Here is a 72089-nt window from a genome sequence, read left to right on the forward strand (position 1 = left end):
GAAATGGGCTTCACACATTGTACCCATGTGGGGATTCGAACCCGGGTCTTTGGCGTGACGAGCCAACGCTTTAACCACTAGGCTACCCCACCGCCCCGACTCCCTAACACGTGTGTGGCGCTACTGCGAGTGGCACGTGCAAACTAAAGCACGTGTATATGTGTTTAGGTTTTACAGACATCAACGTTCTTACATAGGGTGTTTGCCAACAACACCTGCCTTTGTTCTGATGCTTGGTATAATGTTTCACCATCCCCTAAGAGTACAGCAAACTACGTCTATCAAGAACACGCTTTTAACGAATTGTGTTTTGGGCTACGCCCACTCGGTGTACATGTTCAACACACTTGCTGTAATATGTCCCATTCAAAGCTCTCGTAAGTTTTAAGATCTCGTAAAGCATGCGCTCCCTATGTTAGAAAAGTTACGAGATCTTAGGCTTACGAGAGCTTTGTGAAACAGGGTCCAGGTCACTTGTTTTATCAACATGCATCAAACAACGGTTATAACGAATTTGTGGTCCCTTTGAGTTCGTCATAACCGTAGTTAGCTGCATTTCTGGAGAATAAAAGAGCTCACTTACACAACGCGATGGTAACAAAGGATGCCTGTAGTGTCATCTTAACAGTGTAACGTTACAGACTTGAAACCCTGTCGCTTTCCGGGATATCATGTTGACTGGGGTTATGACATGTGTAACAGAGATGATATCATGAACAATGCCCATAGTAACGTGAAAAGGGCGTAAGTGTAACAGAGACTTCGATATTAACTTAAGAGCATCGGTATGTTGGTTTGCACTCACTCATCCCATATGTTGAACATTATAATCAATGTGACAGAGAATCCCAACTTTACTTAAGTAAGTCAGTGTTGTATTTGATACTGGCTCAAATCATATGTAAAACGTTAATATCAATGTAACAGAGACTCACATCTGTTGTCATGTATGCTAGTGTTGTAGTTGGTACTGACTCATGCAGTATGTTGTACGTTAATATCAAGGTAACAGAGACTTGCAGCTTTACTCGAGTACATCAGTATTATATTTGATACTGACTCAAATCATAGTTTATATCAATGTAACAGAGACTCCCAACTGTATTCGAGTACATCGGTATTCTATTTGATACTGACTCAATCATACGTTTATATCAATGTAACAGAGACTCCCAACCGTATTCGAGTACATCAGTATTATATTTGATACTGACTCAAATCATACGTTGATATCAATGTAACAGAGAATCCCAACTTTATTCGAGTACATCAGTATTCTATTTGATACTGACTCAATCATACGTTTATATCAATGTAACAGAGATTCCCAACTTTATTCGAGTACATCAGTATTCTATTTGATACTGACTCAATCATACGTTTATATCAATGTAACAGAGATTCCCAACTTTATTCGAGTACATCAGTATTCTAATAGATACTGACTCAATCATACGTTTATATCAATGTAACAGAGACTCCCAACTTTATTCGAGTACATCAGTATTCTATTTGATACTGACTCAAATCATACGTTTATATCAATGTAACAGAGACTCCCAACTTTATTCGAGTACATCAGTATTCTATTTGATACTGACTCAAATCATACGTTTATATCAATGTAACAGAGACTCCCAACTTTATTCGAGTACATCAGTATTCTATTTGATACTGACTCAAATCATACGTTTATATCAATGTAACAGAGACTCCCAACTTTATTCGAGTACATCAGTATTCTATTTGATACTGACTCAAATCATACGTTTATATCAATGTAACAGAGATTCCCAACTTTATTCGAGTACATCGGTATTATGTTTGATACTGACTCAAATCATACGTTTATATCAATGTAACAGAGATTCCCAACTTTATTCGAGTACATCGGTATTGATAGACTCAAATCATACGTTCTACGTTGATATCAATGTAACAGAGACTCACACAAATACTCAAACATCTTGTTTGATACTGACTCACATCATATGTTGTGCGTGCTAATATCAGTGTAACATAGAATTCCAGCATGTTCAATAGTTGAATAATTCTTTTGTCTACTTTCAGCTGGCACTATGGTGACCGAGAGTCCCAAATACAGCCATCTCAACTCCTCCTACTTCTACGACATTGACGTCGTGCACGGCTGGGGAAACAGAAGCTTCTTCACGTTCTTCTCGAGTTCAACCGAATATCTCCGAGTCTTGGCTACCTTGAAGCCACGATCTTCCTCCTACTGACAGTTATCTCCCTTGTCGGAAACATCGTGGTTTTCGTGCAGCTCGTGCTAAATAGACGAAACCGAGGCACCACCACGTGCTTCATATGCAACCTGACAGTTGCCGATTTGTGCTTCAGCGGAGTCGCACCCTTCATTGCGGTGACTCGAATAACAGAGCGATGGGTGTTCGGGTCGGTGATGTGCAGTTTGCTAGTGTACACGGGGTCAGTGTGCGCCTTTGTGGACATCTGGACGATGACGCTGATAGGTATCGACCGATATATGTGTATCGTCCGACGGTCAAAGACAAGACTGACCCCACGGTCATCCATAGTCATCCTCGGCGTTGTCTGGGCGTTTGCCTTCATCTGTTTCACTCCTCTCGCCGTCTACTTCAACGTCAGAAGCGTCCCCATGGGCAACATCAAGGTTGAGATATGCACGTTGGTATGGCCTCGACAGAACAAGTTCAAAGTGTCCTTCCTCTTCACCAGTGTTTTGTGCATCTGTGGATTTATTCTTCCCCTGCTTCTCCTGTCGTGGAGCTATTTCCAGATCTTTAGAAAGTTTTGGAAAATAAGGGGCGTAATTTTACAAAATCAAAGAAATCTGTCGAGCATATGGATGAACTCTTTAAACGTCAGACGCCGACGTGACATCCGGGACTTTAAAGTTGTAAAAACCCTCTTCCTCCTTGTTCTGCTGTTTGGGATCATGTGGTCACCAATCTTCATCTCTATGATCCTCATCCTGTACGATGGTGCAGCTGATACAATGATCATGTCATCTCAAGTTTTCATTGCAACGTACTGTGTCGCTGTTTGCAACGCTTGCATCAACCCATTTGTGTACGGTATTATGATGGAGCGATTGCGGACGAAACTCACTTCCTGTGTTACATGTTCAAGGTCAGGGTCGTCTGATCCGGAACCGGAAGTCAGCCCCGACAAGCATGACAGTGTGCAGGTGATCAGTTATGGAGGAGAGACATGCGCACACAGCCCACTCCGTGACCCTTGATTTGATCTCACGTGCAATATGATCATCATAATCTCTGTAAATTATTTCATTGTTCGACACGACGTGTTCTGATCGTCAAAATAATTAACAATTATTCCGTGCACAGTACATCAGTTAACCCTCATCTTCATCTAGTGTCTGCCAGGATACGTATCATGTCTCGGTCTTCATCAGAGACCCTCTATGTTTCATATTTTAGAAAATATTAATGGTTTCCTAAATCTTAATCATATATCAAAGCTCGACATGATTCTACCTTTCTTGAAGACCTGGCTTATTTCTGGTGTCACCCGCCGTGGTATTGCCCGAATGTTGTTAAAAGCGGCGTAAATCCATACTCACTCACTCACTCTTGGGGACCTGAGAGCACCACCACATAACTCTTGAAACTTGCATCAAGTGAATCCTAAGCGAACTTTGACCCAAAAATAGAAATGAAGGATGCCCAGGTTTGACGTGACCTCTCATAAGGCTAGGATGGGGTGGTGGGTGTGGGGTGGAGGGGGGTTTGCTGTACTCTTCTCCGAGTACGTATCTGATTTTCATTTTTAATATTTTTGTATAAGGGGTAATCAAAATATGAATCATTTTCAGATGGAGACAACAGTCCTTAGCGATAAAACCACCGTGATACAGACGTAATGCTACAAACCACTTAAAACACAAATAATTTAATTGTAATTATTGCCAGTAATGTATCCGACGGATACATTTTCACACTGTTGGTTTCTCTTACTGATGTATTATAGATGTACTTAGCTCAGATCATCGTATCAGTTTAATGTATTGATGTAATAAACATTATTTCATGACTCTCGAATCATGTTGTCTGTGACGCGAACAAAATGTACGGGCGGTGCGACTGCATTCCGATGGCTTGTATGTTCTCCACGGAAACTGGCCGGAGGGGTAGCCTAGTGGTTCGCTCGTCACGCATAAGACCCAGGTTCGATTGGGTACAATGTGTGAGGCCCATTTCTTGAGTCCCGCGCCGTGATATTGGTTGAATATTGCTAAAAGCGGCGTGAAACTAAACTCACTTACTCACTATTACCTACAAAATACGACTATTTTGTGGCATGACTGGATCAAGTAAAGGGTGTCAAATACTTCTGAGGTAGAAGACGGCAAATCTCCACAGAAGCGTTGTGGTTCGAATCTCGCATGTAAGCTTGTCTGCGTCTGCTTTGGACCTGTTTTAACCAGTCCATACCACTTTGATCACTATCAATCTGTTTCATTTAATTATGTATCTGTTAATTGTTTAAGGCCACACCCAGCTATATTCCTGGTACATGATAATAATAATCGGGCCAGAGTCCAGAGATTGACATCATGAGCATCGATCTACATACTTTTGTTTGTTTGTTGTCTAACGCAGCACTCTGCGAATAACCGAATGTGGACCAGACAATCCAGTGATAGACACCATGTGCATCGATGTACGCAATTGGGATACGATGACATGTGGCAACCAAGTCAGCTAGCCTGACCCGATCCCGTTAGCCGCCTCTTACAAACATGGGCTGCTGAAGACCAGTTCTAACCGGACCTTCACGGGTTATCTATACAGTTTGGATGCAATGACATTCATCAACCAAGTTTGCGACCCTTTCAAGAAGATCAGGGTTAGAATGACAAAATAATCAGCCGAACATCTTCCTAAATCGCTAATCGAGTCATATTTGGACATCAACAAATATGATGTCATTGAACAATCCATGTTGTTGTATATATACGCGGTGTCCTGTATATGGAAAAGGGGCGAGTCTCGTGAAGATCCGGTTAGAATTTGTCTTCAGAAACCCATGCTTGTCGTAAGAGACGACTGTCGGGATTGGGTGTACAGGCTCGCTGACTTGGTTGACACATGTCATCGTATCCCAGTTGCGCAGAATCGATGCTCATGCTTTTGATCACTGGATTGTCTGGTCCAGACTCGATTATTTACAGACCATATAGCTGGAATATTGCTGAGTGCGGCGTAAAACTAAACTCACTCAATCACTACTCTTGTTAGACTAACCTCTTGTCAGCTTTGTTCATTTTCTCCATTGGCGACATAGCAGATTGTAGGGCGCTTCTTTTAATTACTGCCAACAATGTCGACGCTCCAACGGTTGCATGAGGGTCTTCCTCGACGTTAGTGTTGGGAATTGGTTAAAATCTCACAATTGATGATTGGTTCATTACAACCGATCAATCATCGAAAAAAATTGGTTAGCGTCATTTATCAAATTCTCCTGGTTATGTTTGTTAATGCACACAAAAATATAGAAAAAAACATGTACTTCGGTGTTTTTTGCAAATTGCACAAAATGCATTTACAAATTTCACATCTTTAAAGGAGGACTAGTATGTTAGGAACATAAAATTCCTGGAATCTTTAAGATAATTTCAATCATGACAAGGAACGAGCTTGTAGTACTTATGAAATGTAACAGACAAAACCAACCTTGTGAAAAATGTTGTTAATGCAAACAAGTGTGCCAAAATTGTTTGTGTTCGATTATGAGAAAACATGATCGATTGCTTGGTCGTTTAGTCATTGCGACCAATCTTCGATTATTTCAATTAATCGGACCACCACTACTCAACGTATCCTGGTATCAGAGAGTCCATACTAAGCAGAGTGACATAACGGTTGATGTAAAGCATCCTCATCCCAATGCTGCAGATTGTTAACAGACGCGTGCATACCCCGTGGACAGGGAATTCGAAGCGTCAGTAAAAGGTAGATTATCCATTCGTTTAACAAGTACGGTATTCGACTGACATTTACTCCCAGAAATAGTTATCATTTAAAAAATATATATATCTACAAAACATTATTTAAAGTTCAAATTGATGACAGAAGAATGCATAATTTCAGGAGATAAATCAATCTAAACTTTCCACGGAAATGGGGCTTATTTCTTAATCTGTCCTCGGGGATCTCGGAGACAAATTATCAATATCTCTAGTAAATTCACCACAGAGTGCATGTTTAAAAAGCACTACAATGCTGCATGAGCTGCCCAAAGACACTGTATGAGCTGCCCAAAGACACTGTATGAGCTGACCAGAATGTTATCATAAATATCCCCTTGTATGGTGTTCATTATGCCCGTTGGTCACTCTTCGTATTCATTGTGTTTATTCCACATCAATTTGGGCCTCAGAGTGAGATCCGATGTCCGACTTAAGACTGGGAGATGCTTCTTTTCTAAAATATTTTTTCATTGGCATACATGATCAATCGTATTGAAAGTTTTTTGTTTTAAAAGACCATAAAGCTATTCTGTTTTTTTTCCAGAATTTCTTTTCTTTTTCAAGTATGAGGGAACATAATCATAAAGTTTCGATGTAAGAGATAGTATACCATGATGGTCTGCTGTACTGTGGGAAACAGCAGCGTGTATAAAGACGACTTGACTGCTTAACAACCAGGCTGTATAACATTAGGTATGGATTACATCATATCTTCATTTATCTACATTTAGGGTTTCATTGTAAGTAATTTTCACACAAACCTAACCCCACATTCTCCCTGGGTGCCTCCCAAGTGTGAAGATAGAATCCCCAAAGCGCTCCTCAAGCTGCGTGGGACTCCGTGTGACAACGGCCGTGTCGTCACATCAAAGAGATAAGTGGAGGAGATACCACTGGCTTTATCTTAATTACCCAGACTGGAAGTAAATCAGGCAGTGCCTGGGGTGGAGGTTGTAAACAGATGACGGTTGCCATGGTCACGACGATGTAACGATTACAGTCTTGATGTATGACCTGCGTCATGTGTGTTGATTATTGGGGATTATTGGTATCAGTGACGGATCAATAGATATTAAAAACAGGGCGTTGATAGGAGCAGTGGGTTTTGTCTCTATAAACAAGATATGTCTAAGTTTGCTATCTGAATGTGTGTATTTAAGGCTCTAGTTATACATTTAAGTGAGACCTATAATGATAAGTCAATGTGTACGTTACCTTGCATTCGTATATTTAATTCGGTTTTTATTCATTCCATTGTAGATTGTAGATTTTCTCACTGTAATATGTAATATATGTAATGTAATATTTGGTTATTTATAAACACCAAGTCACGCGTGAAAATATGGTAAAGGCGAAAAACGGGATCGGTAGGTACTAGGTTGGACTAGCTGACTTGATTGATGTATGTCCTCGTATCTCAATTACGTATATAATGATGTCAGTCAGTGGATTGTCTGGTCCACACTCATGCAGTTATCATCATCATATAGCTGGAATGTTGCTGAGTGTGGACAGACAACCAAACAAATAGACGCACAAACAAACAAATAGACGCACTAACAAACGAGCAAATCAAGAAACACTGACAACTGCTGACTTCTTTAGCTGACAGTGCGGAAAACATGCTGAGTCAGCTATTCCTACCCGTAAGGGCATCTTGCATCAGGGGAGGGAGGGTAGCCTTGTGGTAAAAGCGTCCACATGTCACGCCAAAGACCCGGGTTCGATTCCCCACATGGGTATAATGTGTAACGCCCATTTCGGGAGTTCCCCGCCGTGATATTGCTGGAATATCGCTAAAAGCGGCGTAAAACCATACTCACTCACTCACTCGTCTTGCATCACTAACGGCAAATCAGTACTCTTGAAAACTGGATCTGACAAAAACATTAGGCATGTCATCAAAACGTTACAAGGCAGCACACGTGATCCCCTAGCCTAGCCAAGCTGGACTGAATGCTAAGCCCATGGATGTAATTCCATCCTTTAAAGAGGCAAGTCTAGATAGGCGGACAGTACAAGAACGCCAGTCTGTTGTTTATATTTTTCAGAAATGTTCATTTGAGCTATTAATTGTAACTTAGAGACTTGTGCAAGTCTAGTATCCCCCTATCGCATAAATCACCTGTGTCTGTTTCACCGGTTCGGTCTACAGCCGAGTTAGTACTTAGCTACCGCTGTTTATGATGTATACCCACTCAGACACAATCAACTGACTCCAAGCCGAGCAGTCCTTGCTGTGTCCTTAATGTCGACTGCCGGGTAGCCTAGTGGTTAAAGCGTTCGCTTGCCACGCCGAAGACCCGGGTTCGATTCCCCACATGGGTACAATGTGTGGAGCCCATTCGTGGTCATATTGCTGGAATATTGCTAAAAGCAGAGAATAACTAAAAACTCTACCTCACTAATACCGACTCTCGGGCAGGGTAATATTAAAAAACACATTTTAACATCTTTTGGTAATATGCTTCTGGGATATGAACCACCGGCCATGCACTCCCCAGGCAAACACTCAATCCACTAGACCAAGGAGGCGGTAAATCTAGGCATGTAGTGAAACATTTAGGCATTTGAAACATTCTACTTCTTACATTATTACGGCAATGGGCGAGAAAAGCAGAGTGCATGAGCGTGAGCCATACTTGTGGTCGTAGTCTAATTTTGTAACAATCGTGTACATGGGGGATTGTGTGACGATTTATATCGAGTTACAACGACTTATGTACACATTCAAGAACATGCGTCTGAGGCTTATCTGCGAAGTAAAAGGCTTCCCTCGAGTCTCCGCGTGACAAATATGTACCAAATGGTACACTCCTTCCAATATATATACACGTTTTTGTCCAGTATTTCGTTCTTGTATTTGAAAACATGAAAAATACTTGAAATGTATCATAACATGTACTTCAGTGTCCTATTTATTCCACGTGAAAGCACCAAAGCGTTGATTGAACGTGGTCTATTAAAAAATAGTTAATGATTGATATAGGTTTAATTGACATTGTGTACAGATCCAGCTTGAGGGCACACAACCCACTGCCGCAAATGTATATTCACAATTAGTAACTGTTCGGTATACCACCCTGTAAGGTATATAAGTACCAGTAAGGTAGATAACCACAGAGGGTTCCTGTGAGGTTGATAATCACAGCGGGTACCTGTGAAGGAGATAATCACAGCGATTATCTGTGAGGTAGATAATCACAGCAATTGCCTATGAGGTAGATAGTCACAGCGGGTTGCTGTGAGGAAGATAATCACAACAGGTACCGATGTTGTAGATAATCATAGCGATTACCTGCGAGGGAGATAATCACAGCGGGCACCCGTGACGTAGATAATCACAGCGAGATTATGTGAGGTAGATAATAACAGCAGGTACCGGTGAAGTAGATAATAATATTGAGTACATGTACAGTATATCATCACAGGGAGTACCTGTGAGGTAGATAATCATTTTGAAGTAGATAATCACATACCTTGAGTACATGTACAGTATATCATCACAGGGAGTATCTGTGAGGTAGATAATCATATTGAGTATATGTACAGTATATCATCACAGTGGGCACCTGTGAAGTAGATAATCATATTAAGTACATGTACAGTATATCATCACAGGGAGTACCTGTGAGGTAGATAATCATGTTGAGTACATGTACAGTATATCATCACAGGGGAGTACCTGTGAGGTAGATAATCATATTGAGTACATGTGCAGAATATCATCACAGGGAGTACCTGTGAGGTAGATAATCATACTGAGTACATGTACAGTATATCATCACAGGGAGTACCTGTGAGGTAGATAATCATGTTGAGTACATGTACAGTATATCATCACAGGGAGCACCTGTGAGGTAGATAATCATATTGAGTACATGTACAGTATATCATCACAGGGAGTACCTGTGAGGTAGATAATCATGTTGAGTACATGTACAGTATATCATCACAGGGGGCACCTGTGAGGTAGATAATCATGTTGAGTACATGTACAGTATATCATCACAGGGGGCACCTGTGAGGTAGATAATCATATTGAGTATATGTACAGTATATCATCACAGTGGGCACCTGTGAGGTAGATAATCATGTTGAGTACATGTACAGTATATCATCACAGGGAGTACCTGTGAGGTAGATAATCATGTTGAGTACATGTACAGTATATCATCACAGGGAGTACCTGTGAGGTAGATAATCATGTTGAGTACATGTACAGTATATCATCACAGGGGCACCTGTGGGGTAGATAATCATATTGAGTACATGTACAGTATATCATCACAGGGGTACCTGTGAGGTAGATAATCATGTTGAGTACATGTACAGTATATCATCACAGGGGGCACCTGTGAGGTAGATAATCATGTTGAGTACATGTACAGTATATCATCACAGGGAGTACCTGTGAGGTAGATAATCATGTTGAGTATATGTACAGTATATCATCACAGGGAGTACCTGTGAGGTAGATAATCATATTGAGTACATGTACAGTATATCATCACAGGGGGCACCTGTGAGGTAGATAATCATATTGAGTACATGTACAGTATATCATCACAGGGGCACCTGTGAGGTAGATAATCATATTGAGTACATGTACAGTATATCATCACAGGGGGCACCTGTGAGGTAGATAATCATATTGAGTACATGTACAGTATATCATCACAGGGAGTACTCGGAGGTAGATAATCATGTTGAGTATATGTACAGTATATCATCACAGGGAGTACCTGTGAAATATATAATTATAGTGTGTGACTGTGAAGTATATCATATCTGTTTGGCGCATCATCACAAGTACCTGTTGGGTAGATAATGACGAGTACCTGTTGGGTACATAATGACGAGTACCTGTTGGGTAGATAATGACGAGTACCTGTTGGGTAGATAATGACGAGTACCTGTTCAGTACATCGTCCCAATAAGTACAAGATGAGTATACAATTTCAAAGTAAGTTTGAGGTCCGTCATGCTGACCCTGAAACAAATATATCCAATAACGCCCATGCAAGTGTACAATAGGAAGCTTGTGTCGTCGCAGTTTCAGATGAAGCGAGTGTCTTTCGATTATATTTTATTATGATCATTAAACATTTTTAATGTATTTTCATTTAATAGACTTGCTGTTTGTCTGCTTAAATAACCGACATTTTGCCATGACCTTTTCAATACCATATTTTAACGGCTTCACCTGACATTTGTTCACCGCCCGCCCCGATGCCACAGAGAGGCTCTGATTAAAATATGCAAACGACCCATGCAAGTCTATAATAGTTTTGCTTTTTTCTTCAAACAAAGAGATGTTGCTGCTGGCTCTTTTCGATTACATATTAAAAGATTATTTTAAAAATGAACTTTTTAAACACCTTAATTTTTAAAACTTAGTTTGGTCTATTTCCCCTGTATTCGCAATTTCGAATTAATAAAAAAGCTCAACAAATAAAAAATCAACGTGGATACAAAGTAACAGGGGATACACCCGAGTATCGCCATGCGTCATACTCAATCCAAGTCGCTGGAACATCGTCAACCAAACTAAATATAACAGCCTGCGCCAGTGACAGAATGTAGGACGCTGATAAGAGGTAACTTACAAACACCGCCATGTAGATTTATACCAAGCCCAGTGTAATTAATCTCCACTGTGCATGACGATGGAGACAATAGACGGCAAGCGTGTTCCGTGTTTTCTAATTACAGGTGAAAAGTTAATCACAGGTGCGACTGTGCGCGCTCACAGACAGAATGACATAAGGTGACACTGGCGAAACGGACCTGGGTCACATGACCGATGTCACTCCCCCCAGACTTGCTAACAGTCTCCTTAGTGCCTGTATAGTGTTCTAATGCTATTTCGCCTTTTCATCCGTTGCTTTAAATTTACGCCCGAGTGAGGGGTGTTCCACGCTATTCTGAAATATAGTTAAGCCACTAACGACAAACTCGAGTGGGTAGGGATTGAGGATTTATATTAATGATTTATAAGAATAAGTTTAATCCAATGTTAAATGTTTCAGTTATACGATCTTCGGTTGGTAGTATGGAGAGGCGGCAAATCTGGCTCATCATTAGTAGGTGGATGAGATTTTGGTTTAAAACCGCTTTTAACAGCATTTCATTTAGGCCACATTTGGAAGAAGTGTGTGCCTCAGGCGTTGGCTACTTTGTTGAAATTCATAAGCATGTGGTGCGGACGATCCTAGAAACGCAAATGGGATGAAACGGGATTCGAACCCTCAAGTGTATCCAAACTGAAGCAACTCTACACAGCGTGTTGTTGTGCGTTAGGCGAGTTGGCCGTGGGGCAATGGGTCGTTCCAGGGTTGGAATATGTTACGAAAAGGAACTTTCAGCTGAAAGAGTCTTAACCAGTTGTCACATCCTACACACGCAAGGGGCGCAACTCTTCACAATGATTTTCACCGTATAATTGTGAATACAGTCAGACCTGGTATCTCGAACTGAGCGGAAATTCGTGATACCGACTTCAAGGACAGACAGGCGTACAAAGCAAGAAACAGTATTGCATATCCATAGCATAACCATTACAAAACCATTGCACTATGTGAGATGCTTCTAAAATGTGTTAGGATGTCAACTTCGAGATAAATGTAAATAGAGTCCATGTAAAGTTAATTCAAAGTTTGGACGGAGTTAAAGGTTCGAGAAAGAGTTAGACATTTTACTTCGAATTGAAGATAAGCGGTCAAATATAAATGTATTTATGTGAATTGAAGATACCTCGACCGGAGACATATTTTCGAATTATCAGTACATTTGAGATATCGTATCTCGAAAAAGCGGGGCCAGACTTTAAACACATATTTGAAAATTTGGATTGATGTAGTTGAATGGGTTGAAATAAAATGAAAGATCTACACGGAAGCTATATTTTGTAAACAAAACAGAGTGTATAATACCAGGCTACATCACAGCGGATGTATAATTGTATTTAGATTCAAAACATGCCGATATGGTAAGAGAAGTCATGTAAAAATCAAAATTAGAACGATTTCTTTTTAAAGAGAAATTCGTACAACACTATTAATACGAGAGTTTATTTTGTAATTAACGCTATGCATCCACACGCGGCACTTCAAAGGAATGTAACACGGACATGTCCACTGTTCCCACGCTTGCAATGGCGCGTAAATATAGCTGTCAACCCTACGTCACAAACTGACTGTCAACACAGCGTCACAAGCTGACTGAAGCTGTCAGGAGTTGTACTAATGTAGACAGAAACAACACCGTGAATCATAAAGCCCGTGGCAAGTCTACTCGCAAGTCACAGCGACCTCTGACCCTTAGCCTGTGACCTGTTATCAGCGAGAGTCTCTTATCACCTGTCGGCAGTTCAGATCGACAGACAGACCAAGGAAGGATACCATCAGGGTGCTCTGTTGTGTTACAAGCTATATACAACACCCTGGATCTCATACAGTCGATGTGGATTAACGTATGAGTGAAATATACATGATATTTACATGAGTGCTATATACACGGATACCACATATTGATAGAACATTGACAGTTGTATATATCACCCCGGATAACTACCGATATCGACATGGTTCTACAAGGAGTCATAGAGCGGGGTCGACGAAGGAGGAGGGATCGAAGTGCCGTTCCGTTTATCACAAAATATATTCTGTTTTTCTGGAACTTTGCCTGCGAGGTATGTACTTTTTAAATATTTGAAATCTACATGTAATTAATGAATGACACTTACCCTGTCAGTACGTGTTACATAACAATTCACGTTTTACATTCGTTACATGTAACATTTGCCTGGTAATGTTCGGTACGCATATCACTGTAGTCGGGGTTCATAATAAGTGTAAGGACAGAGGTCGCCCACGTTGTAGGATGTTGACAACTGGAGAGATGACGTAGACTGCTGTCGTTGACAGGATTTATACAGATAAGCAGGGGTGATGTAATTGGGGATTACTATTGTCATCGTTATTATTAATCAAATACGCACAGAGGGGAAATATCATGTCCATTACACAGAGTTTTATCAGTAACATTTTAATCGAGTTTAGGCTAGGACAAAATGGTATTGACGACAAGTTCAAGTACACTACCGGACAAAGGAAGGTATACATTTGAACAATGCATATGACCAGAATATTGTGAATATCATCGAAACGTCACCTTGTCTCAGGATAACAATGCTTCGCTTTCGTCTGTGTCTAAATGCACGGGGTTTTGTAACGCAGAGACTAGCACTACGGCATGTATTGACCCTGCAGGGCTCTTAGCGTAGAATAATAGGATCCTTGTATATTGTGGTGACACCCCAGGTGTGTGACAATATAGACCTATTATTGGTGCTAATTTTTGCGACTCAAATCCTGCGTCAGTGTGTATCGACAATGGGAACCAGGGCCTGAGGGGTAGTATTAGTTCTGGGGAGCATCAGTCTAAATGACACAGGTACGTCAGATGTATCGACAACGGGCACCTGGTCCTGAAGCTTTGTTTATTGTTCAACTCCGGACTCCAGCTATATGGGACGTTTGCAAATCATCAAGTCTGGACCAGACAATCTAGTGATCAGGAGTATGAGCATCGATCTACGCAATTGCGATGACATGTGTCAACCAAGTCAGCGAGGTCTCCATTTGTTTATAACACCAGACTAATGAGAGGCTTCTACGATGCGTTATCTCATCCTACCGCCGGGTGCTCATACTATCAACCACGGCTGTCATACTATCAACCACGAGTGAACAAGTCCGACGATGGTTGTTAGTAACGTGTTGTAGCTTGTGGTGCCTGGTATAATACAACATTCACTCACTCATAATAAGAGATCATATTAGAAGTCATGATGCGGAGGAGAGGTGGCCTAGTGGTTACATTGTTCGCTCGTCACCCCGAAGGTTCGGGTTCGTTTCCCCACACGGGTACAATGTGAGTCCGATTTATCGTAACCGAGGACGTGATATTGTTTGAAAGCGTAAACACACTAACTCACTAGCGGTTAAACAATTATATAGGTTTCATTTAACACAACTGTCAACTTTGCCATCACGTTATTCCTGCACTGTTCCCTCAACTCCCATCGCACGACATTGAGTCAAACCATCTATTATCCCTTTAGTTAATGAATGTCGCCAAAATGTTTTTTAAACAAAATGATTTTTAAACATTTCTAAATCAGATTGTACGCACGCACGCACCCTGCATAAAATTGGAAAAATAGTTTTACCGTTAATCATAATAAATGCTAGATATTGATAAAGCGGAAGAAATATCCGTTCAGGAGGAAATTCGTTATCACGCGTCGTATCTTGAGGTAAACATTCCATGTTCCGTGTTCGTAATGAAATAAACAATACTGTCACCTGGTCCTTTATTATGTCAATTTCACAGCTGGCTGAATGAAAAGGTTTGACACCTGTTCCCAGTGAGCGAGTCCAGTTCAGCCCATGCAGTTTCCAGTGACAAATTCTCACCGAGACTGCACAATGCCTATGTATAATGCCAGTTCATGCATTTTATTGATTCAAACAAAAATCGATTGTGTGACAAATAGACAGGTCTGTTCGGACATACGGTGTCTAATTATGTTATACTTAGGATGTCTGAGTGTGAAAAGCTAGCGGCGGCTATTTTTCTAGAAATGACAAATACCTTTAAATACCAAGTGAGTGATTGTGGTTTTTGCCGCTTTAGCAACATTCCAGCAATATCACTGTGGGGAACACCAGAAATAGGCTTGACACATTGTACCATTGTGGGGAATCGAACCTGGGTTTCGGCGTGACGAGCAAACGCTTTAACCACTAGGCTACCCTACCGCTCCTGTAGGTAAAAGGATATCAGTGCGAAGGCTGTATATCTTCAACACGATATAGAGAATCTCACCCAAGTGTCTTCTGATATCAATTATATCAACACGAGTTGATAAAGTTAGAAATATCCGAGGCTTGCCGAGGATATTTTAACTTTTATCAGCGAGTGTTGATATATTTGATATCAGAAGACACGAGGGTGAGATTCTATTTATCATCCAAAATCACCCTTCATTAGTTTTCAATGAAAAATGTACATCTCTCAACACAGTACTGCCATTAGGCTTGCAGTGAAGCGATGTCATAGCATTGTGACGTCATCAACTTCATGACGTCATAGCATTGTCAGGGCATTGTACAAAATATACTGTCAAAGCGATATCTCCTAGGATATATCGTTTGATCTCACACAAGCAATATCTCCAGTGGAACACAGTTTTTGGATGATAAAGTGCGATCATCAATGACTATGCAGGGGAAGGAAGGGCGCATTTCCTCATGATACTATGGTGGTGTTGATATTTTCACACTATCGATTTGTTTTACACCGAAAGAGTTGAAACGTTTTTCATGTATACATTGTGATAATGTATTCATATTATGAAAAATAAGTTCATTACCTGTAGTAGATGAATATTGGTTCGTCGTTTGAATAGCAAGAAGATCGGCGGGTAGCCTTAGTGGTTAAAGCGTCACGCCGAAGACCCGGGTCGAGTCCCTACATGGGTACAATGTGTGAAGCCCATTTTTGGTGTCCCCGTCGCGATATTTGCTGGAATATTGCTAAAAACGGCGTAAAACTACATTCATCTATTGAATAACAAGACGATGACAACCAGACAATACTGAACTCTAAACGCCTCATCACTCAAAGGGATAATATGACGCAATTGTCCCGTACCGCTCTTGTTTCCAGGGCGACTGGTACATGGGAGATTCTCATCCCGCCTCGTCATAGGTCACAGTGAACTACCACCCCTTCTTGGCATGTGGAGAAGTCAGAAGGATAATGAGTTCACTGATCTGAAAGATTTAGTGAGCATGTTCGTTCGTGCGAAATATGCTCGCTTCTTTCGTAGACACCCGGTGTCATTGCTGGGATCTGTTTCAAGCCTGCATCATGGCGTTATCCTAAAACATCATCCGTGATGAGTCAGGGATTTACAGGGACATCACGCCACTGTGAACTGCATCGGGACAGGACGACTTCACATGCATTGTCATACACTCGGTGTTTTCAATATTTGCTTTATCATTTATCGCTTGTTATTATATGGACTAGTGAGAGGACACATATGGATTGTCTCACGACTCTGCCCCAGAGCACCGAGGTGTCACGTCAGTCTCAGAGATTCCGATGAACACCTGGTGTTTTATATGTCTGTCATCGAGGTGTTTGTTGTGTAACGCCACAACCAACAACGTTCTAGTAATATGATGGCGGACTAAAAAAATTAATCGAGTCTGAACCAGCCAATCCAATGATTTTGTTAGCATTGACTCACTCCACCACGATACGCTGACACTTCGCAGAGCCTGACCGCCCTGTCTATAAAGTCGACTGTATCAAATCCATATAAACCCTGTGGCCAGAGTAACATCCCAAACAGCACCTGACATAACACTATTTCTGAAAACAAGACCGTCAGAACGTTCTATATTTTCTATTGAACACCCGGTGTCATGTGGTCTGTGTGTATCCTGTCAGTATCGCATGATCATCATCAAACCCTGTCGGCAGTGTCATACACCTTCCACTAAACCGTTCCGAGGAACAAACTTAACAACCGGTGTTATGTGACCTGTGTCTCCTTTTTCATGTTAGCATGTCTCGACCGTTATCGCAAGACATGATTCACTCCTAGGCATTCTCGTTATCAGGGCGTCGGGTCGCCAGTACCGTCGGTCAGCGTGTGGCATTGACTCACTCACATTCAGTGTCATGACTCACAGATACACACCCTAAATGAAGTCAGGTTCTTCAGCATAATCTCACACGTACGGCGCAAAACGCTGCTCACACTATCGACCACTAGCTTGTCTGGCGCAAAAACGCGTGCTGACAAACCACAATCTGGAGGTTACAATGCTGAAAGTACATGTAAAATATAACAGGACACATACTAAAGTGTGAGTGAGTGAGTATGGTTTTACATCGCTTTAGGCAATATTCCAGCAATATCACGGCGGGGGACACCAGGGATGGGCTTCACACATTGTACCCATGTGGGGAATCGAACTCGGGTCTTGGACGCTTTAACCACAAGGCTACCCCACCGCCACCTTACTAAAGGCACATGGGGCGGTGGGGTACCCGGCACAGCTCTGGACGTTCGCCCGTTGGAACAATTCTTTGGGGACCTTATTCTATTACCTACATATATAGACCCGTGAAGATCCGGGTTAGAATATTGGCCTTCAGTAACCCATGCTTGTCGTAAGAGGCGACTAACAGGATCGGGTGGTCAGGCTCACTGACTTGGTTGACACATGTCATCGGTCCCCAATTGCGCATTTCGATGCTCATGTTGTTGATCACTGGATTGTCTGGTCCAGACTCCATTATTTACAGACCGCCGCCATATAGCTGGAATATTGTTGAGTGCGGCGTAAAACTAAACTCACTCACTCACTCACCTACATATACACCTTAGTCAGTAGTGGGGTAGTGGGACTGACCATTCTGCGTAGCTACTTCTGATCCTAAATAGTTTATCAAACACAACGGGCGACTTTGACAGTTTTAGTTATGGTCAATATGCATTGAATAATTTAATATAATAACATATAGGGCCACGACGGCATTCAATGATGTTGTTAATGTGATAGTCATGTAAACAAGTGAAACTAGTTAATCCTGTTCCGGTTTGGTTTCCTTCAAACGCTGTACATGGTGACTTGTGTGACCGCTGAGGAGGTCACAAGGTCCATTCTCGCTGCCCCGCGTCATGGCAACACTGGACTATTGCTAACACTGTGAAACCATAATCATTTAATGAAGTGAGTGAGTTTTATTTTACGTTGCTTTTAACAAATATTTTGTCACCAGAAAACATTGTACCCCTGTGTGGAATCGAACCCGGGTCTTCGGCGTGACGAGCGAACGCTTTAACCACTAGGCCCAACAACCTCACCGCTTCCATTTAATGAAGACAACAGATGAAAAATTTACATACTTTACAATGCAATTTCTTATCATTATAAATAGAATAATTAGTCGAAAACAGAATCCTAAATGTTTACATTCGTCCTGATGGTACTGGAATAATGCTAAAAGCGGCGTAAACTCACTCACTCAGTACAATCGTCCCGGTCACATTAACCGTAACCGTGAGTGAGTGAGTTTAGTTTTACGTCGCTTTTAGCAATATTCCAGTACCATCAGGACGAATGTAAACATTTAGGATTCTGTTTTCGACTAATTATTCTATTTATAATGATAAGAAATTGCATTGTAAAGTATGTAAATTTTTACTTAAGGATATTGAAAGACATATTTACCACTGAATCATTCATTGCCAGAAGAAATAATAATGTTGAAAGCTTTTTAGTCAAATGGTTTCCTCTCATCCCTGAATTTAACCCTGAATGACTATTAAACAAAGAACATATCACTAACATTGATATTCAATGCACTTAGTGTACTGTATCGCTATTGAGTCCACTAGCTAGTATGTGCACACATTCCTCTATATGCTTGAACTCATCATGTTTTTTGTACTCATCACATTGGGAACAATAAAAAAAAAATGAAAAAAAAAAAAAAAAAATATTCCAGCAATATCACGGCGGGGCACACCAGAAATGGGCGTCACACATTGTACCCATGTGGGGAATCGAACCTGGGTCTTCGGCGTAACGAGCGAACGCGTTAACCACTATGCTACCCCACCGAAAGAAATGTAGACTTAGATTCATGTGACAGTGACACTAATCTGACAAGTTTTTTAAGCCGACAATAACCAGCAAAGTTTGATCATCAGAGATACATGATAGGATATGTATGGTGATGTGCTTGTTGAGGATCTTGTTGAGTGTGGTAGAGGAGTGTTGATTACCAGTCGATGTACCACTACATCACTGTGCACGCACGTTGACCTATATGTGGGATTATGTCGGACTAGGAAGGGATTAGCTGCTATATCTGGCGCGCCGGGTTTACTAGTCTGCATCCGTGGGTCACTTTGAACTAACGCCTTCTGACTTCACTGATGGGATGACACATTTTTCAAATTGTCAACGTCTAGTGAATATCGGCATCTAGTAATATAATTTCTGTCACTGTCGAAGTCAATAATGTAATATATAAAGAGAGAAAACAGATTTTCACTATATTGCATCATGGCACTGATGAAGCGTTGAGATTACAATGATCGATGATAATGCAGTTGATCAATGGATTGTCTGGTCCAGACTCGATTATTTACAGAACGCCGCCATGTAGCTGGAACATTGCTGAGTGATCGTTAAACAACAAACAATATCTTAACCAGAACGGTATACTGATGAGGGCCCTGACAAAAGTCATTTTGACCGCAAGGTTTTCTTCTTGCTCGAGGGGTCAGTGGGGTAGCCTAATGGTTAAAGCGTCCGCTCGTCACGCTGAAGACCCGGGTTCGATTCCCCACATGGGTACACTGTGTGAAGCCCATTTCTGGTGTCCCCGCCGTGATATTGCTTGAATATTGCTAAAAGCGGCGTAAAACCATACTCACTTACTCTTGCTCGAGATTTTACATTTCAACCAAAGCACTGGAGTGGTGGTTAACCTACCGGTACACGACCAAACAACGTCAATGGAGAAATGTCTCGGCATCATATAGAGTAACTTAGTATTTGAATATATTTAATGGCGAACAAATAATTACTTATAAATTGAAAAAGGAGCCCAGTGAGATGGGAGATTCATAATCTGAGGAAATCTTTCTTCATTTAGGGCTTTAGCATGGTAGAAAGGGCTGGTCGGTGAGGGAAACAATACAGTTCAGGGACTCTGAGATTACATTTTATGCAGCTACACATTCAGATGACGGACACTTCCTCACAAACAGGAAGTACATTCCTCTCAGTTATCGTCATATTTATTCCAAACTAACACTTGATTTAGAATATCAGGGACATATACAAGTCACTTAGAAGTATTTGCAACAGATGACGATTTTACATAGGTTGCTCAAATGCATTTGTTTGAATGGCTGAATCGAGTGTGACAAGAATTCTTTTTTGGTTTGTTGAAAACACTGAGTTTGGTTTTACGCCTGCATTCATTCTTTACATCAACGTGGTATGCGTCTTTCTGAAAGGAAGTCTACACACGTTTGGCGGTGTCTGTGAAACAAAAAACCCGATAAGTTTTAGATTGTGATGTATTTGATATGGTTATCATAATTGTGATCTGGACCCCGCTCCTCAAAGCAATCGTAGCGCTACGACAGTCGTAAGTCTATGTTAAAGTATGGGATACGACAGTCGTAAGTCTATGTTAAAGTATGGGATACGACAGTCGTAAGTCGTTAAAAGTATGGGATACGACAGTCGTAAGTCTATGTTAAAGTTTGGGATACGTAGCAGCGTACGACAGTCGTAAGTCACGACATGTATGTTAAAGCATGGGGATACGACAATCGTAGTCAAAGCAAAGTACATACGACAGTCGTAAGTCTATGTTAAAGTATGGCATACGACTGTCGTACGTCTATGTTAAAGTATGGGATACGACAGTCGTAAGTCTATGTTAAAGTATGGGATACGACAGTCGTAAGTCGAAACTATGGGATACGACAGTCGTAAGTCTATGTTAAAGTATGGTTATCATAATTGTGATACGACAGTCGTACCTCAAAGCAATCGTAGCGCTACGACAGTCGTACGTCAATGTTAAAGTATGGGAGTTACGACAGTCGTACGTCTATGTTAAAGTATGGGATACGACAGTCGTAAGTGTATGTTAAAGCATGGGAGTTACGACTGTCGTACGTCTATGTTAAAGTATGGGATACGACAGTCGTAAGTCTATGTTAAAGTATGGGATACGACAGTCGTAAGTCTATGTTAAAGTACGGGATACGACAGTCGTAAGTCTATGTTAAAGCATGGGAATTACGACTGTCGTAGCACTATGATCGCTATGAACAACGGGGCCCTGGACCGTAACAGGTTGCAGTGTTTAATCGGCCGTTCAGAGTTCTGAGTTCTGAGTTCCTAGTGAAGTTTTGATAACATTTGTATTATGACCAGTTCAATTTAAATGCATGCCTGGCAATCATGTTGCCTCACTCGACCTATTCTGTTATCTATAGAACTATTATCGAGTTTGATATACAGATGCATGGGGACCACACCTGGCTTCAAATCGCGCGTTGCTATGTGCAAATGTGACAGTCACGTAAACAAGTGAAACTAGTGGATCCTTTTCGGCATTGTTTCCTTCTAATGTTGTACCTACCAAGCTAACACACTAAACTATTACGATAATAATGTTCAAAGCGACATAAAACAAGATCCGTTCACTCGCTCTCAATACATCTTGGTGCTCTGCCTAACTTATATAATGTCTTCCCCTCGTCTCATAGAAACCACGAATCTATACCTGTTATTAATGACTGTGAAGTAATTTCACCTGTAACCTCCTAGTCTGTGCTCCATAAAAGTGGGTAATGCATTACGCACATGCATACAATGAATGTTGTTTCCTCTGTAAATAGACCAGGCTTGTGTTTAAGTGACGATGCGCGCCGTCGTTTAGAAGAGGTGGCGAGCTATCTAACTTCTAGGCGGGGTGAGTCGATTTTAACCCCGTCAGCTGACGGGACTCTTTGAGAGGCACACGCCAGGTAAATAGCCCCCGGTCCAGGTGTAGTTCACGTTGACATACTAGGGAGGGATCAGGTAGAGTGTCGTTCACGTCAGCGTGACATTCGATCAGTGTATATAAGACATTTAAAGGCCAATCTGTTTTGGCAGCTGCACTGTAGATATACGTCGAGGTAAATCTGAACGAGTGTTGGGTCAGCGTTTCTGAGTTATGGAATGAATGAATGTTGTCATTCGCCGCATTGGAATAATCGTGACAAAGAGCCATTTAGAGCCTGATAAATTTCAAGTATTATGAGTAAATGGTTTAAAGCAGCTTTGTTTTCAAGGAGGAAGACCTATGGTGATGTGGGTCTTTGTGGCGACGCATCGCATCGCATGTGTTCTATAACTATGTGGGGGGCGGTGGGGTAGCCTAATGGTTAAAGCGTTGGCTCGTCACGCCGAAGACCCGGGTTCGAATCCCCACATGGGTACAATGTGTGAAGCCCATTTCTGGTGTCCCCCGCCGTGATATTGCTGGAATATTGCTAAAAGCGGCGTAAAACCAAATTCAGTCAGTATAACTATTTGGGCGGTAGGGTAGCCAAGTGGTTAAACAGTTCGCACGTCACGCCAAAGGCCCGTTTATGATTCTCCACATACATTTAATGTGTCCTGAGCCGTGGTATTGCTAAAAGCGGCTTAAAACCCAACTCACTCACTCTGTAACTTTGGGATTACTTAGCTATCTGGGCCTCTGGCTCCTAATCGATTCGTCACGTTCATGTAGCAGTTAAACCTATCTGTCATATGATATCATTTTTGTAATGTCAACATAAATCTTGCCATAATAACCGTTTTTTGGTACAAAGATATGTATTGATAAATCACATTATTTCATTCCAATTTTTATCATTGTTGTTAGTTTCTCAGATTTGATTTTAAAATACTAAGAGAGATATTATTCAAACAATTCCCCTAAAATAATATAGAGAATGTGACTAGGAAACTCTTTACCTTATAAGGTGTATGTGTCCTGCAGCAATAATTTATCTCCTCATAAAACGTATTTCACATATATTTTATGATGATGTCATTTTCGAACAGTTATAGCAATACACATCATCAGCTTTCAATGAGCCGACAGGTGGCGCTCGTTGCTCGCTGGGTGATATCTTGGGGTCGTCGGCATGCCGTCAGCCCGTGTGAACTTGGGACATAATGACCAATAAAAAGGGCGGCTTTTTGACAGTAAAAAAGTGTCTGATGACACTTGTGTCGTATATACATCATCAGGTCGTGTCAATATCGGAAGGGTTTTGCTCAGACCAAAACAGGAGAATTCTCGTCTACTGACTTATGTAAAATGTTAATGGTAAAAACATACGTAAGATGTTGGATGTAAATAATAATGACATTTGACAGACAGCGATGACGATGCTTTATTGCGGGTGTAAATGGCAACTTGATACTTTAGTTTGTTCGTGAGTTGTGAAGTATTGGGTTACATGTTGTTTATCTATGTTAAACAGGATAATTCTTTTCTAACACTGACACAACATGACCACCCCACCTCACCCCACAACCCACGGTTGTTGTGTGTTGCTCAGAAGTGAGTGTGTGAGTGAGTTTTACGCCGCTTTTAACAATTTTCTAGCATTATAACGGCGGGGAATACCAGAAATGGGCTTTACACACTGTATCCATGTGGGGAAACAGTTTCAGAGACTAATCTCAGACTATGCGTGTAAATGTTCCATTACACAGAAATAGATTAAAATATATCAAGCGCAGAAGTTGCCTATAGATAATATGCAGTTGTAAGATAGGCTATTGTATTGCCTCATAAGGAAGCTATTAAGCAGACTCGTGGTCCGATCGTATTGCTGTAACACAATCATTATCACTCGCGATATATATATATGTATCGTGGATGTTGGTAAACAAACGGCTCTATGACGTCATTTAGTAAGACTGAGCCAGCTATTGATGAGTAATTAACACCGACAAGGGGATCAGTTTCTACTTCAATTGCCCTGGTCACAATTTCCTTCACAGCTCTATGGTATCAATAACAGCCTGTCCGAGATAACAAGGGTATTGTTTACCCACTGTGTTTCAACGGTGATCTGTGATTGACATGTGCCAGCTGTCAGTGGTCGTATGAGCGGGAATTCCCCGGGGGTCAGGGAACTATACCTTGCAGGGGGTGGGGGTGGGGGTGGGTGTAGACTAACAACTAGTCTCTGAAATGAACATATTTTACAGAAAAAAACAGTTCACAGTTACAGTTAAACAAAAAGATAAAATATAAGGAAAAGGAGCCCTTGAGGCTTTCTTCATAAACTGTGGAAACCTGCCACATATTCTAGACTTGCATGGGCTTTCTCGGATATATTTGTTTCAGGGTCTGTATGACAGACTAGGGAGGGCGTGGGTGAGTCATTCCTCATCAATAAATGTGCGATTTCTCAATACGTGACTTCTTCTGTTTGACAGAGGCTGACCGATTGCACCTCCGTTAAGAGAGGCACAATCCATCGTCTCTGTAAAATATATTAGTGATTCTGCTCATGGTCGGATCCAGGATTTTTGAAAGGGGGATGTTCAGGGGGTTCGAACCCCCTGAACCCCCCATTGGCTCCGCCAACGCAAAACAAATCTTCAATGTGGCCTTAGGTCATTTCAAAGGGGGGGTCGAACCCCCCACCCCCACCCCCTCTCTGGATCCGCCAATGCTGCTGTATGTTTTGACGTAGCTGACGTTTTCACTTCCTGGTTTCAACAGTAGTTCCCCCTTCATCTTTCTGTAGGGCAATATCTAGCTACTCCCACCTTCTGTTTAACACTGTCTGAATACTTCCATGTTCTGCTGGACATTATCTGAATGCTTCCAGCTTATGTTGGTCATTGTCTAAACGCGTCCATCATCAGTTTGACACTGTGTCAACACTTCTGCTGGATGTTGTCTGCCTCTGCTGGATGTTGTTGGTCTGCCACCTCGTTCTCTTGGACACTGTCTGAATGCTTCCAGCTTATGTTGGTCATTGTCTAAACGCGTCCATCATCAGTTTGACACTGTGTCAACACTACTGCTGGATGTTGTCTGCCTCTGCTGGATGTTGTTGGTCTGCCACCTCGTTCTCTTGGACACTGTCTGAATACTTCCATGTTCTGCTGGACACTGTCTGAATGCTTCCAGCTTATGTTGGTCATTGTCTAAACGCGTCCATCATCAGTTTGACACTGTGTCAACACTACTGCTGGATGTTGTCTGCCTCTGCTGGATGTTGTTGGTCTGCCACCTCGTTCTCTTGGACACTGTCTGAATGCTTCCATGTTCTGCTGGACACTGTCTGAATGCTTCCAGCTTATGTTGGTCATTGTCTAAACGCGTCCATCATCAGTTGGACACTGTGTCTTCTGCACACTGCTGGACACTGTGTTAACACTTCTGCTGGATGTTGTTGGTCTTCCACCTCGTTCTGCTGGACACTGTCTGAATGCTTCCTTCTGTTTGACAACGCTGAATGTTTCCGCCATTGCTTTTGGCAGTGGGTTGATGCTTGTTTTGATTTATATAATGTGTTTGTGAACGTTTCAACATTCTTACTCTTCCAGCAGTTGACCTTCCACCTCCTGCAATAAAATGAACTGATTCGATCTTTTGTTTAGCAGTAACAAGCTACTTTGATGTCCACCTTCCGTTGGACAATAGCTGCCCGCTTCAACCTTCCGTTTAATCGTAGCTGAAAATGTCAACCTTCTGCTTGATGGCGACGGCATCGACAACAATTTGACATCGGCATACTGTACAACTGTAGTACAGTCCTTGTGTGTTTAGTTACATTAATATTGTTCCTGATGGGTTTTCATGACAAGCCATGTTACATCCTGGTTCACCTGGTTACATACCTGTAACACGCAGGCGACTGAAAGCAGATAACATTTCCATATCCACATATCGGTGGGACGTCATATAGGGTAGCCGCATCATACCTGGGCAATTTAAAGGGCTTGAGTAAACTAGAATTCTGCAGTTACCAGGAAAACTGACATGGGATTTGTGGGAACATTTCTAACAAACACGTATGTCTATTGTGGCACGGTTCATTTATATAACGTATTTCTGAATGACACGCCCTCATCAAAAGGAAATAAAATGACCAAACCCTTCCCAATTGTAATGTTTGGATTGAAGCACGGACTCAGTCTAACGCACGGAGAAGAACAGGATTGTTACGTGACTAGGAATGTGAATCACGGCCACGTGTATGATGTGGGAATGTCTTCTACTGAATGTCGGTTTGAACACCAGGATGTAAACATTGAAATCACATGACACTGCTCGCTCCGCAGTGGGTTTAAAGATAAAAAGGTCACTGGTGACCCAGTCGTCTAAGGCACCGTAAGTGGCTGTGTAGAGTTGCGTCCCTTGGGCACACCAGGCACCTGTGATCGGAGGTTCGAATCCCGGTTCGTTCCCCCGTGTTTCTAGGTTTTTCAGCTCATAGCCGTGCTCGACGGTTTAACTTTAAAAGTGCCAGGATCTGCATTACTTGGGGCATTACTGCATTATCTTCCTCCGACATATAGAAGACACGCCCAGATATAACTGAAGACTGGGAGATGACCCAACACAATGTATTAATGAACAGCTCTGTCGTTTGATTTAGGGGTGATCTCACTGTCATGGTGCTTATATGTATACATGTTATTTAGGTGCTTGTTTGGTTGGTTGTTTAACGCCGCGCCCAGCATTATTCAAGCTATATGTCGGCTTCTGTAAAACATCGAGCCGATAAAATCTAGTGATCCCGTCAGTCGCCTCTTACGTCAAGCGTGGTTTGCTGAAAACCAGCTCTGACACGGTTTTCAGGTTTTGGTGTTTGAAATATGAATGCATAAAAAATTATCGACTGAGAGTGTTCTGACAATATATGCCTGTACGTTGAACTATGACGTTTGTGTTGTAACTGTGTATCAATACAGATTTCAAGCTGACTGTCCTCACAACAATAGGCTAACTGTACCTGAAATTCGAAAGGCAATTGTTATTACGAAAACCCAACAAAACAAACAAAAATGAAAATAGGAAACAAAAGGAAAAAGCAATTGAACGGGTAATAACATTTTTCTTTGGAATAGTTACAAATAGCAGATGATGTCATCGCCAGAGAATGGCCAGTCTCGATAGTCCAACAGATTTCACATGACGCAGCTTACAAAGAAGGGTTAAATTACATGAACATTACCGATGACACCGGGTGCCTTAACCCATGTCGTAAGAGGCGATAAACGAGATTGGGTGGTCAGGCTCGCTGACTTGGTTGGCACATGTCATCGTATCCCAACTGCGTAGATCGATGCTCAAGCTGTTGATCACTGGATTGTCTGGACCAGACTCGATTATTTATAGACCTGCGCCACATAGCTGGAATATTTCTGAGTGCGGCGTTAAACAACAAACCAAGCAACCCGGTGATGCCTAAAGGAATACGTATACATAAAACACAGTTACGTATCCGCAGTTCAATAGTACACCACTTTGCAACCATAGCAAATTTGTTAGGAAAGTGTTACGATTAGTAATGGGTCATATAAATAGAAGTAGGGTTGCTTTAATGTTATCATACATCGCCCATGCCTTTGATCTGTTGTACATAACGCCATGAACTGTCGATCTGTAACTATCGTGACCATCTGTCACAAAGTCGGCCTCATTAATAACAACTTTAGGGTGACATCACATCACTGATTACTAACCTTGTCAACTCTGAAGTATTACTTCGTACGGAATGATGACCACTTCGTGACCTCTGTAGATGACCACATGTCCGCTGTTACGTATCGACATGTTGATTAATATATTGGCCTTGACAGACTGGTCATGTACTTGACCATGTTGATGACTCCGTTTCGCTGTAAGCGTCAACGTGTGCTATGTTTCCCACGGATGTACACGTGTAACGCAATAGATAGCGTACTGACCTGTCATTCGGGTTCTATTCCCGACAGTCTGAACTCCTCATCACTATCATCTTACCGCTGCTATCTTCTGTCTCAGGAACTGTTCTTAGTATCAAACTTCAGTTAACACCGACATCGAAACATTGAGAACATATGTAAAATCTTCCATGAGGTTTGGAGGTTTTATTTTATTTCTGTGGGACATTTCATTCTACAGTTCTTCCCTATTCTATATACAGTCGTGCCCCGTTTATCCGAACACCATATGACAAACAAACGAACATAATTTCTTGAAATTGTTCGGACAGACAAAAAACGAATTTTCGGATATGGAAAAAGAAGACAAACAAACGAACATAAGACCGAGGAAATGGAAAAAGACAGACAAACAAACGAACATAATAAACCGAGGACCCTATGGAAAAAGACAGAGAAACAAACGAACATAATAAGCCTCAGACGTATTCTTTATTGATCAACAAATAACAAATACTGTAAACGTATTATATTTCGCGCAGGTTTTATTTCCGCGCTTTTCGCGCAAAACATTTTAGCGCGAAAATTAATACACCGCGAATAAACCTGTCATTCATTCAGTCTAGCCACGCTCGCCCCTGAGTTGTTACCATAACACATCAAGTTTGAAGACAGAAATCTACGGGAATCTTAAAATGACGACTGATAGTAGCATAAAGAATAATACTTAACTGTCGCTGTAATGGATTTCCCAAAACATAATTAAATAATGAGCCAAATCCCATCGCCGAATTAGCGAAAACAGCAATGTGTGTTGTGGCCGCCATGGAAATTGGTCACATGACAGATGGTTTGATACAAAACAGATTACCATGAAACGACTCGGAAAGATATATATTTGTGCGGCACAAGCCACACCTACTGCAAGTGTTCTCACTCGCCACCTGGTTGCAATGTAAAGTTTCTGCTTAGGTCATATATCTTTAAAACACATAGAGAAAAAAAACATACACCCCCAAAAACAACAACAGAAACATGTGATTTTCAGCCTGCCCACCTATGTACACAATCCCCAAATCTTCCACTATTCGTGTTCATGACGTCAGTCACTGGTTTGGTCAAGGCTAATTGGTTATGCCACCTTGATATCGCTGAGGCGCTACTAATGAACTCGTTAAACAACAAATAACAATTAACAAAGTCAGAAAACTACGTATATTACGAACATTGTTATAGCGACCAGATGTAACAAACTTTGTGGACGTGGGCACTTACTACGCTTGCACATCTTTTTGTCGAGATACGTATAACGAACGACGGTTATACCGAACTAAACTTGGTAATGCCTTTCGTTAAAACCGTAGCTTGCAGTACTTCTTATTTTCCTTCCTGGTTCAGTCAACTACGGTTATACCGAACTACACTTGGTAATGCCTTTCGTTAAAACCGTAGCTTGCAGTACTTCTTATTTTCCTTCCTGGTTCAGTCAACTACGGTTATACCAAACTACACTTGGTAATGCCTTTCGTTAAAACCGTAGCTTGCAGTACTTCTTATTTGCCTTCCTGGTTCAGCCAACATTACGGAACATACCTACAATAATGCATAGACCGACGCAATGCCTAACTCACAATGTGAATTGCAAACATATGCCAGGTGCTTTGTACGTGGGGATTAAAAATATTGGAAACTTCCTTGTGTTGTTATTAGTTTCTGTAACTCTGAATATTCATAGCGGGACGTGAAACGGTGGGACATTGATCCCACTTTTATCGATTAACATTGGCCGTAACTAATATCCCGGTCGACTACGCCCAAGATAATGGCGTTCTCGTGTAATATAATTACTTTAACAAATCATTCGATATAGTTTATGGAAATTAGTATTTACTAAGGTCCAATGTCCTAATTCTGTGACACACGTTTTGGAGCGAATTTGCTTGTAGCAGTGAAACATTAGTACATAGTTACTAGACATAGTTCGTAATTAAAGTCTGTAAGGTGAGATGCGCTCCATAATACATGTAGATATATTATTCGAGGGAGACCTTTCTGCCGTTTCTTCTCGATGGTCAATGACTGATGGGGAAGGTTTGGGTGAGGTGAGGTGAAATTGGGTTTAACGTCGTGCTTGAGAATATTTCGCTCATATGACGACGTGCATGCGTGTGTATGTGTATGTGCGGCTGCTTGTACTAGCCCAGACTTAAGCTGGTTTTTTTGTGCTAGCCGACTGAGATACCATGCCGCAGTGAAGCATGAATACCCCACTCAGACACATTATACTGACTCCGAGCCGACCAGTCCTTGTACCCATTAATGCCGAGCGCCAGGCAGGGACCAACAAGTACCACATTTTAACGTCTTTTGGTATGACGCGGCCGGGGATCGAACCCGGGACCTTCCGCTCTCCGGGCGGACGCTCTAACCACTACACCACGGAGGCGGCCTGGGAAGGTTGGGTCCACAGTACATGTTTGTGTTGGATCTGTGCGTTAGTTGATACCATACGCTCGGTCTTTTCTGGAGTGTTACTCTGAAATGTTTATTTACATCTCCCCTGTGTACAAAAAACATATCCATAGACTGACTGACTGACTGAGTTTGGTTTTACGCCGCTTTTAGCAATATTCCAGCAACATCACGGCGGGGGACACCAGAAATGGGCTTCACACATTGTGCCCATGTGGGGATTCGAACCCGGGTCTTCGGCGTGACGAGCCAACGCTTTAACCACTAGGCTACCCTACCGCCCCTCATATCCATAGAACATCATACACAATACAAAGGTTAAAACAAAAGTACACAACCAATCGCGATCTATGAGAGACGATGGAAGACAAGTATAATGATTCATAATATTATATATACATATATTAAGGTATAAGGTATATAGAAAACGTAACTGTATAAAAGCTCCCTCCGTTTGGCTAAAATAGAGTGACAGGTGCTGGCGGTATAATGGAATGAGTGAGTGAGTTTAGTTTTACGCCGCACTCAGCAATATTCCAGCTGTATGGCGGCGGTTTGTAAATCGAGTCTGGACCAGGCATTCCAGTGATCAACAGCATGAGCATCGATCTGCGCAATTGGGAACCGATGACATGTGTCAACCAAGCCAGCGAGCCTGACCACCCGATCCCGTTAGTCGCCTCTTACGACAAGCATGGGTTACTGAAGGTTCATTCTAACCCGGACCTTCACGGGTTGGCGGTATAAGAAATCCGGTATTGTTATGTTGGAGTTGTGTGTTCGTCAAGGAGTTTGTTTGTTTGTTTTATAACGCTGCATTCGTAAAAATATTCCAGATATATGGCGGCGGATATATGGAGTCTGCTTATTCTGTTTATATACACCAGACAATCAGGTGATCAATAGTATGAGCATCGATCTACGCAATTGGGATACGATGACATGTGTTAACCAAGTCAGAGAGCCTGACCACCTGATCACGTTAGTCGCCTCTTACGACAAGCATGGGTTACTGAAGACCAGTTCTAACCCGGATCTTCACGGCTATCAAGGAGTTAGCATGGACTTGGTCTAATGTTAATGACAGTGTCGGGTTGGTGCGTCAGTCAAGTGCTTAAGGCTGGGTCTACAGTTGGAGATTAGTTCGATTGGTGTCAGGACAGACAAGCTGATAACGGCAACAGGTTTAGACTTATGATTTATCACCCACGTCAAGGACTTGATAACATACACAACGTGACACATTACGTAAAGGCGGGTTGTGGCCTGGAAGTGTGCACGATATTTTAGTAGGAACAATACCAGTAAACCATTGCATATAGGGGAGACCCTTTAAACCAGACTGTAATGATGCAGGAATGGTACGGTTAAACGCGTGTAGGACCAGAATGAATTGTACTGGGTGAAATGTAGACTAACGTTTAGTCCCTGAATATATATAAATTTGATAGTAGCAAATAAACCCATTTAAATTGAAAAGGAGCCCCATTGAGACCAGAGATTCAGACCTGGGGAAATCTAGACTTGCTTCATTTAGGGCTTTAGCATTGCAGAGAGGGCTAGGCAGTAGGGAAAATAATGTGGTTCAGGGACTGTGAGTCAGACTTAAGTAAACACGAAATGGAAGAAAAGTGATATTTTGTCCAATACTCCACACTCTGCACAGAAATAATATCTTCTTTGAGTGGCATTTAGAAGCTGTGGTGGTGTAAGATGGGAGGTAATTGCGAGTATTGGGGCAGTCATAGGTATGATTAACATGTGTATTGCGAGCATGGTAACGTTGGTAAACAACTGTACCTTCACGTTCGGTTCCTACATTCATAAAAACATTTTTAAAAAACATTTTCTGATGTCCTCGGACGTGATGTTGATGGAAATTGAAAACACTATTACAGTGATTACACTCTTACATTCCCGAGACCAAATATTTAATAAATTATTCCCCCCATCCCCTTGTCATCCAGCATTCTACAATCCTTCACTCGTCAACTCTACTGAAATTAAGAGATTTGATGGTACCTTGAGGTGCCACGGGTCATTCTACCATGGCTACGTGAAATGCTCGAATTTGATTGGTCAATCCATAAAATCAGACGGTATCAATTTGGATTGAAAATGCGTCTGATTTCACGGCGCTTCACTGCGCACGTATACACCACTGCCGCACTACTTCAGCTTGGCCACGTGACTAATATCAACACAACAGACGTGATGGAAATGCTGATGAAACATTTATTAAAACTCGAAAAATACAATTATGCGATTTCTCCTCCACAATTATTAGGGAACCTCACTATCATAATTATTACTTTCTGTTATAAAAATATTCAAACTCAATTACAATACACAGCCCTAAACATAAACAAACAATATCTAACATATAAATCAGAAAACCTTGTAAAAATACATCCATATCTATCCCTATTTGTGCGGCAAAACGCTCGTAAACATTTACCTACCTGGTAAATGGTATATTTATTTCCGTTTAGAATAGGAAATTCGCAAGATAACGGTGAGGCAAAACACAAAATTTGCCGCTCATACTCCATCATGTCTCGTTGCATCGTTCAAATGTCAAAAATTGAACCATGAGAATTCCGCTCTCTGCCACCTTCCCCGCAAGGCTGTCACTGCTTTGTTCGTACACTTTGAAAAGCTTGGCCACAATCCAGTCCCAAATGACGAGAACAATGTTCAAAGGAATCCCAAGTTAGTCGCATGTATACAAAACAGCACTGTCACTCTTTCGTCGCATGCCGGGGTAGAGGCACGTACGTGAAATTATGATCGACACTCACCGGTCATAAAAATCAACAGTCTTTGATGAGTTACAGGTCATAGGTCGATCAGAAAAGGATCTATTCTTCGATTCTGCAGGGTTCAGGTTCGACAGTCAGTCAAGTATTTTCCACTGTCACTTCGAATTTCAACTTTTCGCAAAATGTAAACACTGGCTCGTCCGCCATTTCAAACTGTTGCGTAACTGTCTACTTCGAAGAAAATAAGTAGGTCAGACGATTCTATTACAGTGTGGCCAGGGGGGTACAGCAACACGGCACACAAAACAATAGGCTGGTTTCGGTCGTGTGGAGTTATGATTATAAAAAAACAAGATCTTAGGTGTTACATTATTGCATTGAATAAACAGTAATTTGTTTTCTTTGGTCAGAATAGTTTTTATGTTGCAATGTTAACAAAAAATACGAACGGAAACTACCACTCCCTTCACAGACGAGTTCAATTCGCCTCTCGTCCCATGCCGGATTACGCAGTGTCTTCCGCAGGACGAGGAAGTTCGATGTTAAATCGGTTATGGTAGAATGGAGATAAACATACTGTGTTTGGAACTTAGATGAATGTTAGACCGAATTGATAGTCTCTAAATTAATCATTTGAAACCTCACGCCACGCGTCCGGCTTCAAATGAAATTTAGAGACCGAATTGACAGTCTCTAAGATTCATTTGAAGCCGAACGCGTAGCGTGAGGTTTCAAATGATTAATTTAGAGACTATCAATTCGGTCTAACATTCATCTAATTTCCAAACACAGTACGTGTATCTCCTAATTTAAAAATTATGATTTTATTTGAACGCATTCGTATCTTTAGTTCATGGACCAACGTCTGGCTCAATCATCAAGGTTCACAGTGAAATCCCCGGATGTAATCTTAGTCGTATGCGTTCACTTTTCGTTAACTTTAAGAATTGTTTTAATTATTTAAATCGTAAGCTGAGACCACTGTCTGGTTCAACGTCGCTCTTAATGTTGACCAACGCATTGAGAGTAAGTCTACCGATTACTTCAGACCAGGAAGTCTTCTCAGTATGTATTAACTGATAAGAGTGTACAGTATCCTGGCTAGGTGAAAGGGTGACCTGTATACGTCAGGGAGAGTCTCCAGTGACATATGCCTGACATATAGATCACGATGTTTCCCTTGTTTAGTATGTTACTAACGGGTTCCGAAATAGATACTGTCACGTTGTTTGTATTACAGATCTGGTGATCACTGTTTGACGGGTTATATAGTCACGATACTGCCTGTAACTAGGTGGAAGCCGCGGTGGCTGAGCAGGTTAGGCGGCTGACTTTGTGTGCTGGCGATTTGGTGCCTGACTCTGAGGGCGTGGGTTCGAATCCCGGATGGGACTCAACCCAACAAAAGTACAAGAATCTGTACTTTACTAAGAAAGTGTAATCCCAAATATAACATATGTTACATTTGACCACTTTCTAAATGGCATTGTGTAATCACGATGCTGCCTCTTTATAACGCACTATATGTTACTATATTGTATGATATATGGTATTCCTATCAAGGGTATGACGATGCCTATGTTACTATAGGTCGGACGCAGGGTATGTTCCTTTAGGGTAATGGCGGTGGGGTATTTGAGGGGTTAAAGCATTCGCTCGTCACGCCGAAGACCAGGGTTTGATTCCCCACATGGGTAAAATGTGTGAAGTCCATTTGTGGTGTCCCCTGTCATGATATTGCTGGAATATTGTTAAAAGCGGCGTAAAACCATACTCACTCACTCACTCCTTTAGGGTAAGCCAAAGATGTGTACTATAGGGTGTGACACAGTGGGGTATGACGAGGGTGCTTCTAATTTGCGATATGGTACAAGTATTTACTGTAGGATGTGACATGGGTTATGTTACCAGCGGGCATGACGCAGGGTGAGGTAATGTAGGGTATGACGGAGGGTGAGTTAATGTAGGGTATGACGGAGGGTGAGTTAATGTAAGGTGTAACACGTGGCGAGTTAATGTAGGGCATGACGGAGAGTGAGTTAGTGTAAGGTGTGACACATGGTGAGTTAATGTAGGGTATGACGGAGGGTGAGTTAATGTAAGGTGTAACACGTGGCGAGTTAATGTAGGGTATGACGGAGGGTGAGTTAATGTAAGGTGTAACACGTGGCGAGTTAATGTAGGGTATGACGGAGGGTGAGTTAATGTAAGGTGTGACACATGGTGAGTTAATGTTGGGTATGACACAGGGTATCTCAAGCTAGAGAACTAAAGTGAGCATGTCTGACAAAACGGCCCTAAACGGACTCACTCACCCACTAACTAACTAACTGGCCGCCACAATGATTGTGCTCATACTACTTCCGTTGTGCATGTGTAACGACAAGATCAATTGCATCTACTCATAAGTTGTCGCGTGTCTCTCCCATTTCCGACTGTATACACAAGGGAAATAACGTTGTCAGATGAGGAAGACATAATCAGCAATACACTGAAATTGAATAATTTTCACTGCGTCGTTCGTTTACTAGATTTGTCACTGACTCCTGTATTTGGGTGGAAGTACACAGGTTATGGTGTTGTAGGTACACCGAAAAAAAAATGTTAGGTATCAACATCATTTTTGGGATTATATTTTTGTGGTGAATATCATAAAGATGTTCCCAACATTATTTATGACCTCTTCTTGTGTTCAGTACATATCGATTAATGTCATCGATCATGTCCGTGTCTGTGTAGTTTGCAATTCTATCCCAAATATGCATCAATCACTCAAATCAAAATAAACTAAATCCGCACTTACAACCATCTAGACAGGTAAACTGTATCTTTAGTAGTTTGCATTGCTGGACTGTGAAGATCCTGGTTAGAATTGGTCCTCAGCACCCCATGTTTGTCCTACGAGACGACTAACGGGATTATGTTGTCAGACTCGCTGACTTGGTTGACACATGTCTTCGTTTCCCACGAAGGTTCGATGCTCAAAGTACCAGTCACTGGATTGTTTGGTTCAGACTCGAGTATTTATACACCAAGCAGGCGTTAAACAAACAAACAAACAAACATTTTCTTGTTTATCAAACGGATACACAAGAGATTTAAAAATCACCGTCCTCGTTCCATACTGTCATGATAATAAGACTCCAAGTCACCCATTTTAACCGCCCGATCGTCATATTAGTCGGATTGTGATTTAGTAATGGCGGCCGGTTCCAACACTCACACTAGCGTCCAGAGTGGCCTGGTCACAGAAGAAAGCTTGTTTGTTTAAAATGTAATTGAAAATGCAAAGAAAACATTTGATTATGGTTATTTAACCCTCACTCATCCCGGCAACAGTTTGCAAACAGCTATAGGACAGGGGAAGTTCGGGTAAACATAACTTGGTTCAATGAAGATTCGGATGAGAAATGAATGTACAACCACAGACCCCTTCCTTACCTAAAATGTTCTAAATGTGTCACTCTAAAGGCAATATATTTTCATAGATGTCTAAGGCAACTATACAACAGTTATCCATTTTGCGGATTTTTTTATTTTAAACGTTGATTTTGAAACATGAAACCACGTTGAAGTGTTCTTTCAGTGTTGACTGAACGCCACCACGGCGCTTCGGCGGATATGATATCACTAACGTGAGATATTTGCTGATACCTGTGTAGTTCTGTTTGTTGAAGCTTTAGATTGTCACGCCGAAGGCACGGGTTCGAATCCCGACATGTGTTAAAGGTGTGAAGCCCATTTCCGTTGTCCCCCGCGCTGATATTGTCGTTATAATGAATACTGAATAAAGCTGCATAGAACCTAACTAGTTTACCATCTATCTTACAAATCAAAATATTGCTGCTTGGAATATTGCTAAAAGCGGCGTAAGTTCATACCCTCTGACTCAATGTTGCAGCTTCCAATTTTCCTAGAGTTTTGTTACTTGGCGGCGTAAAATCATACTCACTTAATGTTGCAGCTTGGAGTTTTCGTAGAGTTTTGTTAATTGGTGACGTTAAAAATACTCACTCACTAAATGTTGCAGCTTGCAGTTTTCCTAGAGTTTTGTTAAATGATGGCGTAAAATCATACTCACTCACTTAATGTTGCAGCTTGTCGGGATAGGAATGGGAGCCGTTGGCGCCTACATCCTGGTTACCAAACACAAACTGGTGACGGACGCCATTGACTTCTTCCTCGACCCCTCCTGCGTCCTGTGTCTGGTGGGGTCAGTGATGACCTTCATCGCTTTCTTCGGCTGCATGGGCTCGCTCCGAGAAAACACAGTGTTCCTTAAAATTGTAAGTAGTTCAGTTGGAATGTTTTTATCAAGTGTTGAAAAGATGTCGACAAACTATCATACTAAAAATAGGGGAACCTGAACTTTCAATTTGGATACGAAGTATCAGCGTTAACAAACCTTTCACTGATATCTTATGAACGCTATATCTCATTATTGCCACCCATAAACACAACGCATGACATGCACGTGCACAACGCAGTAGCCCCATACACGTGCAAGGGGTGTCATTCATGATTTTCAGGAAGGTCGATAAATAACTGCAGACCATTAATATTGACAATCATCTTCAATCACACAGTTGTTAGTGTTTCTTTCTAGCCGTTTCTTATGTTTGAAAAAATTTAATGAAAATCGTACAATTCTACGCCATACACCAATTATCTTTCAAGAGCGATTACTGTACAAACAACTATGGTCATAAGGAAGTGTAAGTGGTGATGCACTCTCAAAATATTCATTATTATCATATCAACATTGATTGAATCCAGTATATCTCCCAATTTTTTTCAATCGTAAATTAAGTAATGAAGTTCCCTTACATTTTTTAAGACTATATATCCTTCAGGGATTCTTTCCATATAGCGATCTTTGTGGCAGTACTATCGTAACGCAAGTAATTTAGTTGCGACCTACCATAGTCGTGTCGCTGAAGTCTCTCTGCAGAACAAGCCTTGAACCAGATGGCGCTATTTACTATTAGATTTCACATTCTAGAACATTTACGGGTGAATCAATTTCGGCTTCAAATCAGCTTAAACGAAGAAACTCGTCATTATCGTTTTATTATCTATGTGAACAATTTTATTATCTCTATAAAAAAGTGTATTGTTTAACGCTACCTGAGAGTAAAGTAATTAACAAATATGTTTCTATTGTTAGTGCTGTGGCAGCGCAGTGATGCCATGGTTTGGCTATCTCACTTCGAGCATTTATCTATATTACCCTATTTACTACTAAGATTTAAAGACCGCCACCATATAGCTGGGATATTGCTGAGTGCGGCGTAAAACTAAATTCCCTCACTCACTCACTAAGATTTAAATATTAGTTCGCTGTCCGAACTGTTCTTGTTTGTATAAAATAGAAAAAAGCGCAGGTACAAGAGCTGACAAATAACATCAGGTTAACAATTATCATGTACATGTCACATGTCGTATATATTAGTAACACCACGGGGGCGGTGGGGTAGCCTAGTGGTTAAAGCGTTGGCTCGTCATGCCGAAGACCCGGGTTCGAATCCCCACATGGGTACAATGTGTGAAGCCCATTTCTGGTGTCCCCCGCTGTGATGTTGCTGGAATATTGCTAAAAGCGGCGTAAAACCAAACTCAGTCAGTCAGTCAGTAACATCACGACAAGGTAAAGTGTAGTCTATTGTCATCCACAGAAGGTTGACTGCTGATTTTACAGCCGCTTCTACGACTCGACTCTGTCTCTTAAATGAGTACTTACATAATTTATAATTGTCACAACATATTTGTTTGGTTTTCATCATCATCATCGTCGTCATCATCATCATCATCATCATCGTCGTCGTCGTCATCGTCATCGTCGTCGTCGTCGTCATCATCGTCGTCGTCGTCGTCGTCGTCGCTATCGTGGTTATTGTTGTTATTACTATTTTTATTATTATTATTCAGTTCCACTACTTCCTGAGTCTGCTGCTGCTGGGGCAGGTGGCTCTGGCCGTCATCACCTTCATCTTCTACTACGCCCCGGATGTACGGGACAAGATGGGGTTGTTCCCCGAGCAGGACTTCAAGGACGCCATCATCAAATACAGAGACGATCCCGACATGCAGAACCTCATCGACAACTTCCAGAAACTGGTGAGACACCCGGTGTCAATTTCCGCTAGACATGCAAATGTTTCATACAGCAACGGTCACCTTATACAGTCAACAAACCGCGAAGATCCAGGCTAAACTCGATCTTCAGCAACCACGTTAGTTGTATGAGGCTAGAGTTTGTGACAGGCTCTCGTATCCTAGAGAGTTGAAGACCGCGAGGATCCTTGTTAGAATTGTTGCCTGTCGTAAGAGGCGACTCCATAGAATTTGCATGTCATCGCATTCTAGTTACCTAACTCGGTGCTCAGCGTCGTGTAGTATAATTAATCCCGATGCTTTGTTAGTGAAAAACAATATTTAAGGAGTATTTCATAATATAATGTAAATATACTGAACAGCAAAAGAAACGCAAGTCTGCCTTTTGTCACTTTACCATGAACGTTCCATCAACATGAACGCTTACTTTTATGAGATTTCATTTTTCGAAACTTGCGTTTCTTTTGCTGTTCAGTATATTTTACACATTGGACATCATATAGCAAACAAATGACGACTGTTTCAGTTGGGATGTTGCGGCGTCAGTAACGACCAGGAAGGCTTTAAGGACTGGAACGCTAACCCCTACTTCAACTGCACCGCCAACAACCCCAGCGCGGAGAGGTGTTCTGTACCGCCGTCCTGCTGTATAATTAAGCCGGTGAGACGGAAACCTCAGATACCCGTTGTAACAAATATACACTGTACACCTGGAAATAAATAGTCAACGCTTAATATACTTTCCATTTATGATAACCATTATAAACGCGTAGTGACGAAACACATTTAACATTGGCTTTAAAATGAAATACAAAAACCCAATTCAGTTTCATTTATTTGCCTTTGCATGTGTTTGTGACGTGTATCCTCGGGGGTGCAGATGCATGACGGGTGCCACCGATTGGGATTATATGCTCAGCTTTTCACGAACACATGGTATCAGTAATGTTTGATAGTGGTTCATGTATGGCCACCTGATAATGATATGTTGCATTTTGAGGAACTTTCAATGTTCTTGTTGGTGGTATCTTAATCAAAGGTCTTCGATTTATGTATTGGATTGATAATAGATGGATATAGAGATCTACGGGTAGTCTTGTGGTCAAAACGTCCTACCATCATGCCTAGGATTATTGTCAGCTTGAGAAGAGTGTTGTAGCTTTCCCCAACTTGACAACTCTCACTCACTAACTCACCGTTTAGTAGCCCTCTAATTCAAAGCCTATGAAACCTGACAGCTCTCAGCTTTTCATGTTAACATTGAACAAGGAATAAAGCGTTACCACACATGTATATACATACACTAAGAAGATACATGTATGAACACCTTGGTATAATTAGGATCGGCGTTTTGGTGTAGGTTCCAATATTATACACATTGGGCCTCAGCAAGTGTAAGAACCACCATCAAGATCTCTTCTAACTGTGATAGAGGAGTTCATCCACACATATATATATATGTAATATCCTTACTTTGTACTCAAACCTCTAAATGCCCCTCAGAGAAGTTACTAAAAACGATACGATTCTTTCATATTACTTTGATTACTTACATTCAGTCGCAGAATATAAACATCAAAGGAAGGATGATCGTGTTGTTGTTTTTCCAGAGATATATGTGGTTTTGATATTATTCTATGAAAGAGTAACTATGGCATTATGAAAGAATCGGTATTCTTCAAGTCGTTTTAGTCTAGTTTAGTATAGTATTTTTTACACTGTTTGCTCATGACTTAACTGACCATCTCCCTAATTTGATCTCAATTTCAGGAAGAGATTATAAATCTTCTGTGTGGTGGCGGGGTACAGACGATAGAGGTACGTGTATTAAATGGAAGATTCTTGATCACTCTATCGACCGGGGTGGTGGGGTAACCTAGTGTTTACATCGTTCGCTCGTCACGTCGAAAATCCGGGCTCCACGTGGAAACAATGTGTGAAGCCCATTTCTGGTGTCCCCCGTCGTGATATTGCTGGAACATTGCTAAAAGCGACGTAATACCTCACTCACTCACTCACTCACTCCTCCTACTCACTCACTCACTCACTCACTCACTCACTCACTCAACCGTTGGTTTGGCAGGTTTAATGTCCGTGATTTACAGACCGCTGTGATGTTTCTGCAATATATTCTCTATCTCCTGCGTCGCTAATAGTAATGCATTCCAATTCATGCTAGTCCGATAGCACGAGACTAATAAATTGTGCCTTGGGCTTTTAAAAATGGAATGAAGGCAGTACAAACTGACTAGTTGTTAGTGTTATTGTGACCCAGGGAAATGGATCGATGTTCTTCACATCGCCCACTCGTTTGATTTGACTTGCTTAGAGTTGTCCCTGCACAGACAATCATTAACTAACTTGAATATAGGTAACTGTGGCATAAAACAACACTTGCTCAACTGTAACATACACTGCAACTACATACAGGAACATCAGTGTAGAACATATGTCCTAAATGCAACAGAAGTCCATTTAAAATCCTGGTTGTCTTCAGCAACCTATGCTTCAATAGTAGTGAGTGAGTGAGTGAGTTGGGTTTTACGCCGCTTTTAGCAATATTCCAGCAATATCACGGCGGGGGACACCATAAATGAGCTTCACACATTGTGCCGATGTGGGGATTCGAACCCGGATCGTCAGCGTGACGAGCCGACGCTTTAACCATTAGGCTACCCCACCGCCCCTTCAATAGTAAGAGACGACTAACGGGATCGGGTGGTCAGGTTCGCGGACACAATGCAATGTGCAGTGTTTGGGGATCGCCCACTTCTTTACTAAATACCCGTATATGTTGATTGGGTGGCACAATGTTTGAATCGATTGAATATTGCTAAAGTCGGCGTCAAACCAGAATCACTCACTCACTTTTAAGTAGAATCGATAGCGAGTTTTAACATGGTGCTTGTTTCCGTCTTCTTTTAGGATGGTGTATTAGCAGTCGGGGACACCAGTAAGATCTACACAGACGGGTGTTTGTACTCGCTGGGCTCGTGGATCAACCAACACTCACTCATCATTGGAGGGGTCATGCTCGGTGTTCTCTTACCACAGGTAACTAGATTTCTACTTCCGTCTTCAGTATTTCACAGTACCCGTGAAGATCCGGGTTAGAATTGGTCTTCAGCAGCCCATGCTTGTCGTAAGAGGCAACTAACGGGATCGGGTGGTATGCGGGTGGTCAGACTCGCTAACTTGGTTGACACATGTCATCGTATCCCAATTGCGAAGTTCTGGATTATGTGATTCAGACTCGATTTGCGGACCGTCGCCACAAAGCTTGAAAATTGCTGAGTGCAAAAACAAACATACCAACAAAACAAACAGTATTTCACAGCGTAATACTGGTAATGTATGTATGTGTTAAAGCTGGTCCGCAATAATGCCGGTCCGCAATAATGCCGGTCCATTGAGGTGCAATGCGACAGTTTTACAACCAGGGCCCCGTTCCCCAAAGCGATCGTGGCGCTAAGATGATCGTAACTCCGGTACTTCAACATAGACTTACGACTGTCGTAGCGTAGTCTGTCTCACAGTCCCTGAACCACATTAATTTCCCTACTGCCTCGCCCTCTCTGCAGTGCTAAAGTCCTAAATAAAGCAAGTCTAAATTTCCTCAGGTTCTGAATCTCTGGTCTCCCTAGGGCTCCTTTTCAATATAAATGGGCTTGTTTGTTACTATCAAAATTATATATATTCAGAGACTAAGCCTTAGTCTAGTCGTAGCGCTACGATCGCTTTTAGGAACGGGGCCGAGGGTAACAAAATATTCTATCGTTTAGCGTCTTTAGTTATGACGGGGCTGGGGGTAGAGCCTCGCCCTTTCCCCCACCGGTCAGACACTCACCACCTTGCAGGCTTTGCCTGTCAGGGTATTCAGGGTAGAATAGGTTGCCATAGTATCGCAGAGCCGATTGATGATGGAATGGTGGTTACGATATCTAGCTGATGAATGCAATCATACCTAAAAGAGTAAAGATCTGCGTTAGTCAACATTCACTAACAAGTTTTAACATTTTTGCTGTTTTAGATTTTCCTCATATGCATGGCTCGGAGTGTGGCGGACGGCGTTAAAACTCAGAAGAGGAAATGGGAACGTCACTGAGGATGTATGGTCACGTGATCTACCAGAGGCCGCTGGAAACGGCACAAAAAGGGCATGCGTTTACCTGTGTGCCCTCAACAGGTGTAACTGGTCCTTACCTGTGATTACTTCATTTGTCCATTGTCTGTGTCTCAAAAAAATCCACAAAAAAACCAACAACAATGGCATCTGATTGATGCCTGTTTGTGTCCCTTTATATGTGTGTCTGACGACACATGTCTGTGTCAATGTGTCTGATGACGAATGAATCATCTGAGATGAAATGGCTCAACCGAATTTGAAATTGTGATTTTCATATACACCAACCATCGTCTCACCCCTGTGTTTTCTAATGGAATGATCCAGCACCCGTGTGTGATCGTGATTCAGAAGGAGCTTTTCTTCAATCATCATCTGTCTCGTTTATATCAAATACGGATATCAAACACGAGATACGCAACAGCTTCTGGGTCCATCCGAAGTCTGACACTGAGCATCGGAAACACCCGCGCAACGACGAATGATCAACACGTGTTTTATGCAACTGCAAGTACTTAAGAAGCTCTGTCTCCGCTTCACAGAATACATACTGGTGTGCCTCGTACCCGTCATGCAATTACAGTTTGTGGCCACATGACAGTATTATGATATAGAATTATGTGTGTCCAAGAATATATTGTACGGAAGGGTACGTATAGTATTACCAATGCTTTAAAGCTATGAAATAACAAGTATGGAGAAGATGTGTGATTAAATTGATTGCACTGTGAACAGTTCATACATTTATGTGAACAGTTCATACATTTATGTGAACAGTTCATACATGTATGTTCCTTCACATGCATATGACATACAGGCAATACAAACAGGTGCTTCTGTAATCTAAACTCCTTTTAACTCGAACTCATGGATATATGAATATAACGACTCCTTCTCAGGTCGATCATACTGTCACTATAGGAGCGGTACTGTTACTTAAGCTCTATTTAGACTTAAACGTTTTCGGTTTATCAAGGTATTATATATTATTGTCGTTTTTATTTGCTTTACGCACACAAAACATGTCTCATTTCGTAAGCGCTAAACTACCTAAAGCAGCCTGAACGCGTATCCAGATTTTATGGCGCTTCTACAAATTCTTGTCTTGTAATGTTTGTAATTGTAACGAGGACGGCTGCCGTTATTCGAATGTAATCCTGATGTAACGAACAATCGACTTCAATGAAACAACTAATATTGTGTAGATCTCATGTCCCTGGAACTGGAAGTATATATCGTTCTGATGGTTTACAAACCGCATTAAAATCGGATATTTTACTCAGATACGAACGAAAGATTTCTGATATTAATGAGCCTGTGTTTCACGAGCCTCGGTTAAAACGATCTTTTTTTAGGGTGATTGCTTTTTCGTAATATACGGGGCGGGCAATTTGACAAAAACACAAAGTGTTTATATTAAAGAGAGGAAGATGCAATAGCGTTTAAAATGTATTTACTACTAAAAGGGGGTTAAGGATCACTCGATTCTTTCTTATTGCCAGAGCATAGGGGCTTGTAACGCTAAAAACTGCCACCAAGGTATATACTGTCACTGACGGGGCCTTAGTACTATCTTTTTATATAATACTAAGTCCCCGTCAGTGACAGTATATACCTTGGTGGCAGTTTTTAGCGTTACAAGCCCCTGTGTGCCAGAGTTAATATGTCATACCACTACAGGTTTCGTTTGATTTAAAACTGATCAGATCGGGTGATCCCAACTTTTAGAAATACTTTTGTCTTTCAGTTATCACATTGTAAAGGCTTCACGTGTGTTCATAGTCGAAGCCCAAAAGAAAATTTCGCATATACAGTGAACCCTCCGTAATCCAGACTCTTCATTACAGTGGACGTTCAAGTGTATCAGTATCATAACCCGGTAACCAGTATATGCTATATCGTCAATTTCAACTTCTGTATTATGTCGATGTTGTTTTGTTTCATTTCATTTACACATATAGCTCTCTGCTTGCTATGTGAAGCCGATTTCTGGTGTCCCCGCCGTGATATTGCTGGAATATTGCTAAAAGCGGTGTAAACCTAAACTGTAAAACATTTACACATATAGCTCTCTGCTTGCTATGTGAAGCCCATTTCTGGTGTCCCCGCCGTGATATTGCTGGAATATTGCTAAAAGCGGTGTAAAACTAAATTGTAAAACATTTACACATATAGCTCTCTACTTGCTATGTGAAGCCCATTTCTGGTGTCCCCGCCGTGATATTGCTGGAATATTGCTAAAAGCGGTGTAAAACTAAACTGTAAAACATTTACACATATAGCTCTCTGCTTGCTATGTGAAGCCCATTTCTGGTGTCCCCGCCGTGATATTGCTGGAATATTGCTAAAAGCGGTGTAAAACTAAACTCACTCACTCTCTGCTGGCTAGCTTTCATTTGTTTCATGAAGGAGTAACATAATATTCTGAATCGTCATATGTTCCCCATAATACAGATGCTGTATCCATAAAGGTTCCCTGTAATGTGTATCACTTCTCGGTGCCATTCAAAGATTGTTAATGTCTGTATTGTGTTTCCACCGTCCGTCTTACATGACTAAATCTGGTCAAAGTCATCCGATTTGTCGATGTCGTTCGTACACAGGACGTATACCCACAATCCTTACATTGGATGCATGGATTAATGTTAGCAAAATGTAAGGATAAAAAGACTGAGCGACAGGTTGTGTTTATCAAGGTTAAGGTTGATGTGATAAGCGCTGTGCTGCTTACCAGTTTATGATCCATCCTCGTTTGTGCAGTGCGATATATTTTTATATCTTATCACTTAGCTGTTCAATCAAAATACTCGCATCAGCAAGTTTGTGTCATGTAATTCGATGATAATGGAGTACAACATATAACATACCAGTTTTAAGATGACAAAATATCTTAAATGTTTCAGAATATAAACACTACGCCTTGTGAATTAATGGTTTCTCCTTCACGGTGACCAAGAGGAAAGGAGAAGATTTATTCACATGAACATGCGTAAAATTGTCGTTAATCAATAACAGTTTCATTTCAAGAATCATTCCATTGTTTACATTTTCAATCAAAATATATATATGGTAATATATTTTATTTTTCTAATCAAGCTCATGTTATTCATTATCACAAACACATGGTCTGGTTTCCGACGTAATGGAATTATGCAAATGATGTAGACGATATGATTCATCCCTGACATTTTGACGCCATATTTCAAAATGCCAATAATTTGTTATAATGTTTTACGAATAAACTTTTTAATGAATTTTGGAGTTCATGCTATCATTGATAATTTCCACAGGGGCCTGTTGAGTTTTACATAGTCTGATAACACACTCCAAATGGATAATCCGTGTTTCTACGGTATGATTGATAATTAATTTATACCATACATTCACGCTGTATACAGGAGTGCTGCAAAGGGAAACGCTCTGACAGGAGAGTTTCAGGGGACGTAACTCCGAGTGTCTTGCGTTTCCACTCAAGAATAATCAAATGAACCCGTTATGACTTGAAGTAGCAGAAATTCACACAGTTTTAACAAAAAGGAATGTCAGATTTTAAAACTACCATATGTTTTGAGTAACTAATGTTAAACTGAAACAAGATATCCTATTATTTATATTCAACTTGTGTTTATACCAGCTCACTCCCGACGGTGTGATTCACGTGATGACAAACCACTGTCCGTTGCCAAGGAGATTCCACGGCGTGTACAACCAGAGCGTATAATAGCTTTGGGAAAATGCCCTTGTTGTAAAGGGAACCGTTATATGAATTCTGATTCATTTCATTATAAGAAGGCTTTTTGTTGTTGCTTTTTGTTTTTGTGTTGTTTAACGCCGCACTCAGCGTATTCCTGCTTTATGACTGAAAAAGGACATCGGGATAATGTCATTTAGTGTCATCAGGCGGTGGGGTAGCCTAGTGGTTAAAGCGTCCGCTCGTCACGCCGAAGGCCCGGGTTCGATTCCCCACATGGGCACTATGTGTGAAGCCCATTTCTGGTGTCCCCGCCGTGATATTGCTGGAATATTGCAAAAAAGCGGCGTAAAACCACACTCACTCACTCATTTAGTGTCATCAATATCGGGATAATGTCATTTAGTGTCATCAATATCCCAGTCTCAATCCATCCTTGTCGTGCTGGGTGATTAACGGGATCAATATACTGGTTCGCTCACGTGGTCAATGTAATGATTAAACGTATCCCAACTGCGTAGATTGATGCTCATGATGTTAATCACTTGATTGTCTGGTCCTGTCTAGCTAATCCACAGACCACCGCCGTACAGTAGGAATATTGCTGAGTGCAGCGTTAAACAACAAGCAAAGAAATACATAATACCATGAGAATGTCTCATAAAATTCTCTTTTAACAAATCGGCACCCCGTATCTCTCGTTATAACGCGTTATTACATGTGTGGGTATATATATGTAACCAAATCGCTCATCAATCATATCCCCATCAGTATCCCTCCCTGTCCCTCCCTCGTCTCACACGACACCCCTTCAGTCGTCACGCCATGTCAGCGTGAACGCTGTTTGACCGCTGAGGTTGTGTCTCATCCCACGACAGGTAACATGCTTTGTAGTGTGGCCCGCCCAAGGGACAATACCTCCACCACGGCTCAATGCGGTTTTCTACAAATCGTGTTTCAATGCTGTCAGGACCCAACCTATGTCGTCGTCAGCATCGCGAGGCCGTGTGAACTGAAGCGAGGACAACGTGACTGGCGACTTCGAGTGTAAAATGGCCGTCTTGCGTTGGCGTGGCGGTATATTGTGTCGTGAAGTCGATCTACTTTTGAGATTGCATAACTTACAGCACACAAATCGCTGTGGAACACCCAATCTCCGAACCAGGAACTAAATTTTATTGAAGTTATTAATCATGAATGTGTGACTAAGAATATGTTTTTCATCACTGAATGGTCCTGTTATATGTTAATGTTGTTATATTTGAGTTACGAGTATATTCATCATAATCATAGTGAGAGAGCGTGTGAGTGACTTTGGTTTAAAGTCTCTTTATACATGATGTCAGTTATATCACGGTGTGATGGTACGATAGCCGTGTAGCTCCAGTGTTCGCCCATCACGATGACGACCACCGAGATGACTAGGGGAGTGAGTGAGTGAGTTTCGATTTACGCCGCACTCTGCATTATTCCAGCTATATGATTGCGGTCTGTAAATAATCGAGTCTGGACCAGACAATCGAGTGATCGACAGCATGAGCATCGATCTACGCAATTGGGATACGATGATATGTGTCAACCAAGTCAGCGAGCCTGGCCACCCGATCCCGTTAGTCGCCTCTTGCGACAAGCAGTGGTTGTTGAAAACCAATTCTAACCCGGATATTCACACGTTGGGGAGCAATATTAAACTCTTGCATGATATCTCTTTGGGGTAGTTCTATATACCAGGTAGTGATAAGGAGTACACGAAGAACACGCACACAGAGAGTTTTGAATGCAACATTAAACCATATTTCACCCCACATCGCCATGGGGTAGCCTAGTGGTTAAAGCGTTCACTCGTCACGCCGAAGACCCGGGTTCGATTCACCACATGGGCACAATGTGTGAATACCATTTCTGGTGTCCCCCGCCGTGATATTGCTGGAATATCGCTAAAAGCGGCGTAAAACCAAACTCACTCACTCACTCACATCGCCTCATGTACAACACCCATATAGTCGTGACGCACGACTTATATTGATATATATATAGGCGCTGTACTCCATTAATCCCTGTGAATATAAAATGTCACGAGCCCTCCTCCTAAATACGACCCAGTTCGCTGCATGTGTAGATGTCAAACACTGAGAAGAAACCCACCCAAAGTCAATAACGTCTCCTTGACCTAAATCCTGACAAATATGCACCGACAAAAAACATTTTAAACTGAAACTCACGGTTCCATTCTTACCAATAATATATTCAGCACAGCTGCGATAGGTGGGCGTATCTCAGACACGTGTTGCAGCAGATAGAATTATCGTAGCATCAGCTCCTTGATCGGTACTATCAATATTGGGTAACTGCATTGCCATTCTCTTCAGCCGAGATAAAAATAGTAACATTCCACAGACATCCTGTGCACTTGCAGGAACGCCGGTACCATGGGAGGGAGTTATAACCCTATGTGCGTGGTTGTACACAAGTTAGGAGTGTTGATATTCTATACGTTGGTAGCCGGTGTTAAAAGAGGCGTTGATGCTGATAATTTTTATGAGATAGCACCATCACATCTTAATTTTATGGCGGTTACTATAGGAAACCAACGTGATATAGAATACTAATGTACGTACAAACGGTATCAGCAAGTGTTTTGAAAGATTGGTATCTTGTTTTTGTTGTTTGACACTGCAATATTTCAGCCATATGACATAATCGAGTCTGAACATGACAATCCTGTGATCGATATTGAGAGCAACGGTTCGATGACACCAATCAGCCAATCCACAGGAAGCCTCTTACGTCCATTATATATAATTGGGAACCGCAAACCAGACTAAGTCCTAAAACGTAATAGTAACGAATATTATATTATATTATGTTATGTTATGTTATGTTATGTTATGTTATGTTATGTTATGTTATGTTATGTTATGTTATGTTATGTTATGTTATGTTATGTTATGTTATGTTATGTTATGTTATGTTATGTTATGTTATGTTGTATTGTATTGTATTGTATTATATTTTCTATTCTATTATTATATTATATTATATTATATTATATTATATTATATTATATTATATTATATTATATTATATTATATTATATTATATTATATTTATTATATCATATCTATATCTATTATATCATATCATATCATATCATATCATATCATATTATATTATATTATATCAAAGACAATACCTGTTTCTACCAAGAAGATAATTCAAACATTGTCTCCAGAATGATTTATCTAGAGCGGTATCTAGCCTGTGAGTCATTTAAATACATTGCACTCATGTCGTGACAAGGCGCTAGGGGTCTTTTTAAGTAAAGCGGATATATAAAGAGAACTTTTATAAGAGGATACACGTAGAAGCTGATTTATCTAACCCTGTCATAAATATGTATAGATGTTCAGTGGATTTAGTCCCTTTTCTGGCAGTGAGATTTATCACACCTTTTAATTATTGGTTAAGCGAGTTGTCCCATTTCTGGCAGTGCGACTTCCATGAGTCCCATTTCTGGCAGTATGCTGTTCACACCGCTTAATTGATAGGTAATAAATTACTAATTGGACTTGAGTGACTTAAGTGGGCTAATTAAATGGATTAACTTAATTGATCAATGATACCTTACCATGAGAGACACAAGCAAATAAAAGAAACATGGTTGGAAAGTCATAAGATTTTATTATATACAAGCATAACAAAAATCATGGTATTTCACTGGATGAATCACCTTAGACTTCAGATTCAAGGATATATCACTGATCACAGAGTTCAAGCCTTGAAACCATATCAGAAAAAAGTTCCCAAAGACAAACACTGTGTTCACACTGTGTTCATAATCATTAGATGAGAAAAGGATTAACCTGCCCAAGTAGCAATTGATTAGGTAGGTAGCAATGGATTAATTAAGGCTTAACTAACCCAATTTCATTTTCACACAGACCAATTAGTCGTAAATAGTGATGGTAGCTGTCCCATTTCTGGCAGTGCAATTTCTGTATGTCCCATTTCTGGCAGTTGATAACACCTCCCTAATTACGTCATCTGGAGACTGCCAGTTTGGGGATTATACCGTTCAGTGAACATTTCCGCATGTACTGTTGTCTAGGCTGCAAACGCTTTGCCTCTTGAAATAAATATTTTTATAGAAACATGTAACCCCATTTAATTGAAAAGGCGCCACGGTTAGCCAGTGGTAAGCATTCCTTGACTTGAGGTAAATATAGACTTGCTTCATTCGGAGCTTGTGCGTTAAGGCTGGGCGGAAGGGAAATAGTATGGTGGAGAATATGATACAGTCTACAGTCTACATGCATGCTGCATGATGTACGTAGCATCCGAAGCTCACTACCTACAATATACAAACACGCTACAGATATAGACACGTAGAGCTGAGTCACGGGGCTCCGTACACAGTCACCCCAACAAGAGGCGTGTGTGTGAGCCCTGCCGGTGACCGACGAATGGCCCTCCAAACTACTCCCAACTGTAGCTTCTGTTCCGGGTAGATGGTTCAGGTGAACGACGCACTCCGACTGCCCTGCCCCGCGTGAGTGAGACCTGGGATCACGTAGTCTTGGGACTTGGATATCTCCAATATGGCGAGAGGAAGACAACGTCCCGATCTCGATCGGAGTGCTGTTAATTTGTTTGTGAAATACCTCCTGTTCTTCGTCAACTTTGTGTTCATCGTAAGTATGCCATAATCATTGATTTGTTCAGGTTTTACATTGATGCCGAGGCGATGGAGCGTACCACGTGATGACGCCGTGTGTTGTGTGGTTGTTTGAAAGCATTGTATTTTGTCAACCATTGTTTATAGTCAGTGTAAGGATTGTTTAGACAAATATCCCAACATTTATATTTAAAGTCAACTGTAGTAATCGGATGTTACCGTTCTCGCTTATTGATCACTGAACATTGTCAGAGGAGAAATTGTTTACAATTCTCAAACATTTTAAAAGCTATCATTCCCTTACACGGAAGTCGAACATTTTTAAAACTAGTTTATTCGTAATGGTGACGTCTATTACATTATTTAGGATATAACGAAATATATATCGACACACCCTAACAACGTGGTTACGATCAGCTGATATAGACGGGATACTTTGTTAAAGGTCCACAGTCTTTCGTTACTCTTAAACTGGGATTTAAAGATATGTAAATTTTGTATTTCATTTTTTCCATTTATCGGCCATTTAGTGCAGCTTAGATTTATAAGAACACTCCGGTGTCATAACGCTTGAAAGACGACAAACCGTGATTTGAATGGACCTGAGTGACACTGCCCCAGATTTGAAATACAAGAAAAATAAACATCAATAGACTCTCGATAACAACATGTCGCTTTCGCACAAGAAACGTTAGAATGAAACACAACCATTATCCATACCCACAAGTGATTGGTAAACATGAACACTTAAGTGTAAACAGATATATACATGATAATATCATTTACGGTTAAATGGAGAATCGTCACGTGACTCTCCTGAGGAACTCGTCTTGTGTTATTTCCATCCGGCCCGCCAGGCTACACTACCTGTGCGTTTCTGTCGGTATTGTGATATTGATTGACATGAACAACTCGGCATGCCTGAAAACAGCTGTGACCGGTTGATTTATAACTATAGGCATGACAGGACTGTAGCATGCTACATGTATACTAGACTAAGGCTTAGTCTCTGAATATATATAATTTTGATAGTAACAAACAAGCCCATTTATATTGAAAAGGAGCCCTAGGGAGACCAGAGATTCAGAACCTGAGGAAATCTAGACTTGCTTTATTTAGGTCTTTAGCACTGCAGAGAGGTCTTGGCAGTAGTGAAATTAATGTGGTTCAGGGACTGTGAGACAGACTACATGTATACATATATTTTGTGAAAATAGGACATTGGATACATTGCTGCACGTGTTTAATGTATATTCTTTCTTCTTGTCCTCCAGTTATTTATCATTCTTGAAGAAAGCAATTTCTCTTGACTTTTTCTTGTTATTGATGACGAATACTATTTCATTTGTGTCGACAGAAAACTGTTTCATTTTTCAATAAGAAAATATTGGTTACCTTGATTGTCAACCTACTGCTATCACGTGATACAGGTGTTTTTGAAAATAAACAAAAAACAGCCACACGTCTTTTATAAGTATGATTACAGTATGCTAGATGCACAGTGATGTGATGACGTCAGGTATTGTACTCGTGAGACAAACTCTGTTTAGTCAATGACAAAACACACACATACCAACATTATTTTACGATCTACTATCCATCTTTTTAAAAAAGACAAGACCTGATTACTGTGAAGCAGGGAGACTATCAACAGATTAAAAGATTATCCCTGTGTGAAGTCACGCGGAGTTTAATGTCGCTGAACACAGGCGAATGAGTGCAATATTATTTAGTCGATGATACGTATACCAACATTTAAGTACGGTGTTTATTACTTCTTTTTTAAAAAGACAAGATTTGATTACTGTGAAGTCTCGCGGAATTTATTGCCTCTGTACACAGACGAATGAATGCAACTTTGTTATAAGCGTCTAAGCAGGGGAGGTTGAACACAAACCATTATACTGGACTGGCACTTATATTCTATAGAATGTTGAGACGTCGGAGTAAACATTGTGTAGCCTAACTTACGTCTGTGTATTTAACACCAAGTTACAGAGTGTTCATGTCGTCAACATGGTATCTATTTCGTATGCCTTATTGAGGGGTCATTACACGCCATTACATTTTATTTTGTAACCGCACAGTAGATTACCCCCAGATAGAGGAATGTAGACAGCTCACCGGCTTGTTTAGAGAGAGCTCCTGTAGTTCCCACGTGCTATATCGATCAAAGGTCAAGGTTAACCGCTAACATCCGCTAGACTATTGTTTCCGGGTGCTAATTAAGCATATTATTTGTGAAGGGTTTGAAGGTCGGAGTTGTACTATCGATCGCGAGGCCTGTTGGATAGTACTTTGGGGTAATTACTTGTAATGAGAGTCGACTAACAGGATCGGGGTCGCTGACTTGGGTGATGCATGCCATCGTGTACTAATGACGTAGATAGGTGCTCATGATATCAGTCACGGCATGTTCTGCAGGGTGGCAGAATATGGAACCTGAGCTTTGAGTCAACATTCAGGACACTTTTGCAACTGGCAGGGCGCATGTCTTTCGGTTTTTAGAGAAACACTGGGCGGTGGGGTAGCCTAGTGGTTAAAGCGTTGGCTCGTCACGCCGAAGACCCGGGTTCGAATCCCCACATGGGTACAATGTGTGAAGCCCATTTCTGGTGTCCCCCGCCGTGATGTTGCTGGAATATTGCTAAAGGCGTCATAAAACCACACTCAGTCGCTAAAGAGAGACACAATCTGCGATGGTGTAGCCATGGTAGTAGCTGAATTGTTCAACCACGTCGAAGACCAAGCTCAGTAAGGCTGTCAACCTCCTCTCATAACATCCGACAAACCACTTAATTTGTCTAAATTTGCATCCAATTATCAACTTTTGAGTCCTATCAACGTACACAGCTGGTACAAGTTAATTGGTCATGGATTTCACACAGAACGTAGATGACATTGCGCTCCCTGCAGTTGTATAATGTATTGATTTGTCACTCTTTGCAAGAAAATCGAAAAATGAACTTCAACACCTAAATACTGGCATTCCCGTACCGGGTGAACATTTCAAAGCTCATAGCGTACTGCATTGCGACATTTCCAAATTTGACACATCAGATACAAACAAGATGTTGATGCTGTTCCCTTTTTTAACTTTTACGATGTGTTAACGTGGGTTTTCAGTTGAACAATTAACCTGCCTTTGCATGTGTTTGTAATATTGTGTCCTTGGTGGGTCCGGGTAGACTAACCTTTTCCCAAACATCTGATATCAGAATATAGAATAAGCTTCGTACTTGTAGACCATAAAATGCCGCATGATGGCCCATGATTATCTTTCCCCACAGTCGACTCTGTAATAGCCATTACAATGTTTAATAGTCATATTTACCTTTTATATGAGAGTTATTCTGATTACAGTAAAACTGAACACAACAACAATGACACATGCTTCTTCGTTTTAAGAACACATTACGTCTTATATATATTCCGAATGGTTGTCTAACTGGTTTGTACTGCCTCGTTATTACTGAACAACGAATGGATCGGGCGGTGAACGTAATTTGTTTAAGTATTTATGAAATCAATAACCGAACTCGTTCAGGTGCGAGAATACTAAAAGAGTTTACAAGCTGCGCACTCAACCGTTTTGACGACTAAATCCGTTCAATTCACAGCGTTTGAAAAGGGGAGTTTTATACAATGTAGGTACCTTGAGCTATGCGGCAACCAGTCGCAGTTTGACGCGGACAACATTGAACTTGGTGGCTAAAAATGGAACGTCATGTGTTTAATATTCTAGAGCTGTAAAGACACGTGAATGCATATCATTATAAGACCATAAATATCATAACTACAATTTGATCATTATATTTACCAGGTTTGTAGAGGAGGAGGTACGTGTAACGAGCACAGTTTGGCTGACTGGAAATGTCAAATCTATCAGTGACTGAAAACTTTGAAACACTGTTATGAACATAAGTGGAAGTGTTTTAAACTGCCTTGACAGTTCCTATAACCCTTCTAATATGATAAGTACAGGCACGTGGCTAAAATGACTAAAGGAACTCGTTATTTTGAAGTTTAAAACAATTCCCAGCGTTTACCAAATCCTAGACTGTGATTAAGTTTTTCATCTACCAAGAGGGGCGGTGGGGTAGCCTTGTGGTTAAAGCGTTCGCTCGTCACGCCGAAGACCCAGGTTCGATTCCTCACATGTGTACAACGTATGAAGTCCATTTCTGGTGTCCCCCGCCGTAATATTGGTGGAATATTTGCTAAAGGCGGCGTAAAAGCCAACTCACTCACTCACTCATCTCCAAAGAAAGTCAGTTTAGGACTAACACTAGACTAACACATCGTCTGTGAAAACCTTTCTTCAATATAATTGAAATAATATTCATTTTCAAAGGAGGCTGACCTACTCTGCTCTGGAACAAACACTAATACCTTGACAAGCCTGGATATTAGTAAACAATATATACTGTTCCAAAAAAGAAACGCATAACCCAGAAATCTGTTGAGAAAATGTTGTATTTTCAAACACGTATAACTCATCCACAAATAGAGTTTAGTACATGAAGTTTTACATCAGTTTAGAAGAAGGTAATGTCTATACAACCAAGTGGATAATTTTAGATAACGGAGACGCTGAGCGCGATGGTGTCGACGTAGCACGACCCCGACGTCTGGTCTTCTGGCTCTCAGTCCAATCTTTCTCAAACTGTTCCGTACCGTTTGACCGGATATCTTCCGAAGTCCAGGCGCCCTGGCTGCTGTGCCTTCACACGTGGCAGTACGATCACGTAAATGTACCGATCTTGGGCTGCAGTGGTGACTCGAGGTCTGCCTGTACGGGGACGGTCATTTGTTATACCCGTTCGGTTGTAACGAGCTGCAAGCCGTGATATCGTGCTCAGACAAACATTCAGACGACTTGCAACAGAAGGTTGATAATCTCCAGCGTGCATTCTTTCAATGGCGATGTTCCGTGTCGCAGCGTCGCGACGTGGCATAGTGATTTGACCTTGAAACGAAAGCCGATTTCCGAACGTGATCTGGATTTTTATAGCCAGACAGTGCATGCTCTTTGCTACTCAATTTCAACTGGAAGGTGATTTCTGTTGCGTTGTGGCGATGCCTTTTTAATCCTTGTTAGAAATCTCATCAAAATCAACATTTTAAGGTAAAGTCGTTTTATTTACTTGTGCAATTGCGTAAAAGCATGTTATCAACACTTCTGTTACATATTTTGACGATTGTTTGAACACAATAAATAATTAATATATTTTGAAAAATACAAAATGCCTATGCGTTTCTTTTTTTGGATAGTATATAAAAATCAACTAAGTTAAAATTTCAGATTCATGGCGCAACCAGTTGCTTATGTACCAATACAAAAACGTCAACTCAAAGTTGGGAATCCCGAATGCTATTTATTCTCCATTTAAACTCCAGATGTATGGTCACAAGTATATCCTTAGCTCTACATTTGGTGCTGTTAAAACTTTTACATATGCAAGCGTTGAACAATAACAGGTGTTGTTCTCATTCACTGTGAACACACTTGACAACTTTCATCCTGATTTAATTTTAATATCTGACATAATGCATGTCACCGGATGAAAGGGTCCTTGCCATACCCCGTCTAGCCTGTCTTACAGTCAGTGAACCGTATTATTTTCCCTTCCGCCCAGCCGTCTCTGGAGTAAAGCCCTAAATGATGCAAGTCTGAATCTCCCATCCCACTCGGACATCTTATAAACTGAAAGGAATTATTTGTTTCTGTCAAAATTATATATATTCAGAGACTAAGAGTAAGTCTATACACAGTCACTTGGAAGCTGCCAGGCTATAGTATGCATACCATACACACACGCTAACCGAGTTGTGAGGTCAATCAGTAAACGTGTTAACAAATTGAAAAAAAAGTTAAACTGGGTTATACCTCGGTTAACACTAGTATATATAGTCTGTCTCACAGTCCCTGAACCACATTATTTTCCCTACTGCCAAGCCTCTCTGCAGTGCTAAAGCCCTCAATATAGCAAGTCTAGATTTCCTCAGGTTCTGAATCTCTGGTCTCCCTAGGGCTCCTTTTCAATTTAAATGGGCTTGTTTGTTACTATCAAAATTATATATATTCAGAGACTAAGCCTTAGTCTATAGTATATATGGTTGCGTAGGATTTGGAGATCGAAAGCAATTTCTATAAAGGGAACATGATATTGAACAGAATCTAAAATAGCATAAAACGTCAACACTAGAACATTGGGCATAAAAGGCAAGAGAGCGGTGATAATTACATAGACGATTATCTGAAAATCAGTGATGACACCAGGTGTTCGCGAAATGTGTAACAAATGGTATTTCTCGTCCAGTTTCACTTAACGTACTTTACCATGGGCCTTAAACATTGTACCCATATACCATAGGCCTCACACATTGTACCCATATACCCTGGGCCTCGAACATTGTACCGATATACCATGGACCTCAAAAGGTGTACCAGTATGCCATGGGCCTCAAACATTGTACCCATATACCATGGACCTCAAACATTGTACCCATATACCATGGACCTCAAACATTGTACCCATGTACCATACGCCTCACACATTGTACCCATGTACCATACGCCTCACACATTGTACCATATACCCTGGACCTCAAAAGGTGTACCAATATGCCATGGACCTCAAACATTGTACCCATATACCATGGACCTCAAACATTGTACCCATGTACCATACGCCTCACACATTGTACCCATGTACCATACGCCTCAAACATTGTACCCATATACCATGGACCTCAAACATTGTACCCATACACCATGGACCTCCAAAGGTGTACCCATATGCCATGGGCCTCGAACATTGTACCCATATACCATGGACCTCCAAAGGTGTACCCATATGCCATGGGCCTCGAACATTGTACCCATATACCATGGACCTCCAAAGGTGTACCCATATGCCATGGGCCTTGAACACTGTACTCATATACCATTGGCCTCAAAAATATACCCAAATACCATGACCTCAAAGATTGTACTCATATACCGTGACCTCAAACATTGTACCCATATACCATGGCCTTAAACATTGTACCCATTTACCATACGCCTCACACATTGTACCCATGTACCATACGCCTCAAACATTGTACCCATATACCATGGACCTCAAACATTGTACCCATACACCATGGACCTCCAAAGGTGTACCCATATGCCATGGGCCTCGAACATTGTACCCATATACCATGGACCTCCAAAGGTGTACCCATATGCCATGGGCCTCGAACATTGTACCCATATACCATGGACCTCCAAAGGTGTACCCATATGCCATGGGCCTTGAACACTGTACTCATATACCATTGGCCTAAAAAATATACCCAAATACCATGACCTCAAAGATTGTACTCATATACCGTGACCTCAAACATTGTACCCATATACCATGGCCTTAAACATTGTACCCATATACCATGGGCCTCAAAGATTGTACTTATATACCATGACATCGTACCCATATGGGGAATCGATACTGAGTGTTTATGCATGTTTCATGGTGGCTGGAAATAAAACAAGCAAATAATAGTTGTTCGATCGATGCTCAAGATGTCAATCACAGGATTGTTTGACCCAGATTCTGTTACTTACAGCCCGTCATAAAGCTGAAATTATTCTGAGTGTGACTTTTGACAACCAATAGTCTACACCAAAAGTTACTCGATTCTTATGTAATGGATGCGTGTATCAAAGTTGCCTTTCCGAGCTCGTGTGCCGTGCTTCTGTGACTCTTTTCAGACTAGTAATAATTGGATATTTTTCATAATTTTGTTTTGTTTTTCTTGATTTACAGGAATGAAGATCAATGTAATTTTAGTTGAAAGCCGCTTTTTATTACCACAGAGCCAAATGCTCACACGTACAAGTCCTAAACTGTTTCCATGCCAGGTCCAGATCGGTGACCCTTTAATGTTCTGTCAAAGGATGGATGCAGGCACAGCGAATAATAGTTCGAGGTTCTCTTGGAACCCGAGCAGTACTCCCATGTAAATATTGGTCTTGTCACAATTCACAGGGAAATAAAAAGAGAAAGGAGTAAATGTTTAAATTTCTCTTCAAAGAAATGATTTCTACTCTCTATTCCCACCACTGCACCGTGATGTTGAGCTCAAAGTGACTTAACCAATGACAGCACAAGGTACTTCTGTTTAACGGTAAGGACCCGGTCTTCAGTAACCAATGCTTGTCGTGAAAGGTCACTAACGGGATCGGGTGGTTGAATATTGCTGACTGTGTTAAACAACAAAGACAAAATACTCGGTGTTCCTGCTTGACTTAAGGACGTGTTGAATCATGATTCGTTGTCGATATTTTGACATCCATTCTGATTTGTTTCATGAAATGTTAAATTTACATTGAATACGTTACGGAAACAATACTGCGATATGTTATAACAAATATAATTTCAATCTGTTTATTGCATGAATGTTTGCTTCGGGTTTAATCAGAATGTTTTGTTTTTTGGGTAACACCCTAACTCAACAATATTCCGTCTGTATGACGGTCTATAAATAATCCAGTGATTATTTGCGTCAACCAAGTCAGCGAATGACCACCCGATCCCGTTAGTCGCCTCTTACGACAAGCATGGATTGCTCTTCAAAGACCAATTCTAAACATGATTTTCACGGGTCTGCCAAATCCAGTCACCTCGTTCGACTATCAGTTTGGTACAGGGGGCCCACTCTCCACACACGGGTTTTAAGAAGGATCTGAAAAGTATACATATAGTTTTACAAATAAACCAAAATATATTTTCCATCTGGTCGTTATCCCTCTGTAAAACAAGCAACGTTCAGCAAAACGTTGCTAGTACGGCAAAAAGTAACCATGTATATGAATCTATATATTCAGAGACCTTTTCAAATGGGAACATGGTACCGCTAAATGCCAGGGATGATCTGATGAGACGGCATGACCCAGCGTCGTATAGCTGGAACTAGACTAAGGCTTAGTCTCTGAACATATAAAATTTTGATAGTAACAAACAAGCCCATTTATATTGAAAAGGAGCCCCAGGGAGACCAGAGATTCCTGAACCTGAGGAAATCTAGACTTGCTTTACTTAGGGCTTTAGCACAGCAGAGAGGGCTTGGCAGTAGTGAAATTAATGTGGTTCAGGGACTGTGAGACAGACTAAGCTGGAACCCACGATGGATGGGTCGGGGCAGAGTGTTACAGAAGTAGAGTTCGGTGGGTGCTTACGTTAACAAGTGCTCGTGCAGTGATGATGGGGGCACGTGGTTTCCATCATCACCGGACATACTCGGGATGCCAAGAGCCGTAATGCCAGTGAGCCCAGTCTGGCCGAGTAGCTGACGTTGGGTCCCAAGGGACCTCGCCAAGCTATATCAACATTGCAAAGAGATGGCTACGTCAAGCACAAAAGTAGACAAACGCGTAGTCTCCGAAGAAACTTAATTTTCATAGAAACAAATGACTACTTTTAAATTGAAAAGGAGCCCCAGTGAGGTGGGAGTTTGAGAACCTGAGGAAATCTACCTTGCTTCATTTAGGGCTTTAGCATTGAAGAAAAGGGCTTTGTGGAAAGGAAAATAATGCGGTTCAGGGACTTTGAGACAGTCTAGCAGTAAAGCATTCCTTCACCAAGTCTAGCCCTGTAACTACAAACTAATCACTGTAATACGTAGCTTTGAAAACATTAGATAATATTGGCTGTTGAATTTTACAGAAAAAAATATCAGCTGTTAAATCATTTTCTGAAACTTCAGTGATCTACATTTGAGAAACTGTTATAGACTTGCACAGGCTGTATTTGATCTATTTGTTTCAGGGTGTGTGAGACAGACTATCGTACATGCTACTCAGACTCAGTGTAGTGTGTGACACTCCTTCACCCAGTATTTTTCTAGGTGTCATATATCGGGTGATGTATTGTTATTGGTCATTTCCTCGTCAATCACTGCTTCCTTAAGGGTCAGCAAGCTTACCATCACCAACACCCCATGTACCTCCTACACGCCGCGACGTTAATGATTTATAGTGTGACGTACGTTCTTCTTAAATGTAAGTTCAGAAAGTTACCAGTTCGTATTTTAGTTCTTAGGTGGAAGAAATGTCCGCAAGACAAAATGACAGGGAGGATGATTTTATTTTTACTATAATTTATTTCCTTCAAATGACCATTTAAGTCAGGCAATAATCCAATAATTTGGTGTCTTCATTCCACAACTTTCGAGCATGCTCTTTAAACCAAGAATCTCCATATGGAGATTTCCATACTTGTCGCATCAGTGACGGAAATATGTCCTATGCAATTCCATCCTTTTACAACTTTTTCCTAAAGTTCCCGTGTTTTCTAGTGATCCACTGACTTGCCTTTGCGTGTATTTGTGACGGATGTGAACGGTGATGCATATATGCTCACTTGTTTCGCAAGCGCCTGGCATAATCGTCACGTAATACGGTTATCGCCCAACTTCTAAATGCCTTTGAAGAATTTAGCTTCAGTTTGTTCCTGTGTTTTTATTTGGACTATTCCATAATAATGTGTAGGTAACAGGTAGTAGATAATCTGTTCACTGAACCGTAAATGTTGTTGTTTTAAGGTGTCTACGAACTGGCTGTCTGCGTAATGGGAGGACATACGTAATACATACCAGGACACGCTCGGGATATAGTCGGAATGGTACTATCAACATTCAGTTGAGATTATTATCACTATGGAATATCTCTGTCGCTTGTTAATTACAGGGCTATGTCCATGTTGCCACGCTGAGTACATGGGAAGGGTCAGTTTGGATCCCTCAAGTCATTTATTCCATCGTTTCTCCGGACTCAAGTCTAAAAGTCAGTTCTGGCTGACTACTTTCGAAAGGGCACTGAGAACTATTTCGCATGAGTATATTTTATAATTTTTCTAAAGAAATCCAAGACAACTGACACACCTGTGTCTGGGACAACTTGTCACACCTGTACGGCCAGGTAAGCCCTGTGTTATATATGTGCTCACGTGGGTTTCCGGATTTAAGGAAGGTTGGTTTATTACCATGACATATATGATGACGTCATCGACCTCTGTGTGGCACTGCCGAGCACAATGAATTAGTTCTCAAGAGGGAGACAGGAATTGGCTGTTGTATTGGAGACAGGCTATATTTCATATTTCATAAGTCCACAGGACACGTGGCAGTATTATTATTGTCGTGGAGATTTCACTATCATTTTTCAAAATTGTATTGAAATATGTATCTTTAGATAAATCCCCGTGGTATATTGCAATCAGAGATGAGGGATATATAACTTTAGTAGGGCTCTATTGGATGATTAATAATCTTTTAGGCTGTGTTTGATAGAATTTCTTATCAAACCTTGACAACACACTTATGAAACGAACTTATACAATCCCTATGACAACGCGTCACTCGTATTACAGTGTTAGTGACATTTCTGCAACATCTCGTCTATAAAATATGCAAAACTATGCTACAATGTCTGTGACAACTCCTGTGGTATTTCAATCTTTTTGACATACTTCTGAAGCAAAACTGTCATATAGCCTCTATAACAACACATCTGTAATATTTCAAAGTTTCTGACACACATTTGAAGCAAAGCTATGTTACAGACAGTATGCCTACAGACAATATACCTACAGACAGTATGCCTACAGACAATATGCCTTCAGACAATTCGCCTACAGACAATATGCCTACAGACAGTATGCCTACACATCTGTGGTATTTCAATGTGTTTGAAATACTTCTGAAGCTAAGCTGTGTCATAGCATCTATGACAACACTTCTGTAATATTTCAAAGTTTCTGACACTTTTGAAGCAAAACACGCTTACATATACTTCGTCTGTCATACAGACCCTGAAACAAATATATCCAAGAAAGCCCATGCAAGTCTAGCATATGTGGCAAGTCTTCTGAAAATGAAGAAAATCTCTGGACTCCATTTCATTATATTTTATGATTATTTTTTTGAGAACAGTATTTTTCTCTAAAGCATGTTCATTTCAGAGATTAGATGTTAGTCTGACAGACACTAAGACAAGACACCTATGGTATTTCAAAGTTTTTGACACAGTCCTGAAGCTAAACTATGCAACAGTCTCTATGAAAACACGTCTGTAGTAATTCGGTTTGCGACACTTTTGAAACCAATACTACATTGTTTATTACAAAACATTTGTAGTATGTCTGTAACTTTGACATAGTTTGAAACCAATACTACAGTCTCCATGACTACGCGTCTTGGTAATACTACAAATGAGGCAGACCTCTGAAAGTGCGCTGGACATCATTGTGAAATTATCCATTTGGACATTAGACGAATATCACCACGAAACAAAATGGCCGAATACTTATTGTGAGACTGCTGAGCTCAATTGCTTTGGTCTCCGGGTACGGTTCACGGGTTGTATTCACTTCCCTCCAGCCACAACGGAAAGTATACAGGCAAGGTAGGCAATGTTACCCATTAAAGCTACTTTATTCACAGACAGAAACCATAAACATTACACGACCGACTGATCAGGGGTGTTATTTCATCCCTGAGGAACCGAATCTGGTCTCGCCATCTTGTCGTCAAGACAACCCCATCAGTGGAGCAGGAAAACCTTTAAGGAATGACAGAAGTTAGCAATGTTATGGTTGATGGCACATATATGGTCTGTTGGATATTAATCATTTATTAAGTGACTTTCACTTTGTTGTAGTGCCAATCATCAAACAAGTTGCTAACAAAGACGTCATGTATTTTTTAGCCGCTACACTATGTCTTATGTTTATTTGTTGTTTAACGCCACACTCCAGCTATATGGCAGCGGTCTGTAAATAATCGTGTTTGGACTAGATAATTCTGTGATTAACAGCATGAGCATCATCTACGCAATTTCGATACAATGACATGTGTCAACCAGGTCAGCGTGCCTGACCACCGGACCCCGTTAGTCGCCTCTTACGACAAACAAAGGTTACTGAAGACCAATTCTAACCCGGATCTTCACGGGCCCTATATAAATCTAATGAGAAAATCGTATATCGTATAAATTTCGAATAATATTATCAAATAAAAAATATGTAAAATTACTGCAGTCTTTTAAAAATGTGACTGGATCCCGAATATCTGGATTTCTTATGGATGCATGAGTTTTTCTTTTTAAAATGTGATGTTTTTATTACAGTTAGTGAGTGAGTTAAAATTTAAAGTTACATCGGCAGTATTTCAGCCATATCGGGATATTTTAATTAGAGAAATGGACGGAACATTAATCATGTATTAATTCTGGTCTGTTTCCCCAAACAACTTTGATTTAGTTGGGTGTTTTCTCTATATTATGCTAACCACGTCGGTTGTCAAGGCAACGTAATACCTCATCGACTGTATCATGAAAAATGTAACTGTGTTGTAGAAAAATACTGTCAAGTTCCCGTCAAGTAAACAACATATCTCAAACGCTATTTGTCTCTACACAGAACAACATTTTTAACGTGTATTGTTATATCATGCTTCTGTTAACAGGCTACTGTTTCCATAGCAACAACATATGCCATTACGAGTAACGAGCCATTTGTCAACATGACTTAATGTCATCCTTTTTAACGGAATGCACATATTAACCGCTGAACAATGCATGGGCCTACACAGAATCACTGATAGCCATCTGTGATCGTAGAATGTGTTCTCATAGTCAAGCGTCGCTATTGTGACTATGTATATATTGAAAGGGTTGGTTTGGCAACGGAACCGTTGTAGGTATCGTTCCACTAGAAAGAGTAATTATGTCATGATGTTGTCACGATGTACATGTATTCATAGTTTGAGGAGCACACATTTACCAGATTGTCAGCACCGTTCAAAGCTTTGTGCATGATTTGAATGCTGTACACACTTATCCTAGTCATGGATATTCACTACTAATAGCCCATGTGCCACGGACTGTAATGCATGATCAGGCATTGGTGCGTGATGGTCATATAGGTGTTGTGTGTCGTGACCCTACGCCCGACCGAATGATCCCGCCATAGCACAGCCGTTATGTAACAGCCGTTATTTTGTGGCTGAGCTTTTATCATTTGCGTTATGTTTTTTCATGAACATTATTTAAAATAGACAAATACTTCGGATGTCGCATGAGTGAGTGTGTGAGTGAGTTTGGGTTGTTGAAATATTCCAGCAATATCACGGCGGGGGCACCTGAAATGAAAATACATTTGTAATCAACGAACTGAAAATGTGTAAAACCAGCGTAAGTATGTCATACTATCGTATCGCGATTATCTTGTTTTTCATAAAACATTAAATACATAAAACACGGCAGACATAAAACATATTTATTTATATATACTTTTACAATATATTGTCTATAAGGGTGACATTACGTCACATCACCATGGTCCAGGGGAAAGTGAGTGAGTGAGTTTGGTTTTACGCCGCTTTTAGCAATATTCCAGCAATATGACGGCGATGGACACCAGAAATGGGCTTCACACATTGTACCCATGTGGGAATCGAGCCCGGACCTTCGGTGTGACGAGCGAACGCTTTAACCACTAGGCTACCCCACCGCAACGGATGTCGCATGAAATAGCACTAACTGTTTTGTATACACACGCATGACCCCACCCTTCCCAAAATGTTATTTATGCGTTGTTTAATACCGCAGCACTATTGCAGCTTTATGGCGGCGGTCTGTATATAATACATTCAACCCAGTGATTGACATCATGAGCATCGATGTTGGGATACGATGACTACTTGATCAGTTTGAAACCTTTACGCTGGTCAATTCATAAATTATGAACATATTATTATGAATATGTCTTCAATGGGATCAACATTCAAATAACAAGTATGTGTCGTTTGTAGGGCGTGAGAAAAGGCCCGAGCACTTTGGGAGTGTCGCGATGGAATCGTAAACACTTGGACAAGAGTCAGTTTCGTGTTTCTAGACTTTGAGAGTGTTGACGTTTGTTTTATGCACTCAGTGGAGAGAACCAGGAGGGTTGCATTACAGATTGGTCTTGTCTGCACTGAAAACCTTCACAAGAAGGTCATAATTTTACACGTTTCTGCACTGAACGGTGTTGACACTCGACGTTTCACACACTTGCCTGCACAACAAGCTGTCGTGTAAATGGCCTTATTATATGCGTGTGTTGAGATAACGAACAACTCGTGGCAAGGGGGGATGTCTCTGATCCAGGGTTTCTTCTCGCTGAAAGTCTTAGCCTCAAATATGCTGTGTCCATGTATCACTGATATACACAGTCGGATTAAAGTAAACTGCAAAATTCTCCTCCTGATTCATCACCACCAACATCAACACCAACACCAACACCAACACCAACACCAACACCACTACTACTACTACTACTACTACTACTACTACTACTACTACTACTACTACTACTACTACTACTGCCCATTTCTGGTGTCCCCCGCCGTGATATTGCTGGAATATTGCTAAAAGCGGCGTAAAACCATACTCACTTCGCTCACTACTCTCTACTACTACTAGCATTACTTACTCTGGATGAAGTGGTCTTTCGCTGACTCTCGCTGTTAATCATCTATTAGATTGCCTGGTCAAGATTCGATTACTTAAAGAACGACTTCATATAGCTGTAAAATTGAAATATTGGGGTTTTAAGCAACAAACAAAACAAACTACTACCACAGCTACTACTACAACTACTGCTACTATCACTTTTACAACTATTGCTGCTACTGCTACTACAACTGCCTCCACTTTCACTACTACTGCTGCTGCTTCAACTACTGCTACTGCGACTACTCCATATATGGCTCTGCAGTTAAGATACTTAGTTCAGGCGTTGGTTCAAATCCCAGACAATGGATGATAATGATGATATGTCAATAAGGTCATGTTGCTGGTAGTTAATATTTAATAACTACGATAATAATAATGATTATCTAAATCCTCACACAGAAATCAAAGGAAAAATACATACCAATATACACAGTGCATTACAAAACGGATGTCATTATCAATGCGAAATTCATGTTCTTAAGACGTTATTTATGCTTGTGTGAGTCATTGACGGGAGAGAGAATTGTCTCGAACGTTTATGCTCACCCAGCTAGGCCGCTATGGACTTACAAAGGGCGCGGCCAAACATATGTCTCTTGAATCGGACTTTCAACAGAGTAAACACTGCCCGATCTGTTATGGCTCCTCTAATCTTAGACTAAGGCTTAGTCTCTGAATATATATAATTTGGATAGTAACAAACAAGCCCATTTATATTGAAAAGGAGCCCTAGGGAGACCAGAGATTCAGGAACCTGAGGAAATCTAGACTTGCTTTATTTAGGGCTTTAGCACTGCAGAGAGGGCTAGGCAGTAGGGAAAATAATGTTGTTCAGGGACTGTGAGACAGACTACTCTAATCTGTGTACAGTTCTTCTACATCAGGCCCCACCGCCACATGAAAATACGATACCTCGAGTCAACATACCCCCGCGGGCTTGGATAAAGCTTTGGTATGCTCGTGAATGGGAAATTGTGCGTGATGTTTGTTTGATATAGGGCGTTATTCTGACGTTATTTCACGGACCTTGTCATTATGTTTGAGAGATAATTACTTGATGGTATAGCAAGTCGCGGGAAAGTTTGATGTAGTTGTAAAGGCAAATTGAACGGTTTCTGTGTAACGTTTAGACTTGATTGATGATTGATGAGGTAAACACCCGGAGATCATAATGAAACATATGAACATACGCACAAAACACCCATACACGCAAACACAAACGCATATACATGTAAGTACACACGCACGCAAGGTCACATGCATCTTTCCACTGGAGGGGCGGTGGGGTAGCCTAGTGGTTAAAGCGTTGGCTCGTCACGCCGAAGACCCGGGGTCGATTTACCATATGGGTATGTGTGAAGCCCATTTCTGGTGTCCCTGCCATGACATTGCTGGAATCATTCTAAAAGCGGCGTAAAACCAAATTCACTCAATCACTTTCCACTGGACCTTGGTGATGTGGCGTAATGTCACTTATAGAGATTACCTTGAAAAAACATAAAAATGAATATGTTTCACGTCTGCTGTGTTTTATGTAATTTAAGGTTTTAAGAAAAACAGGATACTCGCGATACGATAGTATGACGCATTTACGGTGGTATTACATATTTCAGTTCGGTGTTTACGATTGTATTACTTATTTCAATTCGTTGTTTACGATAGTGTTACATATTTCAGTTCTGTGTTTACGATTGTATTACTTATTTCTGTTCGTTGTTTACGATAGTGTTACATATTTCAGGTCGGTGTTTACGATTGTATTACTTATTTCTGTTCGTTGTTTACGATAGTGTTACATATTTCGGTTCTGTGTTTACTATTGTATTACTTACTTCAGTTCGTTGTTTACGATAGTGTTACATATTTCAGTTCGTTGTTTACGATAGTGTTACTTATTTCAGTTCGGTGTTTACGATTGTATTACTTATTTCTGTTCGTTGTTTACGATAGTGTTACATATTTCAGTTCGGTGTTTACGATAGTGTTATATATTTCAGTTCAGTGTTTACTATTGTATTACTTATTTCTGTTCGGTGTTTACGATTGTATTACTTATTTCTGTTCGTTGTTTACGATAGTGTTACATATTTCAGTTCGTTGTTTACGATAGTGTTACATATTTCAGTTTAGTGTTTACTATAGTATTACTTATTTCTGTTCGGTGTTTACGATTGTATTACTTATTTCTGTTCGGTGTTTACGATTGTATTACTTATTTCAGTTCGTTGTTTACGATAGTGTTACATATTTCAGTTCGGTGTTTACGATAGTGTTACATATTTCAGTTCGGTGTTTACTATTGTATTACTTATTTCTGTTCGTTGTTTACGATAGTGTTACATATTTCGGTTCTGTGTTTACTATTGTATTACTTACTTCAGTTCGTTGTTTACGATAGTGTTACATATTTCAGTTTGGTGTTTACGATTGTATTACTTATTTATGTTCGCTGTTTGTCATATATCATAGTTTCTGTGTACACAACAATGACAAGAGATCGCCTGTCTGTGTAGTGAAACAAAAACGGACATTTCATTCAACAGCTGATGCGAATAATGTTAACATAATTTAAAATGCCACAAAACTGGCACTATTGCTATGTGTTCCGTTTGTTCCGTACAGTATATATACGACGTGTCAGACAGCTGAGGGACCCACTGACCTTTATACATCCTCTTGCTACTTCAGGGCACACTGACCATGAAACGAACAAAATGACATTGTGCATTGTCCATTTTACAGTTGCACAGACATGCGCAGACGAAGTTCACTGTGGTTATAATATAATACGTGGTAGCATGTCATAGGAAATTGTACGAGTGAGTGAGTGTGTAATAGGAAATTGAGTGAGTGAGTGTGTGAGAGTGAGTGAGTGAGTGAGTGAGTGAGTGAGTGAGTATGGTTTCACGTGGCTTTTAGCACAATCACGACAGGGAACACCCAAAATGGCCTGACACAGTATACTCGCACGGGGACTTCAACCCGGAACTTCGGCGCGACTCTTATAGGTGTACTAGAATATTATGATAGTGTGTTCCATTCCGAGCACCACCCGAGAATGATGATCCTCGGTGTATCAGCACTATACTCGTGTAGACTGAGGCTGTCAAAGTTGCCCATCTCCATGTGAGGTGGCTGTTGTAGAATCATTGGGCGGTGGGGATAGCCTTGTGGTTAAAGCGTTCGCTCGTTACCCCGAAGACCAGGGTTCGATTCCCCACACGGGTAAAATATGGGCAACCCACTTCTGGTGTCCCTCTCCGTGATATTGCTGAAATACTGCTAAATGCGGCGTAAAACTAAAGTCACTCACTCAGTCTTGTAGAATCGGGTTTTATTTCCCAGATCATTATGTTGTTTTTTAATTATTTTTTTTAATTTTTATTTTTTTATGTTATTGACGTATTGTTGACTGTTTCAGCTGGTGGGTCTGAGTTTGGCCATCGTGGGAGCCTATGTGCTGTATCTGAAGGAGAAGACGGTGCGGACTCCCATCGACTTCTTCTTCGACCCGTCATGTCTCATGTGTCTGGCTGGTTGCATTGCCTTCGTGCTCGCCCTCTCCGGCTGTGCAGGCTCCCTCAGGGAGAACACGACCTTACTTAAAATTGTAAGTATAATTGTGGTGACTTGACATTCTCTTCATATTTACTGCCCGCGAAGATCTTGGTTAGAACTGGTCTTCAGTAGCCCGTGCTTGTCGTAAGATCGGGATCGGGTGGTCAGGCTCGCCGACTTGGTTGACACATGTCATCGTATCCCAACTGCGTAGATCGATGCTCATGTTGTTGATCACTGGATTGTCTGGTCCAGACTCGATTATTTAGAGGCCGCCGCCATATAGCTGGAATATTGCTGAGTACGGCGTAAAACTTAACTCACTCAGTAATAAACAAAGCTGAGTATACCTGATATACTGCGGCATGGTATCTCAGTGGGCTAACATTAAACCGGCTTAAGCGAAACACACACACGTACATGCACGTCGCTTATAAACAGAAAATATCTTGAACGCCAAAAAAACCCATTTCTCCTCCTCATATCTTTTTGAGAATTTTAACGGACTGGTTGACGGAAAACGTGCCATGCACAAAGTCCACGTCCACAATCTCCTAAGGTAGAATGTATTCCACCAGACTACCAAGCCCAAA

The 72089-nt window shown here is 41.0% G+C and overlaps 3 protein-coding genes across 3 annotated transcripts in view; all 3 read left to right on the forward strand.

Annotated features, from left to right (window-relative positions):
• Positions 1 to 2137: 2137 nt before the first annotated feature.
• On the forward strand, positions 2138 to 4056 carry LOC124282877 (free fatty acid receptor 4-like; the record flags this gene model as incomplete). The annotated part of the gene is made up of 1 exon (XM_046718913.1): positions 2138 to 4056. A coding segment is annotated over one exon (1107 nt), but the record flags the coding sequence as incomplete, so codon positions are not given.
• A 9280-nt stretch (positions 4057 to 13336) lies between these two features.
• Positions 13337 to 47282, forward strand: LOC124282869 (tetraspanin-33-like). The gene is made up of 7 exons (XM_046718904.1): positions 13337 to 13688; positions 37889 to 38077; positions 39720 to 39908; positions 40432 to 40566; positions 41676 to 41723; positions 42831 to 42959; positions 43936 to 47282. Exons 1-7 carry the CDS (start codon positions 13581 to 13583, stop codon positions 44008 to 44010), a joined length of 873 nt encoding a protein of 290 aa, XP_046574860.1. The 5' UTR covers positions 13337 to 13580; the 3' UTR covers positions 44011 to 47282.
• A 4831-nt stretch (positions 47283 to 52113) lies between these two features.
• LOC124282857 (tetraspanin-33-like) overlaps positions 52114 to 72089 on the forward strand; it is a 25607-nt gene continuing 5631 nt past the window's right edge. Inside the window, exons 1-2 of the mRNA XM_046718890.1 lie at positions 52114 to 52410; positions 71360 to 71548. Of these exons, the coding sequence (XP_046574846.1) occupies positions 52318 to 52410; positions 71360 to 71548 (282 nt within the window). The 5' untranslated portion in view covers positions 52114 to 52317. The remainder of the gene's footprint in view (positions 52411 to 71359; positions 71549 to 72089) is intronic.

Source organism: Haliotis rubra, unplaced genomic scaffold, assembly GCF_003918875.1.
Source record: "Haliotis rubra isolate DU_JTF1 unplaced genomic scaffold, ASM391887v1 Scf305, whole genome shotgun sequence".
NCBI classification, from domain to species: domain Eukaryota; kingdom Metazoa; phylum Mollusca; class Gastropoda; order Lepetellida; family Haliotidae; genus Haliotis; species Haliotis rubra.

Bases quoted from the DNA above. Each gene is read 5' to 3' on its own strand.
- LOC124282869 (XM_046718904.1), top strand. From the start codon at position 13,581: ATGGTTCTACAAGGAGTCATAGAGCGGGGTCGACGAAGGAGGAGGGAT. The intron at 13,689-37,888 runs GTATGTACTTTT...TTAATGTTGCAG, and splicing joins TCTGGAACTTTGCCTGCGAG to CTTGTCGGGATAGGAATGGG. The intron at 38,078-39,719 runs GTAAGTAGTTCA...ATTATTATTCAG, and splicing joins ACACAGTGTTCCTTAAAATT to TTCCACTACTTCCTGAGTCT.